This window comes from Rhinolophus sinicus, linkage group LG05 (assembly GCF_036562045.2).
Source record: "Rhinolophus sinicus isolate RSC01 linkage group LG05, ASM3656204v1, whole genome shotgun sequence".
Classification (NCBI taxonomy): Eukaryota; Metazoa; Chordata; class Mammalia; order Chiroptera; family Rhinolophidae; genus Rhinolophus; species Rhinolophus sinicus.
In genome coordinates, this window is record NC_133755.1 from 93,519,668 (window position 1) to 93,591,756 (window position 72,089).

The following is a 72,089-nucleotide window of genomic DNA, read 5'->3' on the forward strand; positions in this document are numbered from 1 at the left end:
CTGTTTCATTTAATTCTTGTAACAACCCTGTGGGCAGGTACCGTCACTGTCTCCATTTTACTGTTGAGGAAATTGAGCCGGGGAGGGACTCAGTCACTTGCTAGAGGACATATGGCTAAGTGTAAGAGCTCTCATGCAAATGTGGATTCCAGCTTCTATACTTCTGCCCACCATGCCAAACTTCCTCAAATGAATAAACAAGTAAACATTAAAATTCCTTTTTTGGAAACCAGGAATCAATTTCACTACCTCATAGTCACACTGCCTATACATCTTATGTTTATACCTGGAATGTAAACTTTGCTTCATTTAAACACTCAATCAAATGCATATATTACTGTACTACTTACCCCCTCCCAGCACCTGCAAGGTCAGGAGGATGAAATGTACACACACTGGTGCTGCGGCAGGGAAAAAGGAGGCCACAAAAAGACATCTCAGGCTGGTGGCTGGCTGGTCTTCCATGACGTAAAAAAACAAAAGGCCGAGGAAGAGAGGGGTCAGAGAGGAATTGTAATTTAGGAGCGTGAGAGCGCTGTACATTTAGAAATGTCTTAAGTCAAAGTTACAGGAATGCTTTTATTTATTTATTGTATAAGCATTTAGATTTTATTTTATTTTATTCTTATATTAGTTTCAGGTGTACAAAACAACATAATGACGAGACATTTACAGCCATCACAAAGTAATAACCGTCCCCCAAGTCCACTACCTCTCTGACTTTGTATATAGATGTTGCAGTACCATTGACTATATTCCCTATGCTGTATTTACATCCCGTGACTATATAGACCTATATATTTAATTATAGTTGACATTCAATATTATTCTACTTGAACTTCAGGTGTACAACACAGTGGTCAGGCTTCTACACCGTCTATGAATTGATGCCCCTGATAAGTCTAGTGCCCATCTGGCACCTTACATGATCTTCACAACATTATGGATTATATTCCCCACACTGTGTTTCACATCCCCATGACTATTTGGTAACTACCAGTTTGTACTTTCTAATCCCTTCACCTTCTCCCGATCCCCTAACCTCCCTCTCTTTTAGCAGCCATCAGCTTTTTCTCTGTGTCTCTGAGTGTATTTCTGTTTTGTTTGCTCATTCTGTTCTTTAGAGTCCACGCAGAAGGGAGATCATATGGTATTTGTCTTTCTCAGTCTGACTTATTTCACTTAACATAATATAATGCTTTTTCATATACTTTAAAGCCCATTTTATGTTAACAAGAAAAAAATAATTAGAAATTTCTTGAGGTTTGTAACTCTTCAGCATTCTTCCTTTAGAAATTTCTTTTGCCTGAGTTATAGTTCATTCTACTTGTCATTAAACTTTTCTCTAGGATAATGGAAAAGAAAGAGAAATATACAGAAGGGGTCCCTCTCTCCTTCACAGCCCCCTATAGTCCTTTAACCTTCACCTTTAAACAGGCAATTTCTAAGCCATCTGGATAGAATGAGTGCCCCGATATGAAAGTTTTGCTTGATTAAATCCCTGGCACACTGATCTTCACACTCTTGAAAATTTGAGTTTATTTTCCCACTGAAAAAGAGGAAGAAAAAAGAAAATGTATTGAACATCTACAGTATTCAGGCACTAAACAAACTGCTTTATTTCCTTCTCCATTTTAGCCTCCCAATGACTGCAAGGTGAGTGCCATTTTTTCCCATTTTGCAAATTAAGAGAGATAAGATAGCCCATCCAGGGTGGTGAGTAGCAGAACTAAGTTTGAACCCTTGTCTATGGTCCCTACAGATTGTGTCTTTCCTCTAAGTGTCCTGCTTTGGAATAATAACAATATACTGTGGAATTCATGCTTCATTATTAACATTGCTAATATTATTACTGGCCACCATTTATTGGATACTTAACCAAATACCAGGCAGGATGCTAAGAGTTTCCAGGTTTCTCTCATGTGTTCTCAGCAATAACTTTGTAAGGAGCTATTATTACCTTTGCTTACAGAAGAAGTGACTAAGGTTTGGTAATATAACCAACTTAATACATTTAGTAAGTGTTGTTGCCAGACCTCAAACTTTTTCTTTCTTAGTAGTTATATTATTAGGTTGGTGCAAAAGTAATTGTGGTTCACAAGTTAAAAACAATTGCAAAAATCGCAATTACTTTTGCACCAACCTTTACTATGCAGACTTTAATATGTCAACCATTATCAACGTAAATTCTGGAAGTGATTCCATGAATGCGACTTTTTTATTCCTCTTTAAATTGATGGGGAGGGAGGCTGTATAATAGTTTCCACAATCAGGTGAAATAGAGGACAGGTGGGGCTGGCTCCCTTACCCAACCTGCTTCAGGAAAACAGTCACATTATCACCAGCGCCAGGCAGAGCTTTCACACCGCAGAGAGTTATCCTTGGCAGTGCCCAGCTGCATGTTGTCATGGAATTCACAGCTGCCTTGCCCATGCCCTGTTGGGGAACATGGCTGAGATCTAAGAACCAGGAAACCTTATCCACAAAAGCAATGTGTCCCTTGGCAGCACATCACAATGGGACGCCCCTCTGCTCTGGTTTCAAGCATCGGGTCAGAATTCCAAAGGGGTGTTGCCTCCCATCGGGTTGGCATAAATGTAGCTGTTGGCAATACTTTATCTATGATTCCTACCCAGCAAGATAAGGTCTTGCCAAATTCACTTGGGCTGGTACTCTTTGGTGATAAATTTCTCTTCTCCCAGGGTGTTACCTATGAAGAGACACAGAATCAGAGAAAGTCAGGACTGGAAGGGATCTGTGAGCTTATCGAATGAATGCAGATCTGTGGTTTGACCGATGGGAAACTGAAACGCAGAGAAATGACTGAGGCAAGCTAGAGGCCAGGCCTCCCAAGGACCTTATTCCAGTGACAACCCTCCACATTAGCCCCACGGGAGGTCATCTAGGCACACTGGGTTAGGATCAAGTCTGCTGAGATGCAGACCAATTCTGGGGGAATTTGTGGTAATCAGTGAACTCTGGGACTCTTCCCCCATCACTTATCATTTTAGTTCTTTTCTCAAGTTCCCCGCCTCCCCCCCTCATCCCTACACCCCTTACCCAGGTTATCAGGAGAATCTGGAGTAAAGTATCTGGGGAAATCACTTCATACTACAGTGTTAGGAATGGTATCCCTTTAAAAGACAGCTGCAATGTCCAGTATTTATCCCAAAGGCATAAATCTCTATTCATAAAAGAGCAGGAAGTGTTGCTGCTTGTGTGGAGTGAGGCTGGAGGCTTTTTAAACAAGGGAAGTGAGGCAGAACAGAGCATTTTGGAGCACATTCTTCTCCCTCTGCGTTATTTCTCACCATAGGCAGGTGACTCAGATTCTCTGAGCCCTGGTTTCCTTATCTAAAGAAGGGGCGAATAATATGCAACTTACTGTGTTGTTTGGAGGATCAAAGGAGGCAACCTACACTGAATCTCACACAGAAACTGCAGTATGGAAAGGCTGGATAATCTGTTCCCTCTCCTACCCTTTTCTTCAAATCACACTGTGCGCCCAAGGCAGCCCTGGGCCACAGGGTGAGGGCTGAGGGGCAACCTGCCAGCAGCTCTGCTCTTTCCTGACAAACCTTTGGGGGCCTAGTAAGTCCCTGCACTAAATGCAGTCACTGTTTTATGTTCATTTGTTTGTTCTGTTATGTTCCCTGTCCCCTTAAGACCTTGGGTACAAAATGGAATCTGTAAAGAGTTTAGGTAACTCAGTCGTTGTAGGGTGGCTTGTGTCTGACAAAACTGTATAAAATTTGCCAAACTATTTATTTCCTCCCAAAGAGATAAATCCAAAACACCCAGAATGTTCCCAATCTATTTTGCACCATGCCCGTTGAATTAACTGTATTTGCCCAAAGCACCCAAGGTGCCACCCATGGATGCAGCCCAAATGTAAATAAAACAGTGGTTTCCTAGCAGGTGGAGCTCCCACTCCAACCATGGCTAATTCCTGCTTTGCTTAGAAACAGCCTTCACTCTTCTCCAACACCCTTGGGCATAAACCCAGGAAACGGAGGTATTGTTTGCTGATCCGAAACAGAGCTATTAGGTTCTTAGCTCCCTAATGGTTGTTTTACTATCCAAAACACAGCAGGTACACCATAAATTGTTCCTAATTAGAGCAGCTGCCTTAAAACGTGTTGCAAACCCCCAAATTCCAGAGTGGATCTCAGGTGTGATTAAGCTTTGAGAAATTTGCCTAGGGTTTATTTCTTGGTCAAAGTTCGCCCCCTGAAGTTTGATAAAGGTAAGTACAGCACAGCCCTGCTGCCTTCTAAACAAAAGGCAAATTGTCTTGCCATTTAAGAATCTTACGAAGGAAATAGATTTGAGGCTTTTACCGAAATCTGCATCAGTCGGAGAAACAATCTAGGTGCTACAGAATGACTATTACTCAGCCTCTTTGTTTGTTCTGGAAGCATGAGAAAAACTTGAAATTAATCTTTCTAAAATCCGGAAGAGCTTATCTGATAAAAGGCCAGGCAAAATCCAAAGATGATTTCATTCTGTTATGAAATTGTAACAGTGAGATTTCTCGCTCTGAGTGCCTACTATGTTCATACATCAATAATCTTCACCTTTCAAACTGAGATGGGCAAGTTGGAGACTTTATCTTCCCTGACTCTCAGGAGTATTTAACCCTGTTGCTCTCCTTGAAATCCTTCATAAAATGCTCTTCTTAGCTTCTGGGACACCACACTCTCCTGGTTTCCTGCCTACTTCGCAGGCTGCTCCCTCTAGTTCCCCTTTACTGGATCCTCCTCCTCTCCCTACCTCTAGATTATGGGGTGCTTTGGCTCAATGCTTGGATCTCCTTACTTCTCTCCTTGTACCCACTAGGTGCTATCTGGTCCCATCTCTTTCATCTGAAAGCTCAGCTGGGTAAGAATCCACTTCCAGCTCATTCAGGTTGTCGGTGGAATTCATTTACTTGCAGTTGTGGGAAAGAGAACCTTGGATTTTTGCTGACTATTGGCTAGAGGCTACCTGAGACCCTTGAGGCCACCTACACTTCCCTGTCACATGGGGTTCTCCAACATGGCTGCTTTGTCAGTAAGCCTACAAGGAGAATCACTTACTCCGGGCTGCTTTTAAGACAGTCTTGTATAATATAAGGCAATCAGAAGAGTAACATCCCATAACTTTTGTCATATTTTGTTGTTAGAAGTATGATGACCCTAAAAGTGTATCTCTAGCCCAGATCTTTCCTTGACCAATAGATTAGTATACCCAGTGGCCCACTTGACATCTCAAATTGGAGGTCTCATAGGTATCTCAAAGACCTGAAGCAACTGACCAAAGCCACGTAAGCTTCGAGAGCACTGTGACCTCCAAGTTCATGCAAATGAATCAAGGGGACTTCCAACTTGAGGAAATCCCATTCTCTCTCCAATTTATACGCACGCACACACACACACACACACACACACACACAATTTATTTATATTTAACCACAGTTACATGGATGCAGTTTCAAGAGCTGAGTAAATCTGTAATTCCCTGCTTCTCAGAGACAATCTCTTTTAACTGATTTTTTCTTTTGATATTTATTTCCATATTTCTAAACAACACGATTACAATGCTCCTTTTTGGCTTCTCAGTTTTATTGTTTTCCAAAAACAAAGAATGAAGATTTAGATCTCTTTTGCCATGCCTTAAAATATACCTCCAATTCTCCACCTTCCAAATATACTTACGTTTTTATTTCAGTAATAGCAAAATCATTTTACATTATTGCTATGCTGTTTATGAATCTTCTTTTTAAATTCTGTGACCTGAAATTTCACAATGATGTTGTCTTAGCCCATTTGGGCTGTTATAACAAAATACCATAGACTGGGTGCCTTATAAAGAACAAACATTTATTTCTCACAGTTCTGGAGCCTGGAAGTCTAAGATCAGGGAGTCAGTATGAGCAGGTTCCGGTGAAGGCCCTCTTCCAGGAGGCAGACTGTTCTCCTGTGGTAGAAGGGGCGGGGAGCTCCATGGGGTCTTTTATAAGAGCTTTAATCCCTTTCATGAGAGCTCCAGCCTCGTGACCTAAGTGCTTCTCAAAAACCTCGTCTCCTACTACTATCATCTTGGGGCTTAGGTATTAGCATATTAATTTCATGGAGACACAAACATTCAGATCACAATGAAGGGTCTATTTTTATCTGTAAATTCCCTCAAGTGTGGTAAGGACCTGTGACTTCTAACAATAGAATATTACAAACATTATGGAATATCATTCACCTGACTACCGTATATTATACAAGACTCTGTCTTAAAAGCAGACTGGAGTAAAAGATTCTTCTTTCAGGCTTAGTGACGTTAAGTGGCCATGTTGGATGGAGAACCCCGTGTGACAGGGAAGTGTAGGTGGCCTCAAGAGTTTCCTTGGGTCTCCTTGGCCTCAAGGTAGCCTCTAGCCAATAGTCAGCAAAAATCCAAGGTTCTCATTCCCACAACTGCAAGTAAGTGAATTCTGCCAACAACCTGAATGAGTGGGAAGTGGATTCTTCCCCAGTCAACCTTCCAGATGAAAATGCATCCTAGCCAACACCTTGATTACAGTCTGTGAGACCCTGAGCGAAGGATCCAGTCAGCTGGGTCCTGACCTGGGCTTCTGAGCCATGGAAATCACAGGCTGTTAGATTGAGGACATCAGGGCTTCATGTAAAATGATGACTAGATGGTGCCTGAGATCACTTACAGACCAGAGAGTCTAGGATTCTAATCACGATTAAATAAATGATGCCATTTTCTCCTAGTCTGACTTATCTAGCCTTCTTCTTATAGTAATTCAACATCCATAACTACTATCCTGGCGTGGTCATTTGTCATCCATGTACCCTGCTCACATGATTTAACCTCTCTGTGCCTTAGTTTTTGCAGCTGTAAAAGATGAATAATAATATTCCCCACCTCACAAGCTTATTGTGAAGATGCAATGAGCTAATATACACAAGGCACTTAGAATAATGCCCGGCACGTAGTGAGCACCCTATAAATATTGTTCTTCTTCTTTGACTTCTTACCGTCATCACCACCACCACCACCATCATCATCACAATTATTGTTGAAAGAAGTCAATTCTTGCTTTAAAAATTACCAGTACAAATTTCTAAGAGACTCTGGAAACAAGGAGTCAAAGGGGTTGGTTTTCTGGGCACTGCAGTCGATGTGGAAATTCACGTGAGCAAAAAGGGATGGAAATACTTGTATGGAAGTGAAATGTCACTGCATACACTGAGGATGCCCAAAAAAATGTATACACATTTTCAGAGATGTTATCTATGCTCAAGTAGTAGTTCGCTGTAATCAGAAGTGTCTGGATGCTGATGGTAACCACTTTGAGCACCTCTTGTAATTGCAGAAGTCAAATGTGACTTGTGTTCATCTTTCGTTATCAGTATATATTGAGTATTACAATTAATACAGTTGTTTCCTTTCTTAAAATGTATATACATTTTTTTGGTATCCTCAGTGCATGAAGTGACATTCCACTTCCATATACCAGCTATACATGTAAATAAGTTCCAGAAAGTGGCACCAGCTATACATGTAAACAAGTTCCAGAAAGTACCTACAATGTATTATGAGAGAAAACAAGGTTGTTTTAGAATATCTCCCTGGAAGTTGACAACCAAATTCTCCCTCAATTTGCTCCTTACAAGAGAGAATTCTGGGAGTAATGAACCTCATGGCTCACCTCATAAAGCTTTCTCAGGATTGAGGCCGTAATGGGGCTCTAGAAGACTAGGAACCAAAAGTCATAAAAGTCCCCAAAATTCCCTTGCTGGAGTCACAATGTTTGGCAAGTCACCTCACCTCTCCGAGCCTCTGTTCCCTCATCTCTGTACTAGATCTGCCTGTGTACCTCCCTTCACTGGAATGGGGCCCAGACAAAAGTGCCTTTTAAACTGAAAAATACTGCATTAGATATGAAATTGCATTATTATACTTCCTAGCTAATGGCTACCAAGCTATCTGAAGCAGAAATTTTCACTTCATTTCTGATTAATCTTCAAAGTTATGTAACTGAACCTAAAATGCAAAGATAAGCATAAGATCCAACTGGAAAATATAGGAGGCAAATAACTTTACTCCAGAAAATTTACACCAATGACTTTGTGATGAGAAAGTGAACATGGTCCATCAATTTATCTAGGGTGATTCCATGAACTTGTCTTACTCCAATTCCAGATGATTGGAAATGGTACAGGAATAAAGCTATTTTATGAAAAAGGAAAGCACAGTTTGTGGCAGTTAAGAGGCTAGTAAAACTGACATAATTTCTGACAAAACCTACCCTTCTACAGTTATGCAAGGAAGACACCTCCCTCTTTTATTCCTAGACTTTTAAATCAGAAAATTCCATCTAATATTGAGCTAATTTCTTCACTGACATTTAGCTCTAAATGTCAAGTTGCTCCAAAATTTTTTCCTTGATTTTATGGTTTCCAGCTTTATTCAGTTGAGAAAAACTGAGTTAGCATGATGTCATTTGAGGACTCTCCAGTATGAGAAAATGCATAAGCGCCTAAGAGAAGAAAGAGAGGATTAGAATTATTGCTACTAACTCAGAATCAAGCATGAGACTAAAATGAAAATAAACCTAGGCAATTCCTTACAACTCTGGATAGTTTTAGGATGACAGTAAGGAAAGATCTAGAATGGAGTTGATCAACAGGAACAGCATTTTATAGTGCCGTAGAAACTTGCATTTGTCAGACATCTTTCATTGGAGAAGAGAAGCACCGTATTTTTTGGATATTGCTGGAAAATTAGATCAAGTAGATGTGAGCTCACAGAATGTTATTGCTGGAAGGAACCTTAGTGATGTCTCAGATTTTCACTTTGATGATGAAGAACAAAATCCCAAAACATGAAGAGGTTTGTAAAAAGCAGGCAGGCTGGTTGGTGGCAGTGATCACAGGACCCAGGGCTTCTGGATGAGCACATTAAACATTTTAAAAGGAAAGTGACTTTTCAAGTTTAGACACTTGAACTTTATCTGGAATTCCAAGAAATTTGATGGGAATCAAAATTAAATAGCCCATCTCACTACCTTAATAAGATATTAATGTAACTTAATGTGAAATGGGACACAGGCACTTATGTAGGACTTCAACTTAACTTGTAATGCAGTAGCTCTTCCTCAACCCCAACGTTGCACACAGCCTTCTCCTCCGAGAATACTGCCACTATTTTCAATGCTTAGATATCAGTCTTCCATTAACTGAATACCACTGACTTGAGCCACAGCCAATATATGAGCATAGGAACAATGCATGACATAGACAGAGGAGAGAGTGTTCTTTCACCAATAGCAGATGGTAGCTCCTCTATTTCCAGGAACACTTTAGGGAGAAGGAAGTGCCCAACATTAGGGCACAAGCACTTGGCCTATGCCCACTGCTCAGCAGCTGACACAAGAGGAGCGATTCTTCAGCAAGGACACAATTGATGTTAGTTTAATCACAATCCTTCACCCTGTGGCCTTGATGATCAATGCCACAGATTTATATAATCTAACTGAGAAAATGGCAGTATCTTGTGATGAAATTAAAAGTGACATTTGCTGGTCTCCATGAGCATCCAATCCCCAGCATTGTTATCTCAGCCCTGAGCACCAACCAGATAAACTCTGGACACATAGCTGGCTGATACCTCACACTTCCCATGTGAAATTTTATAAAGTTGCCATTGAGTTTTCCTCATGTGACACAGTCATATTCTCCCTTCCTACCTTTTATAATCTTTGGGTTCTTGTAACTCACCTTTGTGCTGCAACGGGTTGAAAAACTTTGCGCCTTTCGGTTTGGCAGATAAATCTGATGAGTTTTGCTGCACAAAAGAAAAACCAGTCATTTGGACATTAATAGTATCCTTTGGGTTATGGTCTATGTTTTCTGACTTTTGATGTCATTAAAAATCCTTTATTCCATTGACATAGTACCCTAATCTCATTTCAAGAAGTTAGAGTACTCACTTCCTTATTCTCTTTGTTTTAATCTGTTGTAAAATGCCTAAGAATTTACTTCTAAGTGAATCTTGTATTTTTTATGTTGTTTTCCTTTTTTTTTTTAATTAAAAAAAATTTTTTATTTAAGTGTGTTCTTCCAGGACCCATCAGCTCCAAGTCAAGTATGTTTCAATCTAGTTGTGGAGGGCACAGCTCACAGTGGCCCATGTGGGGATCGAACCAGCAACCTTGTTGTTAAGAGCACCGCGCTCTAACCAACTGAGCCATCCAGCCACCCCTATTCCTGTATATTCTTACAACTTCTAACAACAAACTAGAAGATAGTTCTAAAGGAGATATTATCCCTTTTCATGTCCATGCTTATATTTCTTGGTGCATACATTTATCACTAGAAGAGGAGCCCATGGAAGAAAAACAATACATCTAGTAAAGATGATCTCCAGTAAAGCTTTGCTTTATTCTTGCTCCTCTTAGTATTCAAATCTCTTTGGCAGTAATCCTTTTGTCATTGGTTCAGAGGCTAAACAGAGTTAAAAAATTTAAAACTAAATTATCAAACCAAAATAAAATCTTTAAAATAAAAATCATGCACTTATTGGGAAAGGTAAAAGTATTAAGATATAGCATGTCCTTTGCACACTCATTAATTAATTTGTTCATTAATTTAACTTCTCATATTGAGTGCTGTTATATGCCAGACACTGGTTTAGACACCACAAATATTGAAAGAAATAAGTTCCATTTCTTGCTATAGTTCAAGGAAGCTAAATCAAGATAGGAGAGATAGGATTTATTATATGCAGTGGATAACCCAGAGATAATCTCCTGATTTTCACTGAAATACATAAGTGGCTACCCATATTGAGCTCTGAAAAAGAAATGATCGTAGATATAGAGATGAGAAATGTCTAAAAGTTCCAAAGCAAAAGAATTGATTTTCTAGAATTCAGGGCTCAGTAAACATATACTACTATAACCGTAATGAAAAATCCTAAGGTCATGATCATGGCAAGTGAAACCGTGTCCTGTCCCATTTGGAGAGAGGAATCTTAGATTGCAAGACACTCAAGGACTCTACGTGGTCTGAGAAAAAGCAGCATTTTTTGGCATGTACTTAACATGGGCTTAAGCTGTTGCATGAATAGCTGGCCCAGAGTCATTGGAACTAAGAATAAATAAATCCCCTCTCTGTGGAGGGGGAGTCTGTAGAAGTCATCTGAATCTGCCTCTTGGTGAAAAATTAGAGAGAATGTGGCTAGGGACAATGGAAGGAAGAAGGGGCCTTGATCCATCAGCAGGGAGAGGGTTTTGAGAGAAAGCTCACTGTGGGTTCCCACAGTGTTACGGTGATTTGAGGGGTGGTCTTTGCTGAGAACATTGTTGGCTTCTGCTTCTATTGCCTTCAGTCAACTACCCAAACTTCCACTGCTCTTTTCAAGATCCCTACTTCACCACCCCTTCACCCATCTCTCAGTGAATCACCTTGTGTCTTATTTATATATATATCTAGGTCTGAGTTGCCCCATATCATGTCCCCAATCTCACATGTTGCTCTATCTGCACTAGCCTGAAACTTCCTATGTCCTGAGAAGAGACTAGCCTTCCATCTGCAGTCCAGCCACACCATCTGACTTCCTGGGAATTCTCTTCCGTCAATTATACCCCCCCTCTCATTTGTTTACAAGCTCTCTCTTTGCTGACTCATCCCTCCCAACATATAGACTTGCTCACATCCGGCAACTCAGCTCCACCCTGTGATCCCAGGTCCTGTGTCTATATCTGGTTACCTCCCTCACCTCACTGTCTTTTCTCTTACAAGAGAGAATCTTGACAGGAGTATTCATCCCAAGTGTTACGTCTTCATTTTCTTCGCATCATTCCTCAATCACTGTAATCTGGGTTCCTACTTGTTCATGCAAAATTACAAATACTCATCTTTTCATCTGCCAATGTACATTTGTTTTAAAGCATATGAGCCACCTACCCAGAAAACAAAATCTCACTTTTATTACTTAGTTTGAAAACTCAATTGGAGATAGGGTACAAATCCAAAAGATGAAAAGCCGTCACTGACCACCACTGCCTTCTGAAAAGTGTCGATGCTTAGAAACAAGGAGGAAAAACACTGTCAGACATCTTTGCTTTTGTTTTATTCTACTTGTGGGTGTTTTTCTCTCTTTGGTGTTCAAATGAGAAAAATTCTGACTTCCTGTTTTGTAGGGTGGGGAGTATCCTGTCTCACTTTATTCACTAACTATAAGTTTTTCTTTAATGCAATCACATATGCTGTAGCCCCTCCCTTTTCTTAAGAGTAGTGAATGATTTATTAGTTTCAGATTTTCTAGTTTAAAGGACTTTAATTCTTCAAGACATAAACTGAAACTCATAGAATGTTAGAAGTTCTACTCCAAGTAACTAGTCCAACACTTAATTTTAACAGTTGAGAAAATTAAAACCAAAAGGTACTAAGTGACTTTCCTAAGGTCACACAGCCAATTGGTTACTGAGTCAGAAATACAGGGCAGGTCTGCCAACTTGTGGGCCCACTGCTCCCTAATTCACAACAGTGCCCTCTACTATGAAATGTAGACTTAGGAAAATTGTTTAATGTCAGAGGTTAATTTCCTTACTCTTTTTTTTTATTACAAAAGGTTATATTATCTCGTAAAAATTGCTAACCATCCACGTCAGTTTTCATGCGCTTAAGTCAGTTGACTTTTATCAAACACAGAAATCTCTGCTTTAGAATGCTTTCTGAAAGGCCCTCAGTGTTTCACTGCAAGACAAAAGTCTAAATTAATGTCAAAAATACCAAATATGGATGCAAAAACTTTTGTTTCTAACTGTATACTCTCCTTATGTGAATTGTACTTTTATGGCAAAGAATGAAATAGGAATCCTCTGTTTCCATACAAACTTGTCAGCTTTTAGACTTAAAAACTAAAACTGTGCGGGACAAAGTCAGTAATTCCAGCTTAAGAGAGAAACTTCAGAGAGAGCATTTTATATATTAGAAATTAGTCAAGATCTCACCTTTACTTTTCTGGAGAAGGAAAAATGATCTACAGGAGATCCAAAAACACAGGCAGAGAAAAGGGCCTTACTGACTAGATATTGGAAGACAAGTCAGACTAAAACGCATGATGTTGTTCAAAGGTATTTACTCACAATAGCACAGAACTGGATGCCTGAGCGTCCTTGAAGCTTTCCATGCCTTCTCATTCATTCATTAATCCATTCATTCATTTCCTCTCTCACTCAAATACTCTTTAATGAATATTGACCATGTGCTTGGCACCCAGGCCAGATACCAGAAATATAATGACGACAGAAACTCAAGGGTTTTACCCCAAAGTGGTCTTCCTGTGAGGCTGTATAAAAAGAAAAATAGAAAACCGGAACTTATGCATTGGATTTCTGGCAGTAGGGGATAATTACCTTTGATGTTTGCTTCCAAGAGTTTAAAGGAGACAGCTTGTTGAACAGTAGTTGTCGCAGCTGTAGAGGCAACAAAAAATGATTGAGATACCCATATACAATCACACATAGGCAAATCAAGAACAAAACTGCAGACTGAAACTGTTATTTAACAATAGTATTTCCTGGAAGCACTTAATAGACTATAAGCATGGATGTCTAATGACATGATTTATATTCTTTTATTTCTTTTTCACCTAGAAACAAATCTAGAATTAAACAAAGAACAAGAGTACCAAAAGCCATAATAATTCAGAATCTGGACATTAGCAATTGGCAATAATTGCAAAATTGAAGTTTATCTTTGAAGGGAAGAATTTCCTAACCATGTGAATTGTACAAACAAAAGGATTATTTAGGCCAATCAGGAACAGCAGATTGCTCCTTTGCATTCAGGGGTTTTGTGTACGTGCAATAATTGTGCCAATTATAAAATATTCTTGTTTTCTTATTGAAACAAAGTCAATGGGCTTATTGTCTTTACTGCTCTCAACAGAATTGCTCAATGCTTGGGAAAAATAATAAAACAGGTTCATTTAAATTTTTTTCTATTATCTTTTACTTACATTGTTCATTCTTTTCAGGAATTTTATTTAATTTTAGAAGCTATTTAATATTTACTATATAAAAACTCTAGAAATACAGAAGTAGGTGTGTCTTGCAGCCTATTCTAGTGGATAAATTAAAGGAGAAAAACAGAATTCTCCCCAAATAAAACTACTTTTGCTCTTGAATTATTGCCAAGCCATAATATAAAGTAGAAAAATTAAAAGTAAAACCAATTTCCCTATTTTTCTATAATGTTCATATTATATGTTGTAATTAGTTTATATAGTTTATTATCAGCAGTGAGTGTTTAGTTTCCTTGTCTCCTGGCTGAGCCTGCCTTTTGTAATATTATAGAATTTTATTACAAAAGTACACATAATATAACCCTCCATATGACTAAGGGCTCCAGAACTGATGGGGACGTGTTGGATGCCTGGGGTTGGGAATAAAGAGAAATGAATACACATACCTTACTGTCCAAGAGCATTCCAAAACATAAGATGAAAAAACCCTTCAAAAAAAGGAATGCATCACATGTATTGTCTTTTCCAGAAAAGAAAGCACTTAGGTGTAATACTATTCGATTCTATCACCCAACATTGAAGTGATTTTCTTGTCTGTCTCCCTACTAGACTGTGGGCAACTTGAGGCGAGGATACCATGTGACTTCCTCAATGCCTAGCATAACACAAAGCATTCAAAAATATTTTTCATCAAATGCATAAATAAAAAAAGTATTGAGTGGATACAGTTTTACTTGCAGGCCTTCATTATCCCCTTTGGGTCACCCAAACCCAAAACAGATAAATTCCACTTGCTTCTGTAGCTTAGCCTTTCTTTAGAACAGGCATTAAGTAAACATTTACTAAACATCTGTGATGGCAGCAGGCACTGAGGTCTAACCCTAAGGCCAGGCAGAGGGAGTTGACCTCTATCAGCCCCCTTTCCATCAAGTCCACCCCTTGGAGAACCTTGGCAGAAGCATCCTTGGACCTTGAAATCCTCCTCCCAGTCAGAGAACCCTCAGTTGGTGCCTGCCCCCAACAGAAGCTCTCTCAACCTGTCACCATTACGTGCCTACTGTCCCTGATTGCCATCTGTACTGTCACCTAAACGTTCCCTGATAGGCTAAAGTGGGTGGAGAACCAGCTGCTTTTAGGAGATACCTACTGGGCATTCGCTCTGAGCCCGGCACTGTGCTAAGTGCCAAATTATCTCATTTAATCTTCATATGAATTCTATGATATAGGCAATAATATTATCCCTGTCTAACAGATGAGAGAATTGAGGGACAGAGAGATCAAGTGATTTGGTCACACAGTTGATAACATGACATAATTGAACTCCTGAGCTCAAAGGTTTAACCACCACTTCCCTGACTCATAGCTTAGAGATGACGCAGCAAATCATCACTGCAGCAGGACTGAAAGCTTTCTTCCGGATTCATCAAAACCCAAGGATTACTTTGTCCATCTAGCCTCTGAACACTCTCTGATTGTGGCGTGTAAAACCCATCCTTTGCAGCAGGAGTCAGCAAACTTTTTCTATAAAGAGCCAGTCACTAAATATTTCAGGTTTTGAAGGTCATACAGTCTCTGTTGCAACGCTCAACTCTGCTGATATAAGGAAAGCAGCCATAGACCATATGTAAACAAATGGGTGTGGCTCAGTTCCAATAAAACTTTGTTTACAGAAACAGTGCTGGCTGGAGTTTGCCAGCTTCTCCTCTACTGCACTCTAGGGAATTTCTTTGCACCACCATTCAGAGTCCACCAGTACTGTTGATTTATTTCCCTTCCCCTGTGTGCTTTTACAGAGGTCTGCACAAGAGAAAGAGGACTGAGTCAGCAGCAGAGGGATAAATGTTAGTTATGTGAACTCTACTAGATTTAAAACCCTGGAATGGATTGCTGAAGAAGTCTAATATTCTGCTTCAATATGAGAGCAACTGTTGGAAAAATGGGTCTTTTTTCGTTTTGTTTTGTTTTTTCCTATTTACTGTTGCCAGGCAATTCTAGTTACAGTCCTGCTGGAGGCAAGGAGATGAGAAAGCTTCTGAAGTGGTCCTACCAACCTCAGTTCTCTGTAATGATTCCAATCACCTTAGGATATGATAGGCTATTCTGATTGTTCTCACCTGGGATGCATTGAGCAATGCAAAAATAACATGCCACACCACATTCTGGCTGTCCACCATCGTTCCTATGCCAAAGCCCCAGGTGAGCCCCAGCAGAGGGGTCAGGATGAGGAGGCTCTTCCCCACGCGGACGACAGTGGCCTTGTTGTCCTGACTCAGTCTTTCTCCAACAGCGGGCCTCCAGAGCTTTGTGAGAACTAAGAGCACCACAACCAAATTCACAGCCACAATGGTCAGTGCAGGAACAGCCAGGGCCAAGAGGGGTTTGCTGCCACTGGACCAGTTAAGCCAACAACTGTCCTTCCTTCTGTAGCCATTATTAGGTTCTGTGACTGCAATCGTGATGACGGATATAATGAGCGGACACCCGTAGCCCAGGCAGAACCCGACAGCCATCATCCAAGAAATGGCCATGTGATGGAACACGAAGACGATCCGGTAGGCCAGCAGGATGCCAAGCATGAGCATCCAGAAGAACAAGGAGAGGTAGAAAAAGTGCGTAAAGAACACTGCAGCTATGCAGATTCCAGAAGGGTTTACCGTCGCCTTCACATTGGCAGCAATAATAAACCAAACATCGGCAATCAGAAGGCAAAGCGCTATGTTCACCATGCAAATATGACGTGTGTGCGAGGTTTGGCTTTTCTTGACCTGCTTCCAAAACAGAGCCTCAATGATCAGGCATAAGATGAGACTTCCGATGGATAAACCCAGTCCCACAAAGGTGATCCATTTCACAACAGGAGTGATGGCAGGGGGGACAAAGGGTGACATCAGCATGGAGAAGGAGGTCAGGTGAGTACACCGGCACATCACCGTGTCTGCAGTTTCATTCACGAGGTGGCAGCCTGCATCGTCCCATTGCAAATGACTGAAATCCCAAAACACACAATGAGGCTGGCTCAAGTTTGAATCGATCTTGGAAAAAATCAGGAAAATTTCATTTACGGAATAGTTTTGGATAAGCGTGGATATCACGGGCCCATTGACATGATCATTTCTGTTTTTAGTAATGGGTAGAATGTTCCCCAGGGTCAACGAGGCCATGCTGATAATAGTTTCTGGAAGGGACCTCTGGAATTGGTCGGCTCCAATTATCACACGGCCTCTGACGGGAATGGAGGTATTTGGGGGGAATAGGTCAGTCTGATAGTTGTAACCTATCTTATGTTGGCTTTCAGACACTGGAATTCCTTTCCAATTAATGAATTCCCGAGAAAAATTCAGAGGCAGGGCTGTTGGAGGTACCAGAACGCTGATGTTTTCCAGTGTCTCTAGGAGCTGTGAGCTGGCATGCTTTTCCTCCTGCAGTAATATTGTCCAATTGTTTACTGACGCTGGATTAAGGATGTGGTCCGCAATATTGATGACATCCTGAAATACAAGGATGAGCGTCAGTTCACATTTTGAGTAAACAAGTAACAGCTCTAGCAGTGGTTAGTCGTTGGTCCTAAGTACAGGGAATTTGCCCTGAGAATTGTCTCAACTGAGGAGCCCATTAAAATCCATCAATGAAATTCAGCAGAGTTGCTCTGCGCAGTGGAAGCTTTGAGTTAAGAATCTTGGGTGAGCAGCATCATGTAAATTGTAGAGTGATCACCCCACGGTATTCATGTGCACGGCAGGATTTCAATATGGATGAGAAAGAATCCGCAGTTGAGCTGCGGCGGTATCCGCGTTTCCTTCCTCCTGACAGCATGACTACTCAAGCTGCAGCTCAGAGGGCGTGACGTGACTTTTAACGGCTTTCCCATGTTATGTTAGTTTTTGCTAACATCAGAAGTTCTAAACTCATGTCATGGACGTTCAAGTTTTCATTCACGCGTATTTATGGATTTTGTTTACTAATGGAGAATATAAAGTAAAACTCCATGAAAACTGGACCCAACCAACAAGGAAGTATTGAATTTTTGTGGGTTTTTTTAAGGGTCGGTCTTAATTTTTTTTTAATTTATTGGGGTGACAATTGTTAGTAAAATTACATAGATTTCAGGTGTACAATTCTGTAATACATCATCTATAAATCCCATTGTGTGTTCACCACCCAGAGTCAGTTCTCCTTCCATCACCATATATTTGATCCCCCTTACCCTCATCTCCCACCCGCTTACCCTCTGGTAACCACTAAACTATTGTCTGTGTCTATGAGTTTTTGTTTCTCATTTGTTTGTCTTGTTCTTTTGTTGTTTTTGGTTTATATCCCACATATCAGTGAAATCATATGGTTCTTTGCTTTTTCTGTCTGACTTATTTCGCTTAGCATTATACTCTCCAGATCCATCCATGTTGTCACAAATGTTCCTATAGGGTCGGTCTTAATTTAAGAGATTCCATTTCCAAACAAGTACTTGAAAATTGCCAGTTCCTCCCTAAGGACCCTTGCTCTTGCTTAAAGCTCTGGTTCCCAGGTATTCTGCTGCACGCGTCTGTCACTCTGGCTGAGTCTTACCCTAACCGAGCCCTCTGTGGCTTCTGGCCCAGAATCCCCCAGCTCGTTTCTTCCACTGCCTCCAGGAACCTTTGCCTCCTTTTGGTTTGTGTTTGCCTGCTCTGTGTTTGCTCTCTATTTAATTTTTAGCTTTTTGGTGTCATTTTGTTATAGTTCTCTCTTGCAAACAACACGTAACCAAACTTTAAAAAAAAAAATCTGAGCACCTTTTCTTTGATTCAGGGAGTTCAACTTATTCATATTTTTAATATTTAATGTCATCTCTGACCTAATAATGGTCATATTATATAGTTCAGCATAATTGTGTGATTACATAGCATTATACATTATATAATCAAATTTCACAAAATAGTATATATATTAACATAAAAGGCATACATCCAAAATGTTTGAAAGGATATATAACACATATTTATTGAGTACCTGCTACATGTGTCATTTGTCATTCTTCTAGGCACTAGGGTGATAACCTGAAATATAAACCGTGGCTATTCTAGGGTGACCAGATCACAGATCACTTAGTTTTCTTTTTGCTTATTTGTGTTTATTTCAGTAACCAAGTCTTATTTGTGTAATTTGAAAGTTAATTTTTAAATATCCAAACCAAAGCATGAATTTCCTAGCCAAAAAGAGGGAGTTCTTAATATACACACTACTAAAGTCAGAGTTTATGGCCACAGGAAAGAACAACTGCAGATTGTGAACAGATACTAAAATTTGGCACCTGCGTCACACAGTGTCATCCAGTGCAGAGGTTCATCCCTTCCTCTCAGCCGGGTGCTGCCCTGCCAGGCTGCCTAGAGGCTGTTGTCTGTTATTTTGAACTCACATAATTGATCCCATGAGTTTCTCATCTACTGCAGAGGAAGAAGTAAAGCTCACACAAACTGTTACATGGCTCTTCCATCTTTTTCAATAGTTCTACCATCAACTCAGTCCTTTGTTGTTCTTCCTGCGAGATAGGGCGTTTATCATGGGCCCTTCAAAACCCTTGTGCGCTGTTGGTGGGATTGCACATTGGTGCAGCCACTATGGAAAATAGTACGCAGGTTCCTCAAAAAATTAAAAATAGAACTACCTTATGACCCAGCAATTCCACTCTGGGGTATTTTGGAACATTACTCAGCCATAAAAAAGAAACAAACCTTACCATTTATGACAACATGGATGGACCTAGAGTGTAGTATGTTAAGTGAAAATAAGTTAGACAGAGAAAGACAAATACCATATGATTTCACTTATATGTGGAATCTAAAGAACAAACAAAACAGAAACAGACGCAGATACAGAGAACAAAGTGATGGCTACTAGATAGGAGTGGGGTTACAGGGCTGGATGAAAAAGGGGAAGATATTAAGAAATACAAATTGACAGTTAAAAAATAGTTACAGGGATGTAAAGTAAAACATAGAGAATATAGTCAATAATATTGCAATAACTATGGATGGTACCAAGTGGGTCCTAGACTTGGGGGGATCACTTCATAAGTTATACAAATGGCTAACCACTATGTTGTACACCTGAAACTAATATAATATTAAATGTCAACTGTAACTGAAAATTTTTTTAAATAATAAGAAAAAGTGGGTCCTTCCAGGACAGGTAGACCATACCTCCATTGTTGAATTGGACACCCTGAAATGGCTTGCCAGTGACAGGGATGAGACATTGCCCAGAATCGAAACCACTGAAGCCAGATTCCCAGCTGTGGTTGATGGGTTTTGCTGAATGACGACTGAAAGATTTTGCACCAAGGACGACATGGCTGCCTCAGTGGCATTGCCTGTGATCACACTGAAATTCTAGGAATAAAAATGGTTAACTTCTTAAAACACAACAAAATGCTTGTTTTTCATCTAATTTAAATCAGATTTATTGGCCACAGATCACTAATGTGTACGGTGCCTTATAATGTACGATATTACATAACAATGTAACTACAATGGCTGTTATTCAATACTTTCTATATTCCAGAGCTATTATTTTGTGCTAAATGCTTTACCAAGGACTCATTGATTTAATCCTTACACCAGCCTTTGAAAGAGGTACCACTATTATTTTCATTTTATAACAAAGGAAGTTGAAACTTGAAGGCATTTATTAAAAGGCATTGTCATATAAAGTATCCTAATTATACAGGAACTGATAGTGAGATTCAATAACTTTCCAAACAGTGCCCAACTAGGAAGTGGTAAGGTAGGGTCTGCTGGCACTAAATTCTGTTATATCCACTACATTATTCTGAAAAATCCTTGTAGGATGGGAAGATAGAGGGACATACATGGAGCTTTGGCTATATTTTGTCACTGTATTTAGAGTTTTACTTCTTCCTTGAAGCTCCCATCTGCTTCCATTACTCTGGGCTACCTTGGAAGTCAGCCAAGAAGGGATATTACCTTATGGACAAAACAAGTCAAGCCACGAGCCCAGATCCTAACTCTTTTCCTTTTTGCTCTTCTCAGCTGACAGTGCTGTTGTCTGCCTGGGGCACCTAGGATGTGACTGCCCTCACCCTCATGCCTTCATATGGACAGTGCAAGGAGAGACCCCAGCAGCCATCAGCTCCAATCTCCCTCCCCAGTTTACTGATAAGGAAACTGAGGTCCAGAAAGGACGAAGTGAACATTACACAGTTTTGACAAACACTATTCTGAGGTCCCTACTGCAATAGCAGAGTTTCTGGCCAGGACAGAAGTTCTAGTCAGTGGAGATCTACTTGGAGAACTAGGAGTCCCAATTTGCTATGACTTGAGTTCTAACTCCTCACCATTTGCTTCCACCTATCTGCCTTGAGTACTTGAACCTTCCAAAGAGAGCATCATGGGGAGGTCACAGCCCTAGACTGGGAATCAGATGACCATGTTTCTAGTTCAACATTATTGCTACCAGAGGACCAGTCTGCCCCTTAGTCCTTCATTTCCTAATCTATAAAAGGAATTTGGTAAACCAGATGACCCTTAAGCTCCTTTGCAGTTCTGTCATTCTATATGGTTCACCTCTAGGTGATCCGCTCCCTGCCCTGGTTTCTGACATATGTACATTCTATTTGTACTAAGTCTATTGTTTCTGACTCACACCTTCACTTGGATCTCTGATTCCCAGGACTGCTGAGGCCAGCTTAGTTGTTTTACCATCTATTGTAGACCTCTTCAGTACCAATTCACTCCTCTGCGGTACCCTTCCCCAACCAAAACCATCAAGTCTGACATTTTCTGACCATCTGAGCTGCCACCTAGACTCTGCTATGTATGCCCATACTCCCTGGGTTTACAAGGGTCAGCTGTCACCCTCACGTTCTTCGTTACTAGCGAGACAAATGGATATGTTGACCCTTTACTTAGCCATGCTCACTGGGAGCTGCCCACTGTGAAACTCAAAATCAGGGCAAACCCGCAAGGTGGAAATGCTTTACCTTCTTCAGTTCTTCCAGCTGAGAGAGGACGCAAGTCTCCCTGATGACCTGCCACCCAAAGGGCTGGCACTTGGCCGTGATGTTTCCAGTATAGCCTCTGCTACAGGGAAAAGTATACTCATCATTCTTAAACCCAAATCCAAAGAAAATGTTGTTACACTGCACTGGAAAAGAAAGGAAACAGAGAGGGAAAACGTTTCTGAAAAACCGTAGAGCGGTGCTTTAGAAATCATATTTTCAGAGACAATACCCAGGCAAAATTCACAAGTAGGAGGAGTTTGTCTTTGGTGCCCAGCTTCATCCCTATCAGCACCCCTTTTCTCCTTCCTGACGCCCTCCCCTCCCCGAGGCTGGCTCTTCTCCCTCCAGGTGTCTGATCTGTGCCAAAAATTTTGCTTTTAGTGGGCTATTAACTAGTAAGTACGAGGTGAAATATTTTCACTCTTTAACAGAATGCTGGAAACCAGCAAATCTTCAAGACACTATGGAACAAAGCAGTAATGATATGGTCAAAAGACGGGCAGTTGCCATTTGCGGGCAACATGTCCTATTTTGTACCCCTTTACAAGCTTCTCACATTGTGACTAGCCGCTAGTTATTCTTGCAGTTGGCCCTTCATATTATAGTCTTACCACAATTGGGACTGGGAGAAGGAGAGCTTAAATGAATATCCATAAGAGCTGTGTTTTTTGTTTGTTTTTCCCATTGTTGTGTCCTAAGGGCCTGGACATTGTAAACCCTCAGTAAATATTTGTTGAGTAAGTGTTGTTGAAATCGGCACAAATTTTGATAGGAGAGGTTTAAGATTGAATGTAAAGAAGTAAAAGGGAAAAAAATAACTAAAGAAAAGAAGGTGTGTGTGTGTGTGTGTGTGTGTCTGTGTGAGTATTAAAGACCCAGATATGTGCATTCTTGCCTTGGATCCTTGGATGATGACATGGATATTGGCAGCCCCAGAGACATTTCAACATGTGTACCAGTAACCTATTACTGGATCATTTCAATCACAGCCTGCAGCAAAATCAGTCTTCCACAATGTTTATAGAGGAGATCAGGTCACCGATTAGTAAGGTTCTGAACTAGTCAGCTGAAACTGAGTTTCGTCATAAATAGCTGCCTGCCTGTTTCTACTGAAAGTCATTGTTAGAATAATTCTGTATCAGTGACATCTCCAAGCTACCCCCTGCAGACATGAATGAGCTACTAATTAAAGGACACCCCTATCCTAAGCAGAGGACAGGGAAGCTAGTATTACCTTCTCCAAATATTCTGAAAGAGTCATCTTCCAGTGGAAACAGCTTGCGAAGGCCTGCCTTAGCCTTCCCAGCCACCCATTCCATGGCGGACAGCAGGTCAGATGTGCTGCTGGAGCCAACAACTTCATACCCAGCAATGATGTTTCCATCTCTGTGATGATCATGTGGAAAGGAAAATGAGATTCATTTATTCAATCACTCAGGGACTACTCTGTGTGTACGTGGCATTGGGTCCTTAGGAATAAATCAAACAAGTTTGGTCCCTGCTTTCCTGGAGCTTCCATTCTAGTATAGAAGGCAATGCAAATAAAAAGCAAGTAACCGCGACATATAAGTATTTCTATAGTTATATGTATATATTTTTTGTTAAGTGTTATGAGAGTCAGGTACGGTGATAAGAATAGCAGGTAGATATGGGGCCCACATTAAATAAGACTGGTCAGGAAAAGCTTCTCCGCGCAGCTGTCTTTGCAGCTGAGGCCTGAAGAATGAGAAGAAAAGGCCTGTGAGGCAAAGACCGCTGCCCTAGCATGTCTGCACATTCGGAGGGCCTGAGGCAGGAAAACGTCTACGAGTCTGACAAATTTAAAGACTAGATGGCAGGTCAAGAATAGGCTTCTCGATGACTAAAGGTTTGAATGCGGGTTTTAAGTATCCCAGGTGAGAATAAATTAAGAGTTGAATGAAATCAATTTAAGTTAGAAGACAAAAATGTAAACAAAGAACTGGCATCACTAAAGTTCAATAAACAAGAGAGAGATGGGTAGGAGATGACATTAGAGAAGAAGCCAGGAGCCAGACCATAAAGGACCTTAGAGTGTGAATTTTATTTTTCATTAAAAGGTTTTATTCTTTATTAAAAGTCAGTGGAATGATCCAAGGTATTGTTTAAAATAATCACTCCAGCAGCTGTGTAGAAAATAGACTGAAGGCAGGAAAGCAGGGAAGGAGAAAGACTAGTTAGGAAAGAAGTGATGGTGGCGTGAAAGAGTTGGGTAGCAGTGCACGTGGGAGAAGTGGTCAGACTCAGGTCGTGTTTGAAGACTGAACCAGAGGAATTGCTAATGGAGCAGGTTTCAGGTATGGGAGAAAGAAACCAATCAAGAATGATTGCAAGGAATGGAAAAGCAAAACAGTCATGTAATGGAATATTACTGGGCAATTAAAAGAAAAAAAACACTGATACTCAGAAAAACAAGGATGAATATCAAAGACATTATGCTGTGGGAAAGAAGCCAGACACACAAAGAGCTACACGCTAGATGATTCCATTTATATGAATTTCTAGAATAGTCAGAACTAACTATTCTGATAGAAATAAGATGAGTGTTTATTTCCAGTAGGGGTCGGCCTGGAGATTGGCTGGAAAGGGGCACAGGGAAGTTTCTGGAGTGTGGGAAATGTTCTGTCTTGATAGGAAGTGGCTAGTGTAAGCATTCGTCAGAGTTTATTAAATTGTACACTTAAGCTTTGAGCTTATCACTGTGTGTACATTATAGCTAATGAAAAGTTAAAGGCTGACTCCAAGGTTTGGCTCCGTACAGCTGGACAAATGGCACTGCTTAACTGAGACGGGTAAGACAGCGGAAGGAGTCGGTTTACGTTTATGGAGGCGACTGGGAGGACCCCATTTGGGACACATTACATTTGACATGCCTACTAGAAAGTCAAGTGGAGACATTAATAGGCAGTTGGATATTTGGGTCTGAAGTTTAGGAGAGAAGCCAAGCTCAAGAAATACGTGTAGAGACCACTATTAGTATACAGATGGTGTTTAAAATCATGAAAGCAAGGGACGTTACATGTATTAATTAATTCTGTAATAGCTCCATGAGGTAAACACTGTATTATCCCTGTTTTGTAGATAAGGGAGCTGAATTCCAAAGAGCGGTTGGGTCAGGAAATTATTGATTGATGGATTAGCATAATCTCTGATGCTCCAAAATTCAAATTCTTAATCACCAAATTGAATTACCACTCACAATATATAAACAAATCTAAATACCCTTTTACGTCTTTGTGTTGATATGGCCCTTTTATATAGATTTTAAAAAGTATTTTACTACCTATTATTTCATTTTATTTAATGAGGTTAAATCAGGTTCCACAAGTATTAACAGTCCTGTTCAACAGATAAGTAAACTGAGACAGTAAGAGATTAAGATTTACTTTAAATCATATATGTAAAGAGTAAAACCTACATAGTTGTATTTTATAGACTTATGCCTAATAGAAAACCAGGACCATGGAAAAGAAAAATATGAATATTGAATACAAAAATTATTGTGATTGAGTCTCAATTTTGTCTGAGTTTAATGACAGCAAAGTCAAAAAGGAAAATGATTAATTATACAGACTTTGATATAAGAAAAAAAAAGAAGTGGTATTTTTCCTAGCATTGAATTTTTTTAAAACTTATAGATGTGGACCTTGATTAAAGGACAATATAAGGACATGAGATGACTAGAGGATAACTTCCAGGACAATATATTTATAACAAATGCTATTGAGAATTTCCAAAGCTGTGTTCAAATTAACTGTGAACAAATTATGTAAGAAGTCAAGTTCTCTGACCTCTAAGCCACTTCCTCTATCAAGCCAACTATAAATAGTTGCTAATCAATGCACACATGGCTAACTAACCAAATAACTTTTGGAATTAAAGTGTAAACAAAAGGATGATTTACTAAATATTGCTTTATTTGCTGTAGAGAATGACTGCAGGGTTTTGAATTATGGTGCATACATGGTATCTACACAAAAATATAATATTTACCCAAGGCCTCCCAAGGCTTTCCTTCTGGCTCCCAATTATCAACACGATACCCCACTGTGGTTCTGGAAAAAGAAAACCCATCCCTCTACAACCCACACCCTCATCTCCACTCTTTGTCCTTTCCCGTACATACACACCAGTATCCCCTGCTTCCTTGCAAGTTCTGTCCTACTTCTGGGGGTTTCCAATTCTAGTCTCTCCATCGCTTCAAGAATGCCATTCAATATTTAAATTCCTAAATTCATTTAAATGAGAATGAATGCTTTCTTCTTCAGAGTTTTTAAAGCATCAGAGACTTTTGTCCAATTTTCTCAAAAATCTTACTTCAAAGACCAGTTCTGACCTATTTCCTGTCGAAGACACTTGGCAACAGCGCTAGGTATTCTGTAGGACTGAGGACCAAATCTGGGGATGCCCTTCTAAGGGCTTTGTGTTACTTACCGAAATTGGGTGACGCGAACTGACTCAAAACCTTGAATTCTTTTGTATGCTTCTTTAAGCTTCCAAGAAAACAAACAAACAAAAATAAAGCAGTGCAATATGTTGATCTTTGTCCCCATACAAGAAAGACATTTGAGCAAAAAATGGATACACACAATAAATAAACCAACAGAAACACTGAGCAAAGAAAAGACACAGCATGAAGTAGTTGCACATTATAGAAATACAGTTAAAATGACAGTTGGGAATGTACACACACACACACACACACACACACACACACACTTCATTTTTGAGATTGTTAATAAAGACTAAAAAAACAACTGCTTAGACTTAGATGATGAATTGGGTGCCGAATAATATAATAAATTTACCTAAGCTCTATTTTCTCCTTCCCCAAAATAAACCATTAATTTTTATAGATACTTACACTAAATCTACCTGCAAAGTATTTGTGTGTGTCTTCCGTTGGAACCACACCTGAACCATCACCCTAGGCAGAGGCACACTGCTCTAATTTTATGTGATTTCATTACGAAGTCCAGAATCTTGCTCAGTAACTCTCTTTAGCCTCTAACAAGAGAAGCTTCTTTATGGAACAAATTTCAGATGCTGGAAATTGAGCTTAGATCATAAAAAAAATTTATTTTGACCAGTAAAAAACAGAACATAATCAAGAGGGCTTCACATAATATTACTCACGTAAGTGAGCAAAACTGAACACAAAAGAAATGAAAAGGATTCAACTGCTAAATTCTCCTAGGAAGAAAATGTTCAAAGTACGTCAGTTGTGGGCAGAGTGATTAACTCTTATGGAATAACCCACTGAAAATGAATAATTAAGAATATGTGGGGGCGGCCGGTTGGCTCAGTTGGTTAGAGCGCAGAGCTCTTAACAATAAGGTTGCCTGTTCGATCCCCACATGGGCCAGTGTGAGCTGCGCCTTCTACAACTAAACAAATAAAAGTTTTTTTAAAAAAGAATATGCATTAAATAAATATGTTGAGTTAAAAACATCTGAACTTAAGTTTAGCCAACAATTTCTTATGTGATAAGTAGAAGGTACTTACTTGAATTTCAATTCCAGTGGCATATTTGGAGTATATAGCAGAAGATGAATTCAAAAGGTCTTTTGTAAATCTTTCATTAATTTTGAAAGTGCCCCAGACCTCTATGGGAAATTCAAAGACAAACAAACAAACGAAAAATAGACACATAAAAATTACTCAGCTGATTTAATTATAGCATAAAATTACAAAAGTACAATTTGGAGCCCATCTATTCAACAGCAGTATTTCAATTTATTTTTATAATGAATGTTCACCTAAAGAAATATAGGCAGCAAACAACCAGAATATTCAATTGTGGATTTGGAACGTAATGGGATGGTAATCAAAACAACCTTATATGTAGATAAATGTGTGGCCACTCATACGTGGTTTAAAAAGGTAGTCACTTAACACTGAAATAGATCCCCATCTAGGCATTGAGTTTAAACACTGTTCCTGTTAAAATTTTCTCAAAAAAAAAAAATCACTACTTGCTAACTCCAACATACCCTTGCTTTCCCCTCGCTAGTGTTTTTCTGCACTGGGACAAGTGGTTCCCCATCTCCATGTGGACAAATCCTGTTTATCCATCATTCGGGGCCTCGTCAAATGCACCTCCTCTCCAAGGCCCTCCCTGACCCCCAGTTGCAAAGAGTCTTTCCCTCTTCTAAATTCCTGTAGTGCTTTATCCACAGCTCCCTTAAAGCCTCTTGTACCTACACATATATTTGTGAACACATGGTCTGTATATAGGTCTCCGCTCTGCTTAGGGAAGCCTCTTATGAGTATAATCACTGTCTGATCCACTCTATATCTCTGGGAGATGGATCAGACATGGACCATCTTTCAAAAGGTAGGCTTTCATCAACATTGTTGAGGAAATTACGTACATTGTCTTCTTTCCTGTATTAATATCCTCACCTCCCACATAGCCTGCTAATTCACTGATAGCAAGAGAAATGCGTCATTGTGACCACCACCACCCAAATTTGTCTCAGATCTGGGTATAAAGATGGTGTTTAATATATACATATTGCCTTAGCCTAAATTGCTGTGGTTCTGGGAAGGGGATCCAAGGATACCCAGGAAAGCTGTGCTATTTTGGGTCTTCCCTCACTCTTTGCTCAGCTCTACCAAAATCGAGAGCTTCAAGCCTTGGAGCCCATGGCATTTAGCTCACCTCATCATCCACTGTACATAAACCTAAGTCAATAGTAGCTCTTTCCACTTCCACTGGTTTCCTAACCTAGACTTTCAAATTTTGTTTTGGTGTTACATCAGTATAGATATTTATCAGCAATTTAGGGCATTTCTTTCAATACAATCACTATGCATTCCTCCTTGCTTTCCTACCTCTCGACTTCTCTTTTCTGGAAATTGATGTGACAAAAAAGGTGAAAAGAAGGTCAGCAGAAAAATTATATTTACTCAAGTTGTTCTCTTACTTGGAGTTTCAGTGAATTTTTCTAAATATAAAAAAAAAAAAGAAATCATAGAATTGTAGATCTGAGCTGAATGTATTTCAAGGTTGATGTGTTGCCCAAACATCAACTCGCATTTCTGAATTTTCTGCATTTATGCAGCCCTCTGTCTTGCCAAGCCTAGCAGGGTATGTGATCACTGCCCTTCAATCTCCCTGCAAACACTAACTCTGCTCAGGGAGGCAAAGAAAAATACATGGGCAAAGAGCTAGAATCCCGTCTCTGTCACATGTTGGGGTGGGAGGGGCCCCGGCCCAGGGCTCCCCTCCTGGAATCCTTATGTGCTTACTTGTTCTCTCACAGAAATTAACACTCTGGGTGAGGTTGTTGGAATGACAGTCACAGCTCTGGGGTGATTCAGCCATGTGAAGGTAGCATTTCTGGGGATCAAGGCATGACGGAGGGAACCAGGTGTAGCCATCTTCACAAGCACAGCGTAGGACCCCATTCCGGTTGCCACAGTCTACACAAGAAAACAGAGCTTGGTTTCATGGGGTCTGGTTCCTAAATTGACTACAGCTCAATTCTCATCCTTGGTACTGACTTAGAATCGGAATCAAGTATTTCTCACCAAAAGCTAGAAGGATAAAACTTGATGCTGCTGCTACTGCTCCACTGAGCACCACACTTTGAGAACCCTTGCTGCAGACAAATCATTGAACTTCTCTCTTGTGGTCATTAGTGCTGTTTGCCACTTATTTCTTGCTCTCTTTCAGGATTGCATATCCTGGCCCCCTGAGGTTGGTGGGGTCATGAAACCGGTTATTAGCAGAATTACTGTGTCACTTCTGAGATAGAGAATTCAACTACCAATGTCAAACCCTCCAGGGCTCCACTTCGTTTTGGCTTGGAACGGGTACATTTGTGATAGGTCAACCTGGGTCCCCAAGTGACCACCACAAACCCAGCCCCTCTGCAACCTGCAGTGGACGTGTAGCATGAAGAAAAAAGGAAACATTCATTCTATTAAACCACCGATATCACAGGGATGGTTGTTTCCACAGCATAACCTAACCTATCCTGGCTAACACACCCACCTCTCCCATTTCCACTCCCAGTCCCCAGAGAACTGATTTACATGTGGTCGCCTTTGCTCTGACAATCTCCATTGACCCATGTAACCATAATGACGGAGGCTTCAAAAGCTTCAGCAAATTCTTCAAGTCTCTTTTCTCCTTGGAATCTTTATAGGAGAATTGAAGCAGCAGCTCATATTCCTGCACTGGGCCTAAAGAGGAGAAGACAGTCAGAAGCTTCCTTTCTCAGTCTGGGAGGTAAAATACTGTCAAGGAAGTGTCCGTGAAGCAATCATCAGATTCGGCCCAGAGGTCATGGGCTGTACAACACTGCTCGTCACTGACTTGCGCTCAGTCAGACATTGACTAAAAATGAGCTTCCAGGGCAAACACATGCCAAGAGTCCCACATAGCCTGATATGTGTCCATCCTCCCACTCCTGCCAGGCCAGGGTTCTCGTGCTTTCTGACCCACCCTGCCTCACCCTCCTGATTTACACACTTCCTCAGGACACATCCAGAGTCAAGGTTCAGGTGTCAAGGCTGAAAGAAGAGAGAAAATCCTAATCACTCTTCCTTTCTCCTCCCTACAGCTCTGGTCTCCTTGAAGTATGTTCTATATAAAACCCAGCTCATTCCTAGACTGAGGTCTGTGCCCATTAGTTACACTGTGAGAACAAGACAAGGCAGGAAAGAAAGAACACGGAGCAGATAGCTACTTAGCAGGTATGGCACAGGATACTATACCTTTTTATATTATTTAATCCCCACAAATGTTTTGCTAGTAGGGGTTACTATTATTCTCATTTTACAGATTTGGGGTGTTTAATAATGTGTCAAAGATCGTACAACCAATCAGAACTCCTACTGGGCTTTGAATCCCATTCTCTTGGCATCAGTGTCTGCTGTACCACGGTCGCTAACGGAGTCTCACCTGGATGTTTTTTCTTATTCACAAGGAGCTCTCTTTTTGTTTTGATATCATCATTTCCCTGTTAAAAAGAATAATAATAACAATAAGTATGGCAAGGCTTTATAGTGTTGTACTTCATAAGACTTTTTTGGATTCCCAGGTAAATTGGAATCATGAATCAAAAATCTGAGCCAGGGATGGTGGGCAAGTGGCAAGCAAAACCTCCTTGAGGCAACTTTTGTGCACAAACTTGAAGGAGGTGGGAAGTGAGGATCCCTGGAGAAAGAACTTTCCAGGCAGAGGGAACAGCACATGCAAAGGCCCTGGGTAAAGACTATGCCTGGCATGTGAAGGTAAAGTGAAGAGGCCAGAGTAGCTAAGTGGAATGGGTGAGGGGAGAGGGGCAGGAAGTGAGGTCAGAGATTGTCTCTGGGGAAGCAGTTTGTGTGGATCTTAACAGGCTTTGGCAAGGGCTTATCTTTTACTTGAATGAGATGGGAACCCACTGGGGAGTTTTGAACAGAGGAAAGATGTGTTCTACTTTATTTTTTAGAAGGCACAATCCTGTAGCCATATTGGGAATAGACAAACAGAGAAACAATGAGAGCATTTCAAGAGTTATTGAAATAATATCCATAAGAGATGAGAGACAAAGAAAGTGTGGTTCAAGAAGGATCCATGGAGACGGTGAGGAGTGTTTGAATTCTGGATATAGTTTAAAGATAAAGCCGAAACAAACAAAAAAAGAGCCAATGGTTTAGATATGGGTTACGAAAAGAATCAAGCATAAAAATAAGTGTTGTGCCTAACCAGCTGGAGAGATGGGATACCAGTTGCTGAGATAGGAAAGGAGGAGCAGGTTTGGTGAGAAAAAAAAATCAAGAGTTTAATTTGGGGAGCGGCCAGATGGCTCAGTTGGTTAGAGCGCGAGCTCTAAACAACAAGGTTGCTGGTTCAACTCCCGCATGGGATGGTGGGCTGCGCCCCCTGCAACTAAGATTGAAAACAGTGACTGGGCTTGGAGCTGAGCTGCTCCCTCCACAACTAGATTGAAGGACAACGACTTGGAGCTGATGGGCCCTGGAGAACCACATTATTCCCCAACATTCCCCAATAAAATTAATTTTAAAAAAGTTTAATTTGGGTCATATTAAGTTGAGGGGCCTGTGGGCCCCCAACTGGAGATACCAAGTAGGCAGTAGATACTTGAGTGTGGAGTTCAAGAGAGAGGTCTGAGATGGGGATATAAATTTAGGAATCATCAGGGGGTAGAGAACATTAAAACCATAGTCCTAGATAAAAGCATCAAGAAAGTGCATAGAGATAAGGAAGAGAAAGTCCAAGGATTACTAACTCCAATCTGTGTGCTTTTTCTTCATCAAAGAGACCACAGGAATGAATGTGTTGATCTAGAAGAGATCTCCAAGATGGTTTAGTCCAAGATCTTTATTTTGCAGTTAGGTCGTGTAAGCTCCAAGAGGTCAGTGACTCGTCCAAGGCGACCAAGCTAATGTTGGCAATGTTGATACAAGAACCCAGGGTTCTGATGCTAAGTCTATTGCATTAGGTAGATTCAGTTGCCTAGAGATTGATGGATTCTAATAGTGCCAGACGAGAAAGGAGAGGGGGTCGACAGGAAAAATGGGACCTATGCCAACTCACCCCCAAGATGCCATCAGCGCCCTCAGTAATGATGAAGAAAGAGATGAGCCAGAACACTGGAACTCTCATTTTTAGCAGGTCCCTCTCCTTTCCCTGGGCTGAATGGAAACAGCTGGGTTCACAGTCTGTGACCAAACAAGTGTACCACGCAAGGCTGAAGCATGAAAACAAGTAATTCAAGCCAAACATTTTAAATGGACACAACGGTAGAACATAACTGAGCTCATCAGAAGCCCTGAATGTTTGATTATTTTTCCACTTCATGTACCTCGCCTGAGACACTGTCACTTCCACTCCCATTGCAAAAGTAGTAAATTTCTATCTTTGTAAACTTACTAGAAAATTCCTCGAGAGCTCTCCTCTGGGCGATCAAATTGGACTAAACACGGGCTATTTTAAAATCATGACTTGCTTAACTTTGCAACTAGGTGCGTTTAACATCCAGCTTTTTGTATTTCACTGAGGTTTCCTTTTCATCTCAGTAAAAAAAAAGGATTAAAATAACCACGGATATAATAATAATAGTAATAATAATAATAATAATGACCCTTAGAACCATTAATATAAGGATAGAATCTGAGTGAAGTATGAAAATAATAATGAATGAATCCAGCAAGTTTCCTTCTTAATAGATGATGTAATTAACAACAAACTATTCAAATATATGGTTGTATCAGAATAATTTAGACGAAAGTCAGCACATAGTCATGGTCACAAAATTAATCACTTAGACCCAGGTTATTTCATGTCAATGAAAAAAAAATCACAGTAAGTTAGAACTGTTGTGTCCAATGTACTAGCCACTAGACACATAGGGCAATATAAATTTTAATTTTAATAAAGTAAAACAGAAAATTCAATTTCTCAGTCACAGCAGCCACATTTCAAGTGCTCAATGGCCACGTGTGGCTGGTGGCTGCCCTGTTAGGTTGCATCAACACAAAACTCTTCCATCGTTTCCAAAAGTTTTATTAGGCATGGAATGTTATTATTCAGCCTTAAAAAAGAAGGAAATCCTGTCACATGCTATGACATGGATGAACCTTGAGGACATTATAGTAAGTGAAACAAGCCAATTACAAAAAAGAAACACTGTATGATTCCACTTGTATGACATATCTAAAGAAGTCAAATTCATAGAAATAGAAAGTAGAATAGTGGTTGCCAGTGGCCGGGGGAGAGGCAATGAGGAATCATTATTCAATGGGTATGAATTTTCAGCTGTGCCAGGTGAAAAAGTTCTAGAAGTCTATGGCACAACAATATGTATATACCTAACACCGCTGAACTTCTGTACTTCAAAGTGATTCAGATGGTATGCTTTGTTATGTGCAGTTTTATTTTACAATTTTAAAAAAAGGATTTTATTGGACAGCATTGACAGGACGTGACCGTTTCTTTCACATCTCCGTAGGAAAAGATGAAAAACTGTGATTCCCAAACTCAAGGACCCACCATTCGAATAAGTGCCCTGGATTAGCAGTAAGAAAATGCAGAGGTGGGCTCTCCCTTACCTTGCTTCCTGGCTATACTTTAAACTTCATACAAACCCTGCCATCCTCACCAGCGCTGCCCCACACCTTGCTCTCTGATCTACAAGAAAAGAGGAAAGGCATTAGAGACAGAGTAATGACTACCTTAGACATGGCCCGCATGCCAGTGGAGACCTTTTCTCGGGCTTTCTAGGGAAGCATGGGAAATAGGCGATGGGACACACACTGCTTTTGGATTTACCTTCTCCCCTTAGGTGAAAGGTCCTCTCCTGCCCCCACCTTCCTGCTTGCAAAGACTCCTCTAGCTGTTGCTTTAACTTTCTCTGCACAGCAGCCTGTACTCTAGGTCTCATTCTTCTAGACCTTGCATCCCAGAACTTACCTGCTGAGTCTTCCCTGTGGCCTGTGCTTTCTGCTTTGCAAAAGTAATGGGTATTTTGCTTTAAAGTAGTATCTTTCAAATATTTTTGACTAGGCTCCATAGAAAGAAATATATATATATTTACACACACATAGTAAAACAAATAGTATATATATGTAACAAATATGTATACGTATATGTGTATATATGTATATGTATACCAGGAGTGCCAAAAAATGTATGAGTGGCCACTTTGATCAATGTTGCTCAAGTAGTAGCTCACCAAAATCAGAAGTATCTTGATGCTGATGGTAACCACTTTGAGCACCTCTTGTAATTGCAGAAGTCAAATGTAACTTGTATTCATCTTTTGTTACCAGTATATACTGAGTATTACAATTTTAATGCTTTTTCCTTTCTTAAAATATGTCTACAATTTTTTTGGCACCCTCTGTGCCAAAAAATGACCAGTTTTATGAAATGTATATGACCAGTTTTATGAAATAACTTAATTCTTTCTCTGAGGCCTACCCTTGTATCTTTTCTATTTTTCTTTCTTTTCTTTTCTATTTGTTTATATATATTTTTTTTGTAAATTATCACATGCAACTAAACTGATTTCCCAATACCTTCTTCTTGGACGGCTGCCACATTGCAGAGGGAGCTTGCGCTCTTTCTAGCCACTTTCCCACTTTTCTTCTACTGCCAGGGAAAATTTTTTAATGTGAATTCCTGGGTACTGTCTGCGCCATGGTCTGCAGTGCTGGTGGTTTCAAAGAGGATAACAGTTTCAGGGCATGTAGATGTGATCTGTCTTCTGTCTTCTGTCTTCTCTCTTGTGCCAAGGCCAGGCTTCCAAATGAGAAGCCTGGCCTCTCTCTCTCTCTCTCTCTCTCTCTCTCTCTCCCCCCCCCCCCACCTCCTCAAAAATCTTCTTTCTCCCATGTGGAGTCCAGGCCTGAGGCTGCAAACCCAACTCAAAAAGACCTGCCTGACAGCTCTGGGCACTGTGAGGAAACTCTCTCATACTCGCAGCCTCTTATTTCCTCTTCCTCCCATGCTGGAGGGTGTATTCTGGGCTGTCTCCTTGGACTGGCTGGAAATAATAAACTTTAACTTATAAACAGAGTTTCAGACCAGTGATTTCCAGTCACTGCCCTGTAGACCTATTATGATAAGCTGGTCTATAGAAAAGGGAGAAGAGGTGGAGGAGGAGGGGGAGGAGAAGAAACAAAGATATTTAGGAACTCATTAGAAAATACAGGTGCCCACATCTCGCCCTGAACCTGCTAAATCTTAAGACAGGCCTGGCCCAGCCATGCGTGTTATTAAAGCTGCCCAGGTGGTGCTGAGCTCCAGGTAGCTTTGAGAGGCATCGTTCTACACTGGTGGTAGGACAGGGAAAAAAGAGCTCTGTACCTAAGTTAGTCCTGTGATTTGAATTCTCCTTTGGGCTTCGGGACCCAAGCTCGAATGAATCAAAACTTTTTCTTCACTTCCACGGTGCATACAGCTCCCTCTGGAATAGTTGAAAGACTGATTTTCAGATAAATAACAAATATTTTTTTTGTTAGTGTGACACTATTCGTTGCCCAGCATGATTGGTTGTTTTTCCGAAATTCATATAAAGTACCCAGAACAACATCTGACAGGTGGTAAGTCTCAATGATTGTTAGTTATTAATATTAGCATTACTAGGATTTCAATCTCACCAACCAGTTTTTATAGTTCCTGGTCGGATTGTGTCAGAATTCGTCTTCAACTCTGAGTCAAATTAACTTGTCAAACAAAATACCCCAAGGGGTATTCTCATCACTTCCCTTTCAATCTGGAAGGGTCCTGATTATTAAAAAAACAAAAACAAAAACAAAAAAAACCTCAGGATCTGTGTGTCCTTGCCACGGATGAGGAGCTGTTGTTGTCATCGGAACACATGTGTTTACATCACACCTCACCCTACAGCAGCTGGGGGTCAGTGAGACCTGACCTACAGCTGTGTTGGCACTGGCTGCCGTGGGAAGGCTTGCTCATGGTAGGACCCCCCTCACTTCCTTGAATTCATTCAAGTGAATTCACTCTTGATAATCCCTGTCCTTCAGCTCACAGAGAACAATCATTAGAATTTGCTATTAAGCCCCTGGAAACGTCTGTCCATTGTCTCCCCATTCTTCCAGTTATGAATTTATGGACTCCAGATATCACTTATTTATGTCAACAGCAGTCTCCTTATCAACAGTGGTGCTTCGCTGGAACTGCTCACACCTACACTTTCCAGCATTTTTAGCTACAATCTAATCTTAGGCACAGTTGAACTCTTGGGTTGTTGCCCTGGCATCAGTATTTATGGGATTATGTGTCTTTCTCTATAAATAGAAGAATTCCCAATAGAGTTGTCTCCCTCCTCTCTGTCTTGGACTTACATGTGCGTAACACACACACACACACACACACACACACACACACACACACACACGGAAAGAGCAGATCTCTAGCGAGGATGGATCTAAAAAGAAATCATGACTCAAATAGAACTGATTATTTAATAGGCAGAGGACCCGTAAAACCTTGGTTTTATTTTGCCCCTAATTTTATGTTTTTGGTAACATTTGCATTGAGATCTGTCTTTGTATAGAAATCCTTGAGCCATTTGCTCAAGGATTAAGTAGGCAGATACAGTAGAGGAGAAAGGTAGAAAGACAGGTGGGGAACAGAAAAGGTAACCAATTTTATACCTGAAAAAAAAAATTGGAGGTTTGGTAAATTTAATGAACTAGGCAAACTTTTTCTGGAAGGACGATAATTTAAACTATTTAAAAATCTCAGTAAGTGTCTATGTAAACATTTGTACACAGTAAAATTTTATATTTAACATGCTTTAGTGTGTTTATATTGTACTCGTATAAATATAGTAGGAAGAGACCAAGAGGAATTAGACACTAACCCCAAGTCTGTTCCTTATCCTTTAGAACTTGTAAAAGTGAAAAAAATAAAATAAAATAAAAGAACTTGCTGGACTCAGTTTCCTCCTATAAAATAAGGTAAGCTCAGATCCATTCACATTCAGATTCTATTACTAGTCGTGCGGGGTGTTCGTGCATTGTAGCTGCACCCAGTAAGAGAAACCCCCAAAGCAGTGACCCAGACCTACTTTTAAAAACAACTGTTGGGTTTCTGGAGCCTCTTTTCCCAGTGTCCTTATTTCAACTCTCTGTTGTATCCCTGAATGGATCTCCCTTCAGAGTCCAGTTTATGACTCTGCCTCCTCATCTGATTCTTTCCAATCCAAAAATTAAGATACATTTTTTCACAAGTCTGTTTGCCCTTTGCCACTCATTGGAACTTCAGCTGGAGAGCGTTTCTCCTGTTGCTTGTGGTGGCAGCCTAGCACCGCTGTCTGTTCCCTCCTAACAAGGATTTGGGTTTTTAAATCTATTTAGTCTTCTCTTGGCATCTTAGAAGAGACATGGGATGATTGTTTGTTCTTAGCTCATCGGTTCTGGTGTCCTACAACTGTTCATTCCTCACAGACAAGTCCAGCTCAATTCCTTTGTAAAAAGTCTGACTGCCAGCCTCAAGGGTTGGCTCTATTCCAAACCCTTGTAACAGAAGATTTTCTCCTGTCACTCATGGTTTGGTAGAGCAGAAGTTATCATCAAGTTCTAAAGGATAATTAATGGCATTCCAGAGAATGTGCCAACTCTTTCTTCCAGCCACACCTTCAGCTTAGCAATGGGGACCCAGCCTTCCTCGAATCTCCAGATCAGGCTTATTTCTCATCTTTCCCACTGTACTTTGCTTACTTAGAGTGGGTAAAGCCCAGAGAATCTGAGTTTTCTCTTGGATTGTTTGCTTTAAATAAATAGGACCTGAACAGCAGCTCAAGGAGGTGATAGTGACATAATAAGAAATAAGAATAATTCTTTCTAATTTACAAAATGCTTTCATATGTTTTGATTCTATTATTTTGGTAATCTTGTAAATTACGTGGGAATTATTTCCTTTTCACACTTGCAGAAAATAAGAAGGATAAACTTCAATGCATTTCCTTAAATTTCTCTCCCCCCAAATTTAATACTTCTCTTGGACTATGGACCAGTTCATTTTGGTGCTTGAGGAATGATATTAATAAACTCATGATTGTTAATTTGATTTCCATCTAAATTCCTTACAAATAAGCTCTCTGTTCAGACAAAAGACTATGAGGTCTGACAATTAAGTTTGCAAACTTGTTGCAATGATGTTGCTAACCTTTTTTGCTATCAGAGGGATTATTCATTATGAATTTATACTAACTGGACAAACAGTTAACCAAGTTTACTATTTGGAAGTGTTGAAAAGGCTGCGTGAAAAAGTTAAGACGACCGGAACTTTTCACCAACAATTCATGGCTCTTGCATCACGACAATGTACCAGCTCACACGGCACCGTCTGTGAGGGAGTTTTGAGCCAGTAAACAAATAACTGTATTGGAACACCCTCACTACTCACGTGATCTGGCCCCCAATGACTTCTTTCTTTACCCAAAGATAAAAGAAATATTGAAAGGAAGACATTTTGATGACATTCAGGACATCAAGGATAATACGATGACAGCTCTGATGGCCGTTCCAGGAAAAGAGTTCCAAAATTGCTTTGAAGGGAGGACTAGGTGCTGGTGTCAGTGCATAGATTCCCAAGGGGAGTACTTCGAAGGTGACCATAGTGATATTCAGCAAACAGTATGTAGCACTTTTTCTAGGATGAGTGTGCGAACTGAATTGTCAGACCTCGTAGATATTTCAAAGCTATCCACCTAACAAATTTGAGTGTCATTAGTGGCTCGGGATACTCAGCTGTCTAAGGATAAAAAAAAAATTCATCAGCCCTACTGGAAATGACCTACAGAATAGGCTTTGTGGGGTCTTCATATGTGAAGGGTCAGATTGAAGTTGTCACAAACTCTTTTGGGGTGATCTATTTTCAACAAGAGTAAAACAAGTATCTGACTTTTCATTCATTGCTTATACTGATAAACCTTGTTTCAAATCTACCAGAAAAATCTGCTCTTTAAGTTTCTCTGTGCATATTAACAGTATTTTCATTACAATTTCCTAATGAGTAAAAACAAGTTTTTCAATTATAGTTCCCAAGGAATTCTTCTAGAAATAGAACCAGCTCCCTGGCATTCCACCTATCCTGCAAATATCGTCAATCCATACTCAAAATCCTTCCAGGCTCCCCAGTACCTACAGATGAAGAGCAAATGTGTTATTGTGAAGAGTTTATTGTTTGGACGCCTGTCATCTGCCCTCAGTCATTCCTTCTATTAAGTTTCTTGTGCAACCTTAATTCAAGGCAAATGGATTTTTCTAGGTTAGAATGAAAGTGCTGCTTCAAAAGGTTTATACATTTTGAGTTTTGATAGGCATGGCCAAATTGCCCTCCTAATTCATACCAGTTTACACTCCCTGGTAAGAAACACCTGCTTCATCACACTGTCCCCAACATCTTTTTAATGTTTGCCAAACTGATAGGCAAAATTTTTCTAGTCGTTTTAATTTTGATGTCTTTGATTATTAGTAAGATTAAGCATTTTTCCAAGGTTTATTGGCCATTTTTGTTTTTTTCTGGCCTGACTATTTAAGTTTTTCTATCAGAATGTTCATTTTGTTCTTAAGAACTGCTTCTTAGAAACTCTTTATATAGCATGGATATTAGCTCTTTGTCACATGTGTTATAGATATTGGCTCAGCATTTGTTTTTTGGCTTTTAAGTTTTTCTGTTGTCTTGTTCTGTACAAACCTTTAAAATATTCATGAAGCCACATGTCAATTTTTCTAAATGATTTTAAACTTGGAGTCATGTTAAGAATTTTTTTCTATCAAAAGATGGTAAAAATATTCTCCTATATTTTCTCCTAACACTTATTTAAGATTTTTTAAATAGATACAAATGTTCAATGTTTCTGGAGTTATGTTACATTTTGGTATGAAATAATGGTTTGCTTCCATTTTCCTCCAAATGAATAACCAGTTAGCACAACTGTTTTCTTTCTTTTTTTAAAAATGTAATTTGATGTTATTATTAGTTTCAGGTGTACAAAACAACATAATGGTTATACATGTACACTCCTCACAAAGTGAGAAGCTCTCCAAGTCTATTACCCCTCTGACATTGTACACAGCTGTTACAGTACCATTGGCTATATTCCCTATGCTGTACTTTACATGCTGTGACTGTAGGTGTGTGTGTATTAACCCATATATGTTAATTCTAGTTGACCTCAATATTATCTTATATTAGTTTCAAGTATACAGCAGAGTGGTTAGGCATCCATCTAATCTATGAAGTGATCCCCCTGATAAGTCCAGTACCCATCTGACATCCTACATAGTCTTTACAACATTACTGATTATATTCCCCACACTGTATTTCAGAACATCCCTGTGACCATTTTTGTGACTACCAATTTGTACTTTCTAATCCCCTCACCTTCCCAGCTATGTTTCTTGACTAAACTATTCTTTATCAAGACCACCTTGAGAATTTTTATCAATTTTAAAGGCTACTTTGTCATATAAAAAAAATCTGGGGGAAAAAAAAAAAATCTGACAAATAATTTTTAATTGTACCGCTATCTGTGTCATTTCTTTTACTAGTTACTTGCTTAGTTATTAACTTAGTCAACAACAGAGCAGAGTATTCTATGTCTGAGAACTATATCATTAATTTTCTTACTAGAAATAATTAGCCTGATTCTCTAAGAGATTCGTATTGGGAAGTCTGCAAGCAAAATCTGGCTAAAGTACAAACACAAATGTGAAAGGTTTCCATGGAAAATATAATCTGCTTAATACAAAGACTCTTTACCCAAAACTTTGCAGGTGTGAATCTGTTCTATTGTGACAAGCTATCATAATACCACAAATTTATAGTAAACACCTATTTATCCCTGAACAATACAGGAACTCAGATTCTTACAATTTTATCTTATGAGGAAGAAGCAAATGATAAAGAAATGATTTTTAAAACTTTAAAGTCTTTATTTTAATAGGCTTTATGTAAAGCAACCCCCCAAAACCAACAAACAAACAAAAGACAAAACTAGAGTTTTTAAGGTCTGTGTGCCTCTGGAGATTAAAAACTGACATTTGCACTGAGGACCCAGAGACACCATAAGGACATAACTACCCACCTCAACAAGATTCAACTATGTTTTGCGCAGTTTTCGGGGTATGTACCTCATTGCTGTTCACCTCTTTGTGTTTTATTTATTCAACTGACTGTGAATGGGGAATTGGCTATAACTCTATGAAATACCAGGGCACTTTCACACTTATTAGTTCTTTTGGAATTTCATTCTCAGCATGTCAGAGCCCAGGTTGCCATCTGCCATTGAACAGGAGTTTCTGTGAGATCACCTGTGTCTTGCTGGGGAGGGGGTGTGGTAAGAGAGCCTCCCCTTCTCACTGGTTTTGGGTACTACGGTTGTGGAACGCAGCAAAGCTAGAACCAGCTGTGCATGGGAGAGTATGTTTCAGACCACGATGCTATAGACATTTTGTACTATCCCTCCAGGTTTCTAGATTATTTTCATAGCTATTAATATTGTGTATCTATCCAGTCCAGGACTGTGAAGACCTTGACATCCCATAAGCACTTTCTGCTCAAACGCAATTTAGGAGAAGGCCATGATGTGTTTGGGAGCAGGGTTTCCCCTTCTCTGTAGCTATGGGTATTCCCTGCCAAAGAACTTCAGAAAGAGAACAAGGCAAGATATTTTGAAAATTGCAAATATAAATGCTTATGTTGGGTGGAACAAGGTTTATAAGGAGTGGCCTTAAGCACAACTGGGAATTCAGTGACATTTGACCAGGGAATGCCACTCCTCCACTTTCTGAGTCATTCACCCCTGTGACACTCACCCCAACCACTGCTAATGCCCTTTGATGCCTAGTACCCTCTTATTTCTTCTCATTTACACTTGTTCCCAATCAAAGTGCTAAAATCAGTCACTTATACATGAGTTTGAATGAATGTGCCCATTTACTTTTTCTAGGAGCATATTTGCATTTATTTAATTATATATTGAATGACATCAGATGGCAAATGGGTGTAAAAATATTGTCCCCCCCTTATCCTCAGCACAGCAAGAGATAAACCCTATAATGAAGATCCTGTCCCTGTTTTTTAAAATATTAAAGCAATGTACCGTATTTTTAGAGAAGCAAGACATACGTACCTATGAGACATATCAGCAACAATTCATATCGACTTGTGGTTGTGGCTGAGTTAGGAATACTTGCAAGTCACTCTTCTAAGATTAAACATGCATACACCCCCATCTTAAATCTTAATGCTTATTGCTACCATTTTTGCAAATTAATTAGCAGGAGCAAGAAAAGCAAAATAATTTGCTCAAAGTTATACTACTTGTTAATAGTTGAATAAAGTATTATGTGGCCATTACTGCAAAAATTGTTTTTTATTTTTTTAGGGTTATGAATCATTCGTAGTAGTTTTATTATAGCAGAAAGAACATAATAAAAGTCTTATCTTAATATTCTGATAAATTATAGAATGTATTTTTATCTCTTTTTTTATGTCTCCTATATCTATGATCTCCAGCCAATATGTGTTATCATAAGGTTTAATTTAATGGCTATTACCATGAAAAAGCCAGTCATAATTGCTCCACAACTCTCCCACCTTGACCTCCTTTCTATATCTCCTTCCATAACTTCCCATCATTTTTTCACTGGCATAGGTGGACTACATAGGAGATCAGGTTTACATAAATGAATGTTTCATGAAAAAGAATAAAAGGGAAAAGAAAAATTATGAATTTTCAAGGCCTGTGAATCAGAAAATATAGTGTCACTTTATATTTCTTTGTAGGAAGTAGCAGGGGAAATGGTTATGAGGGTCAATCAATTTAGGGGTTTTTGGAGTCCAGGAAAAGAAACAGGGAAGTACTCACTCAGCCAAAGCTTAAACAAATTCATTCTAAAGTGAAAATAAACTTAATTCTCTTAAGCGTATTTTCGTTTCAAGAGATTGCTACAGCAAATATATTTCTAATTAGTGGAAGCTTTAAGATCAATATTTTTAACAAGTATCCTTGGTGGACCTTTCTTTATTCCAATCAATCTATCTCCTAGGTGTATGAGAGAATAGGGGAAGCTGTGTTATAATCGATAGAGCGAAGGGTATGCTTAAGAGTCAGGAATCCTGGAGTTTGAGATCCAGCAAATCACCTTCAATTTATATAGTTAGCAAGAGACCAAACTCTGTTGTCTCTGCTCATTGCTTTTTCCACTCTCTCTTCCTTTATTTAACCTTCTGCAGGAATGGAATATTGCAATCAGCATCTTCCCCATAGGGAGGGAAAAGTAATCTCAGATTAACAGGGAGTACCGGTTAGAGTAATACATGTTCTAAGGAATCAAATCACAGCAATTGGGCTTACCTGGTGATTCCTCTCTTCACATCATTGCCCAGGGGAGCCCTTTCCCCAATGTACTTGTGGCTCAATCACTTCTTACGCTGTCTGAAAAAACAGGCTTAATATCTGTAGCACAGCTGCTCTCTGGTATGCATACAGGTCCTCTGATTCATGAGCAACTCCTGGTGTACATGGCTGCCCTTGCAGGTTGACAAGCCCAGGACACACCCCCTTCAAGAGGGAAAAGAAACATACTTTTCTGCTGACCCTCCCTCTTTGAGTCAATATCAGCCTGGTTAGAGGAAGCAGCTCAGAGCCCAAGACCTGGTGATTCTCCCAGCAGACATTGACATCTTTCTGAAACCACAGAAGGAAAATGTTCTAGGGGGATGTGGAGCACTTCTGTTCTAGATCAGTTTTCTACAAAATGCCACTCTGTTGAGCTTTCGTGTCCAGCGTCTGGACACCTGGGGTCATACCCCATAAAGCAAAGGGAATGCAGCCCTTAATCTAAAATTCCAATGAGGAGAGGTGAATAATTCCAGTGAGGTGAAGGTACAGGTAGATATTATTTTTCCTTTTCTGACTTTTTCACCCAAAGCTGAAGAATCAGTTTGCTACTTTCCCAGAAAAAGGAACCTTGGACTTCCTGGTGGGGTAATACGCAATGGAGGCCAGCAAAAGAGCACAACAGAGTGCCTGTCTGCAGAGGGTGAATGTTTTCAATATGTTCTGTGTCCTTAGAAAATCTAGAGCTAAACCTTATTACCTTCTTTAACACAGGTTTTCTTCCTTTCTAAGAACTCAACCAATTTGAAAGTGAACACTCCATATTTGCAAATGACTTGAGATGGCTTACAATGCTAATGCATAAGATAAAATTATATTAGAATAGAAATAAAGAAACATGAACCATAAAAGTTCTATATAAATTACATGAACTATAAAAAGAAAAACTACAAAAGGAGAGTCAATTAAGACAAAGAATGCAAATAAAATCCTGTGAGGTATCTATACTGTTTTAAAATTTTGAAACTTAACTCTAGGAGCTTCGTAGCAGTCAAATAAATAAGTAAATAAATAAATAGAGGAAGTTAATCAGATATACTGTTCTTATCAGAAAAGAGGAAGCATCCATCTTCTCAGGAAGGAGAAAATGGTCCTTGGAGCACTAAATTCTAATAGAAATATCTTTTTTAGAGTGAACAACATAGGTAATAAGATTGGATCCCATAATTTCTGTTGAAGACCTTTAGTGCCAAGAAGCCCGACACATAATGTGACCCTCTTGTTTCCAACACTGGCTGCCCCATTTGGTCTATACCATAAGTCATCATGAAAAAGTCTCGACCGGATCCAGTGGAAAAGTTGTCAAGAGAACAAAGCCTACTTGACAACCTCTAATTTTTCAAGGGCATCATTCACTGATCCTTTATCCCCCTCCAGAATATTCAGCCTGGGCATAACAAAGTTAGTCTTGTAATTTGGTCAAGTTAATTTCATTCTCCTCGTGTGCCCTCTCTGCTGGGTTTTGTCTCTTTTCAGGATCTACCCATTGTAAGTGGAGACCACATTTCCATTCAATACAAAGGGTCAAGGGCTTCTAGAAATATATTCTCTCATTCAGTCAATCCAATGTCTAAAGTCCTAGGATGAGATGCCATCTTTTCAGTTTGGTGCTTTTCTTTTCCTATCGTCTCTATTAAAATTCAAGTTCATGTAAGAGCACAGAAGTCACTGACACCTTAGTGGGAATGTGTTTCTAAAACGGGACTAACACTCTACTAATTACTTAAGGAGAAAAGTAGCTGTGGAATTGGATGGAGCAAAGGGGAGGAGAGAGGCAGTAGTGGAAGGGCGGACAAAACGTTGTCACTGTGGAGCTTCATGTGGTGAGGGCTTGAAGCGCAGCTCAAAGCTCTGTTCCTCGCCTCCGGTGCATTGTGTTGTGAAGCCCAGCGACATCCTAGGGACTGGCATATGGCTCTCAGAACCAAAGCAATTACTACAGTTTCTTATCAGACCAAAAACATTTTAATAGACACCAGAAAATCAGGCAACAAGTAGACCTCAATATTTTCATGAGTACATGGGTTGGGGAGATACTCTGAATCTAAACAAATGAATGCATTTAATAGTTTGTTAATTCCATATTTAATGGAAGGAGATCATAGTATGCCCGATATTTAGGTTGTTTAATAAATAGGGTGTGCTTTTGAATTACTGGTGACTCACCAGTAAGCCTCTTACTCACCCCTTCTAGTTTCCTCCTAATGATTTGTTAATGCATACAATGCTGAATTTCTTACTACTTCCTGGTTGGGTTATGGGGTGCCCCAGTCCCTGCAGAGGACAGAGAACAAAGGGAAACAGCATGGGTTTGAGTACTGTGGCAGCATTGTGACATGTTATTGCTATGAGCCCAAGAAGAGCTGATGAATCATTGCTCCTCTAGTGTGATTGTAATGCTCTTTCTGCTGCGAAATCTCACACACACTAACCTGTGAAGCAGGAGCATGGTGTTCACCTAAGCATATGAAGGCAGCTGAACAAATGTGTTTTGGTCCGTCTAGTCTACCTTACACCTCTTTCTCTGGTGATCTTGACCTCAGAGCTTCCTTGGTGAGACCAGGCCCAGCACCCTACAAATGCCACAGAAAAACGAGAAGGAAGACCTGAGGCTGAGCAAGAGCTTCAAGCCTTCCAGCTTCACCTGTTTGTTTGTGTTGGATTCCTGAACAGTCTGATTGCTTGATTTCCCAGCAAAAGAGCAGAGTCACAGGAATAAACAGCAATAAACCTGAGGCCCAGGAAAAAGGAAAAGTCAAACATGTTAGTGGAACTGGTTTTCTAAATCTTATCATGTCAACCAACATTCTGAGAATACTGAGTGTAAGGTAATAACTGAATTCGATGAGCAGGTAGACCTAGGTAGGACATGAGCCCACCCAGAGCAGATGGACCCTGGATGGCAGTGTCCATCCTTCAGAAGCGCTGGACATTCTTTGAGCTTGGTCTTAGAGAAGCTTTACTCCAGGTCTACAAAAACATATGGCCGCCTTAAATGATATGCTGATTCAAGGGTGTGATAAGCCCTGAACTGTTTCGGGTAGCTTTATTCCATAATTGGGAAATGGTTAAATGCAATAAAAAAAAAAATATTTCAGGTATAATTTTTAAGAAACCTGAAAGGGGGAGTAAAGAGGGAAACAGTTGAGTGTAAAATGTAAATTATAGTGAGGTTTTCTCCTAACTAATATGATAAGATTTAATCAAAACTCATATAGTCTGTTAACACTCAGAGCTAGGACTTAACACTCAGAACTAGGAGGTGAATGGGAATTATTAGACTATTTGAGGGCAAAGCTTGGTCAATGTGACGTAAGAAACTCTTTTTGGGGGGAATAGCGTTGCATAATAATTGTATTGCTATTTAGCATTAAAATAAAGGACATCCAAATAAACAAAGGGAGTGTTCACAAAACAGCAGGAAATCTTTTCCTATCTTATCAGACACAAGTGTAACAGTCTATAAACATGGCTGGGGCCTGAACAGCAAATTAGAGGAAGAGATGAACTAGTGAGCCCTTAGAATCAATTCACATTTACTGAGCATTTACTACGTTTCAAGTAGTGTTCTGAGAAATTTCCATGAGCTTTTATACTCCCAGCAACCTGTGCGACAGTTGCCATTATGATCCCCATTTTATAGATGAGAAAATAGAGGCACAGGGCAGCTAAGTAGATAATGGGCCAAGGCACTAAGACAGACTGATTTCAAAGTCTCTTTTCTTCACCTGTACTCTACTGCTTCTCAAAGACAGATGAGAAATGCAAACAGAAGTATCCAACTCTAGCAAAATAACCAAAGAAAAAGGCAAAGACAAGGCTATGTCTCAGGTAATAATGAGACACAGTACTCTTACCATCTGAACTTTTGATAAAAGAATTGGAGAGCCCAACCCATACAGAATTCACGTTTCCATTTCATTCAACAAGTAAGCTTCAAATATCACTAAAGTCAAGTCCCTGGGTAAATTTAACAGAGCCAGTGAGACAGGTTAGTTAGCATGTTGCTAGGTATTACAGAGGGGTCCCTGGTGGAATAAACAAAAAGCAGCCATATCCTGAAACTCCAGGTTCTGGAATGTCTCCTTCACTGCAGGACAAAGATATGAGAAAACGCCTTAAGGTTAATAAATTATCTCAAACGGAGCAGACCTGATAGATAAGAATGGGTTATTTCGTTAATTCCTTCAGGATGGACAAACAGGACAAATCTGATAGATAAATTCTATTAGAAGGCAGGCAAGGGAAGGTATAAAAGTAAGAACTTTTGCCTCAGTCACTAGGCTTCCCAGTTTCGGGTACCCCTTCCCGCTCACAACGTCTTCTCCTGCTTTTAATAAACTATCTTCCTGTACAACTCCTTGCCTCTCCCTAGTCCGTGTGCCCATTCTTCAGCTTCACGAGACACGATTCCAGCCTACACACCGAAATTGCCAGCAGACCCTACATCACCCGGGAGGATTCCATCCATTGCCTTTAATCAGTTCAGAACATACAATATTTAAATGTCAGAGAAAACACTGAGAAGAGAAAGCTATGGAATCTGACAAACTATAAAAGTAATGAGCTTTTTTTTTGCACTCTTCCTGTCTTTAAAATGAAAAATATACGGTACCAGATAGTCCACCTTTCCAAGCTCAGCGGACCCTGCTGATATAGCACAAAAGTCACAACCACAGAGAATGGAATACACCTCCCATATTCACATGATGCAGAGGAATTCACATGGGCTCAGGGCAGCCTCAGTGGAGAAGTTCAGTCTGATGTACCTTGCAAGATTCCTGCTTTTACTACACACCTTTTAGAGTCCCAGACCCTTAACAATGAGATGCATTTCTCCACCGCTGGCCAAAAGCAGGAGAGAAAAGTAACACAAATAAGGCTTCTGGAGAACAGTCATGGGTCTGCTGGATTAGACGCTAAAACCCAACAGACTGTCACTCAGTGTCTCAAAGGGTGCATTCCTGTGGATGAGAAAGCTCCCCTAGAACAAGATAAATCTGATTCTGTCCCTGGGCACCTTTCCTTTGACTTTGTGGCTGTACTCAACTCCCTCATGAGAACAAACATCTGAAGATGTGGCCTGAGATTAAGACATTCTTTTTACTTAAGTTTTAGTGTTTGTTTGTTTGTTTGTTTGTTTGTTTTAGCAAACCACCAAGTTAACCCCAAGGGCTTCAGAATATCCTTTAAGCAAAGGGAGACATCTAGTGGCCAAGATTCACAAATGAAAGAGACCAACTGTTCACAAAATCATTGTAGGGTACAATGATTTAGTTGCCAAGAGGAAGGGAGGAAAATGGGGGGCGTGGTCTAAACCAGGTAACCTCTGAGACCTTGAGCTACTTTGTCCATATATTTGGCAGGGATTCAGCTTACAATGGAGTTCATTCATTCATCCATTTCTTCATTCAACAAGTAATCATATTAAACGTCTACTAGGTGCAAAACACTGTGTTAGGCCCTGGGACCTCAAACTCTGTAAATACTGCTTTCAAGGATCTTATAGCTTAATAGAAAGACTAGGCTACCAACAATCAAAGTTCACCGTAATGAGGGCTGACCACACTATGGTATAGCAGCCCACAGGAAAGGCACGTAAATGCATCTGTGAGGATGAGAAGAAAGGTCTAAACCACAGGTCTCAAACTGGCACCCTGTGGGCCCCATCTGGCCTACAGATGTGTTTTTCTTGGCTCATGCATTGTTTCTTAAACTCTGAATTAGTTGCTAACATTTAAACATCAGGGGATTTCACATAAAAATCCAGATTTCAGCTTCTTTTGGAAAATGGGAAGATCTGACAGCACAGTTTCCATATTCCTGCAGGGTGATATTTAACTGGAGCTGAGTAGAAGCTGCTCGCCATCTTGTTACTTTTTTTCATCACAGCCAAAAAGTTTACTTATTTCAGTGAATTTTTGGTAGATTTCACATGAACAGGGTACAAAACTCAAAATTACAAAAATATATTCATCGGAAAATTAATCCCCTACTACTCTTGTTCTGCAGCCAATAAATCATCGTCTACAAAGACACCCACTCTTACCAGTTAGAATTGTATAATTGTATGTATCCCTCCCTCACACCTTACACCAATATTAATTTCATCTGGATTTAAATGTTTAAACTATAAAGACATGAGAAGAAAACAAGGGAGCTGTTGCTGTTGCATTCCTTAAATAATTTTTTGATTTTATAACGGAGATTTTCTAAAGGAAGACCATAGCCCAGACATCACATAAAGAAAAAAGTCAGTATTTGACTTCATAAAAGGGGGGCGGGGGATTCTTCATGTCAAAAAATACAATGAACAGCATCCAAATATAAGTAATTACTTGGAAAAATATTTTCAATGTATATCATTAATGATACTTTTCTTGAACATGTAAATAGTTCTTATAAATCAATAAGAAAAAGACACAACTTTTGAAATGACTTCCCAGGCTTAAGATGGAGCTGCTCTTGCCTAGAGTGACATGTCAACAAACCAAACTTTTTAGATATAACTTTTATGTACCTGCAAATGCTCCACTTGACTAGAAATGCAGTCTATCCAGTCAGTCAATCCCCAAACACCGAGCCAACTCTGGGATCTGTACTTATTTCCTTGTTCCTTCTCACCCAAACAAGATTGACTATGTGGCCCCAGTCATATCAAATATTTTATAGTTTTCTCTTCCTTGTTCTGTATTCTTTATCTTATAAAAGCTTCCTGCCCTCCACCCATTTTGCAGTTCTCCCAATGGAGACTGTCCACTTCCCGAGTATTAAATCAATTTTGTTTGTTATCACCTAAGGTGTTTTTTTGAATCATTTTTGACACAACCAAAGACACAAATGGACCAAGAGATATGAATAAACAAAAAAGATAAAAATATTTCTGAAATCTATGAAAAACAAGGAATCACTTAGTATAATTTGAAAATGAAAAATAAAGCATTGATGAAATAATATTTTTCACCTCAGGTAGGCAAGGATCAAAGGGGTTGATAACATTGTTGCAGGTGGGAAGAAACAGGCAGTCTCGTATATAGCTAGTGGAAGTATAAGGCACTAAGTCTCTATCAAATTTTAAAAGGTACATATCCTTTGACCTAACAATTCTATTTTCTAGAAATATAACCTACATAGATACTTGTTCACATGTAATATGATATCTGTACAAATATATCCAATGCAGAATTATTTGTAATATGTGAAGATTGGAAGTAAAAGTCCTGCAATATGCTGGATTTCACCTGTTTCAAATTGCACATTTGTTGTATGTGCCAAACAAACACTTTTTTAATTTGTTTGGAGCAATTGAAATTCTGAAATTGTGACTACCATGTAACTTTGCTTAAATTAAATAGTACAGACTTTGGTCCCAAGAGAGAAGTAAAAGCTTCCATATGAGAAACCTGAAACTATGTGGCATGTGCTTCTGGTCTGGCTGATGTGCTGCCTGAAGACTGTTACAGGAGCCTCAAATGGGGGCTCTCTGTATAACGCAGTGAAACATGTGTGAGGACTTGGATGCTAGACAATATGTTACACACGCTTGTGGCTTTAGGAAAAGCAGTTAGAATTCCTTTCTTAGTACAACCAGTGGCTCTCTCAACGGTGCAGCTCTCTTAAAAACATAGTTGGCTTTGTATCTCTTTCATTCTGGTTATCTCTATGGGCCAATAACTATGCTCCCAATTCTTTTCCAAGCAGGTACCTTGCGTGTATCAGACTTTGGTAGGAGAACCACAACTTTCATCTCTTTCCTCTGAGCAATTTTGTCTAATGTGTCATGAGGCTTCGATGTAATTGGCTTTAATCACTCAAAGGCCATCTCAGTTTTGTATTTTACTAGTTAGAGACAAGAATTAGTTACATCTTCTGTCTGACTGGTCCTGGATTTTTTTTGTCCTTTTTTTTTTTTCTTTTCCATTTTACTTCTGCTTAAGAAACCAGCCATCTTTTTCTTGCAATACGTAGTCTAAACCAGCCAATAGCAATGAAAAACATGCTAGTAACTGTTGTTGGTTTTTTCAGTTATCTACCCATTTGTTCCAACACCATTGATTGAATAATCCATCTTTCCCTTATTGATTTGAGATGTGATCTTTATTAAATATTAAATCCTTATGCTTCTTTGGATCTGTTTAGACTTTGTATTTTTTTCATTCATGTGTGTCTACTCAAGAACTAACTCCACACTATTTCCTATAACTTCATAATACATTTTCCTTTCCAACATAATAATTCTGCCTCATCATTCTTTCTTTAAAGAACTTTTCTTTCTATTGTTGTTTAATAATTTTTTATATGAACTTCAGGGTCAGCTTGCCTGGTTCTCCCTTCCCCCCTACACATACACACCAAAAATGTATTGATATATTTTTTGAGATGGTGTTAAATGTATAGATAAATTTGGGGATAATTCACCTTTTTCAAATGTTGAGTTCCTCTAAATAAGGATATGGCTTGATTTTCTACTTGTTCAAATAAAATAAAATATTAAGGAATAATCCTAACAAATATACAAGATCAGTATGGAAAAAAACTTTCTAAATCTACTAAAGAACACAAAACAGGATTCTCAGTTATATTCCAAGGCTTATGAGGCACAACTCTATACTCACATGTACCATTAAAATATAAAGTAAAATTGAACCTGATGTTGAGAAATATTTTCACTCAGGATGATGTGCCATTGTAAGTTTATCATGAAATTGCAAAGAGGAACTTCTGGAACAAATGGGCAAAAAAGATACACCTTTAAAGAGGAATAAATTTCTTCCATAAAGAAAGGGAGTGGGTGGGGAGGGGAGGAAGACAGGGAGACGAATAAAATACACTCATTTTTGCACTAATTTTTCTACTTTGGCTACTTATCATTGTTTCTGCCCTTTCTGTGTCACCTTGTGGTGTGGTGTGTATTTGCAGGCAGCTTCCATTTTCCTGCACAGAGAGATGAAATCTAAACAGGGTCATATCACTTTCAATTATCAACCTATCTTTGTTGGCCCTTTTCTTTTCCTCTCTCTTCCGCCTCTTCCTCACCTTGGCAGTCCCTCTGCCTTGCAAGGACATAGTGGGGATGGGGTACTGAAAATGATGAGGAATAAGATCCTTTCCTTTGAAATATTTGTTCAGTGTTTGAGTAAGCATTGGCACTGATTATTGATAAAGGAGGGCAAACAATGACATAAGCAACACTAAAAAAGAAATTTTTTCAAGCAACACCCAATCTAGCATTTGTGAATAACAAACTTGGAGTCTAACTTCTGTAAGGTATATATTATCCAAGTGTTATTAACACACACGGTATTCTAATCAAGAAAAACTTTTAAAGACATATTTAGTTTATAGATTTTTGATCATGTGGCACAGTCTTCTGCTTATGTAGCTCATAACAGCCAAACTAACAATATGGAGTGTTGACTTGGACGGTGAGCAACTAGAACATTCACATATTGTTGATAGAGAGGCAAAATGGTACAACCACTTTAGAAAGCAGTTTGGCAATTTCTTATAAATTAAACACCATGTGACCTAGCAACTATACTTCTAGATCTTTCCCCAAAGGAAATGGAAATAATATATCTACACTATCAGGTGTGTGCAATGTTCACAGCAGCTTTATTCATAATAGCCAAAATCTGGAAACAATCCAAATGTCCATCAATAGGGGCAAACAAATTAAGCTAATACAGCAGCCATACAGTAGACTGCTGCTCGGGAAGATACACAGCATTCCTAGCATGATACATGGGCCTGTAATATAAGGACATTGTTGTCTGTAGAAGAATAATGCTGTACACGCACAAGGTATGACTTTCCTTGATTTTAATCTGTACTCTCCATGCAGGTTCTCCATTGCTCATTACCTACTTAGGATTATAGTGCCTCAGGGCTGTTTTGTAGATGGTAACTTCAATTTCATTCAGCAAGTATTAATATGTACTTGCACTATGTTAAGTACTGTCAGAGACACAATAAGAAGTACCAGGACGTAAGGTCCCAGGACGTAAGGAACTGACAATTTTTTACGGGAAACAGCATAAAACATTGAGAACAATATAAACTTTACAGAAAACATCTTCAATGCCTGTTACTTGTATAGAGTCAATAAAATCAGTAAGGAGAAGAATAACCACAATTACATAATAACACAATTAAAACCTTAAGATATGCCACATTTGCTGGCCCTCTCTCACTTTCCTAAGTGACACACAGGTACACGTAGGGGGACAGCCAATTAGTCCTATCATGTCAAATTGCAGAGACTGGGGCTCTACATTTGGTTTTTCTGCTTATCTTAATAAACCATCAGCAATCATATATTCAATATTATCCTTTGCTGAACTTATTTTGTCTTCGTGTAGCAGCATCTTATATAAGTTATTTTAACTTCTCTTAAAAGACTCCCTTTGATTTGACTTAACTTTAATTTTCAGACCTCAAAGCCAACTCTTATGTACAATATTCACAAGCTTAGTGCTTCTTTCACATATTCTGTAAGGCTTTATTTGTAAATTTAATCAAACACATTCTCACATTTGCATTTTGCAAGCTGGAGACCTCATTTGTAATTTGTCATATACAAAACTTTTTAACAAAAATTTTTTAAACAAAAAATCCACATAAATGTAGTGGGCTTTAGGGGGAGGTGTGAATTTATCTTTATAAATCCATATTCCCTTTTCTGCTTCCCTCACACAACAGCTTAGGCAGCAGGCCAGGGTTGGGGGTGCAGATACTTAAATGTGAGAAAGCAAATTAAATGTGCCTGAGCACATTAATATGGTCAGACAAAAGTATGCTTAATTTACCAAGTGTATAAATAATCAGGGTTCTCCAGAGAAACAGGACCAATAATATATATGCATATATTTGTATCGATAGAAAGAGATTTATTATAAGGAATTGGCTCACACAATTATGGAGAGGGAGATATCCCAAGACCTGCAATTGGCTAACTGGAGACTCAAGGGAGCCAATGTGTAGCTCCAGTCAGAGTCCAAAGGCCTATGAACCAGGAGAGCTGATGTTTTAGTCCAAACCCAAAGGCTGCAAAACATCAATGTCCTAGCTCAATCAATAAGGCAGGCAATGTCCTGTATTCACAGGACAGTCACCATTTTTACTCTGTTTTAGACCTTTAATTGATTAGACGAGGGCCACTCATATTAGGGAGAGCAATCTGCTTTATTCAGTCTATGAATGCAAAAGTTACTTTCATTCAAAGACACCCCACAGACACACCCAGAATAATGTTTGACCAAATAGCTGGGCACTTCATGGCCCAATCAATTTGACAAACAAAGTTACCCATCAGACCAAGCTAACTAACCATAGACTATCTAGCTCACAGTTCTCTATTCTGTGGGTCTAGATTTTTTTTTTTTTTTATGCTGCTTTTCAGGGCTCCACATAATTTTCACCACATTCTTTGAAAAATCATAAAACTGTACTATTTTTGAGACCCATCTATTTAACCAATCAAAAATAGAGAAAAATCAATGAAGTATTAGGTATTACACAGAAGTCACAGTGGGTCTAAAGCCTGCCATCTTTTCTCAGTGGCACATAGAATTTCTAGAACTACACCTAGATCACCTTGACGATACATATCCCACAGATGACTCCTAGACCTTGGTAGATGTCAGGTATTTGGACATACAACACGTAAAGAGCCCAATACTTGGTTCAACTGCCCCCCAACAACCCTGACTAGCTAAAACAATGTCTGGAGCCTCCAGACTCACTCAACTAGCAACATTACTGTGTTTACCCACATCCCATGAGGTCTCCAAGGTCAACATCTATTCAGAGTCAACACTTGGGAATGGGGAATACACTGAGAGTTACTAATATCAGTTCTTCTAGTCATTAGGGCATTGTAAGGTGTTGGTTTGCATACTAGGTACAAGAAACAAAATCCAAGGAAGAGAAAAGAAGACTTTTGTGTCCACAGACAGACAGTAAGCCACACAAAGCATCACTGCTCTGGCATGTCCACTTATTCTGCGCTGACCGCAGGGAGGTGGGAGCTTCCTCCAGACGTCTCATGTGCTCCTTGAGAACCTAACGTTCCTTCCCAACTTGGGAAAGTTGTAAGGGGCATATGCCTCACAGCTGTCACTTCTCCTTTTGAAAGAACACTCTTCCCATCCAACATGTGAGAAAGTCTTTGGGCTCCCCCAGCAAAGGTGGTAAGGACAGAAGAAGTAGAGAGCAGTTAGACAGTAGTGGAAATGTGACCCAGACCCACGTCTCTGGTTCGCAAATGCATTCTTTCAAGAACTTGTCCGTGTCCTATATGCCCACATCCCTCACCTCCCATGATTCTTCTCCTCAAAGGGCCTTGGGCTGAAATGTTGCCTCCCTCCCTTTCTAGCCCCTCCTACAGGAACCTCCCCTCTCTCCTCCCTTAGCTCACGGTGGTCAAGTAAAGAGCATTTTTATCCCATGATTTGGAACCCATGTTTATGGTTTCAAACGTCTTTACCAAAATCATAATAACATTATCTGGAATATATATATATATATATATATATATATATATATATATATATATAATCACATGTATATGTTTGTGTGTGTGTGTGTATATATATATATATATATATATATATATATGTATATGAAGTCTTCCATTAAGCTATATTTAATTTCTATAGAGCACCATTAAACTGTTTCTCATTTTTTCAGCACTTATTTTTGTACTTTAACAAAATTATTTTCATTAAAATAAACTCTCTTTCTTCTGGAAAAAAGAAAAGAAAAGAAGATTTTGCTAGGGGTAGACTATTCTGTGTGGTCTTTGGGTAAGAGGTGTAATGATTCATAGAACAAGTTTCTATTCTAAGAAACAAAGAGAACTGCCCTTCAGAGCACATGTGAGGATCCACCTTTCTCTGTGGGAAAAGAGAGGCAGTGAATTTTCTTCGGGAATAACAATACCTGTGCAATTCCACACTGACTCATTGAAATTTGCTGAAGCAGCTTTTCCATGCCATTGTCCCACAACAAACACACCACAGCACTTCCTCCATCCACTTGCCCCTTCGTTACCTACTCCTTCCTGGGACACACAAATAGCCATTGAATGAAAATAACCAAGGCAGTTCCACTGATTTATTTCACTCATAATTTCACATTTTTGGAATATAATAGTGCAGTAACTTTGAATGTATTTTCTCAATTAAATTTCACAACAACCATCTATGACGGGTTCTATTTTTCCTTCCATTTTGCAGATGATGAAACCAAGTCTTTGAAAGGTTAGCCAGCTCACCCAAAGTCACACAATTAGTGGAAAAGCTGATCCTGGAAATCAGTTCTGTTCACCATGGATTCCTGAGCTTTTCATCATTTATTTTTAAATCATGCTCCTCTGTCTACATTTAGAAATCATAAGACCTTAACTACATGGTTTAAAGCAAACTTTACAAGAACATTTCAAGGGATAAAGTGCTCTCTCCCCATATGTTCAATGCATAAAAGTTTCTGGACCTATTGATTAAAAGATGTCACTTCAGAGGTTTTATTTGAGTCTCAGAATATAAATTTAAATTACTGCTTTAGAAAAGGACTTCAGCCATTTGAGAAGGAGGCAATGGAGGCCTTGAGTCTAGTTTCTTTGTAACTCTACTCAAAATCCTGGGGCTGATAATAAATTTTTCATTTTTTCCAGCTTCATTGAGATATAATTGACATACAACATTGGGCAAATTTAAGGTACAGTGTGATGGTTTGTTACACATTTATATTGTGAAATGATTACCATAAAATAATTTGATTTAATTAACTGAAAGGCAACGGAGAAAACCAAGGGAATTGGAGAGAGTTTCTTCAATGACTGAGGGACTTAACTGAACTAAATACTAGTAGCAATTCCCACCCTCAGGGAACATACAGATTAATATAAAAGATGACAAGTAAAAATAATGAAACCATCTGACTTAGGATAACAGGATTGGTTCTAATCAGACTGGTGATAAGCACACTCATCCAGGTCATTTCATTAGACACCCAACGACCTGCCCCTGCATCATGTGAAACCAAATTTTGGGGCCTCTCATTTACAATATTACAGCAACTTTTCCCCCAACATTACTATAATGGCCACATGTTAGATCAGCAGATGCCCAAGGGAGAGCTGAGTACCTAACCCATGTCTGACCACAGGGAATGTATATAAATTGCAACCAGTCTGCCAGTCAAACTCCACTCCTCATTTCTTCTCAGAACACCCTCCTGGCTCTGCTCTCCTACCCTGAGAAGAAGTACATGGAGGGGTTAAGAATAAGAGCTAAAGGAACTAGTTAAGTTTGAATCTAATTCCACTTAATCAGCTGATGATACTGAACGAGGTATTTTACCTCCCAGGCCTCATCCATAAACCTCAAACAATTCATGCCTCTCTCATAGGGTTGCTGTGAAAATTAAATGGGATACTGTATGTAGAGTGCTTTGCTAATAACTAGCATATAATAAGTGTTTTTCTTTAAAAAAACAAAATAGCTTCCTGAAATGTCAATTTCTTTCTTCTTCATCTCATCAAATCCTAGGGAGACTTTAAAGCCTGAATCAAGTTCTCTGCCCCATGGTTACTTTCTCCTTGACTATTCCAGTTCTTAAGGGAATCACTTCCCCTAAATAATCAACACCACACACTTGAGTCTTGGGTAGTAGGGTTTCTAAACTCTGGCAACTTCTGAAAATGGAGTGGTAGCATACGGGTATGTTGTGGCGGGTAAGAGGCAGACAGGCAAACACTATTTTCAGCGTTGCTGATGTTGGTCCAAGCTGGCCTTTTTGCCAGAGTGTCCCCAAAATGGGACCGGAGACTGCATTTCTACCTTATCCTCCTTCCTCCTCAATCTACCTTCCAGCTGTATAACCTATGGTAAGTCCAGGCCTTCGTTGTTTTATCTGTAAAATGATTTAGAGCCCATTTTCCCTAATTGACGTCAGAAAGCTGAACCACGTCCTAATGTAAGACATCTTCCATCTCTAGCTCTGAGATTCTCCTGGGAGTGGGAAGGTCTGTCACCCTAAGGCCAGGTGACCTATACATCTGGCCACTTTAGAGGCCTCCATACCCTTCGAGTGAACAGGACATGTTGTTCTAACTTCCCTCTAGTCCCTCCAAAATCTGGAATTTCTCAGCAATCAGGCCATGAGCCAACAGCTACCAGCACCCAGGCTCCCAGCAGGGCAGTGCCCAGGGCTCATGATGTCAACACTGGTGAGGAATGACTGAAGTTTGGCTCTGCCTGACCCTTTCTGTGCTATCTTCAGCCAAAGGCCTGCAGGCTTTCATGTGTGAGCTGGGCAGTGTTAAACAACAACAGTATTCTTCCTTCCTGCCTGGACTCTCACCCCTCCTTCTGGCTGCTGTCTCAAAGGAATGAACCAGCAAGGACTGGATAGCCCCTGCCATTTAAACTTCTTGTAAATGGGAAGGGTGGTGAGAGAGACAGCCAGCTTCTCTGCTTCCTTTAGTACTAGCTTGATGACTAAACTCAAGGAGAAATGAGAAACAGACAGAAGAGGGGACTGGAGACATTTTTTGGCTGGAGAAGAGGTGGAGATTTTTGATCAAAGAGTCCTGACCCAATCTGTAACCACGCAAAGCCTGTTTGCCCTTAGGTCTCCCCTAGACATTGCAGGAGAAGGTCATTGGTGAGAGTGACCAGCAGCCCAAAACCAACGCTGCAACTAACACACAGTGGGAAGACCGCTGTCCATGGAGGCCATTCTCAGGTCAATGCATGTACCTGTGCAGGTCGTGCCTTCCCAAGGACACCTGGCCCAGTCAGGCTGATACCCAGCACAGTCTCCACTTGCCAAAACATGTGCCACATCTGCCCAGAGGGGCTGCCTTTTCTGATTCTCACAAAGTCATAAATGGTAGTGTGAGCCCTCTGTGCACTCATGTATCTGTGCCTTCTGGCTACCATGCTGGGTAGTTTTGTAAATAGAAAATCAGTAGCATCCTTACAACCATCTGCTCTGCCACATCCCTACCTCCCAGTGCCATGACTTTTCTTCTTTTCTTCTTCCTTTTTCTTCCTCCTCCCCAATCATTCTCCATTTCCTCCTCCCCTTTCCCATCTCTTCCTTTTTATCCTCTCCTTTTCTCTTCCTCCTTTTTTCTCAATCTATTGTCACAGATGGATGGCCAGATTCTCATTAAATCCTGGACACTCTCTGGAAGGAGGGGAACAGATAAGAGTGAAAGAAAGCCACAGAGACAAAAAGTCTTTGTATTCAAAAGCCTTCTTCTTTTTTTTTTTTTTTTTTTTTTAACTTCTGGCCTTGGGGTTGATGGCAGGTCATTCTGGAAGAGAGCAGAAAACATCAAAGGGGTGGATTTAAGAAATTTTGAGCATAAAGAACTTGAAGGAGTTTTTCAGCTCTGCCCACAAAAATTGGTAGACACAAATTCTGAGAGCTAGTATGCATGGATTCTATTTTCCTTTCTAGTTGATTGCTATAGTAGGCAGAATAATGCCCCCTCCGACCTGGGTGAAGACCATGCCCAAATACCCAGAACCTGTGAATATATTATAATACCTTTTACATGACCAAAGAAACTTTGAAACTTGAATTAAATTTAAGGTCAGCTTTGAAGTTGACCTTAAAATAAGGAGATTACGCTGAATTATCTGTGTGGGCTCAATCAAACTACTTAAACCCTTAAAAGCAGAGAACTTTCTCCAGCCAGAAGCAGAAGAGATATGTGACAGGAGAGGAAGTAAGAGATACACAGCAGAAGGAGAAGCAAGAGAGATTTGAAGTGTGAAAGGGACTGACACACTAGCTCCTGGCTGACAACCAGCAAGGAAAGGTAAACCTCAGTCCTCTAGCCACAAGGACCTGAATTCTGCCAACAACCTAAGTAAGTTTGGAAGTGGATTCTTCCCCAGAACCTCTATTAAGGACCACAGCTTTGCCAACACTTTGAATTTCACCCAACAAGACCCACATCAGAATTCTAACTTACACAATTGTGAGATAATAAATGGGTGGTGTTTTAAGTCACTAGACTTGTAGTAATTTGTTATAGCAGCAATGGAAACAACTGCCAAAGACCTTGAGAAGTTAAATAATAATAATAATAATAATAATAATAATAATAATAATAATAAGCTCTCTTATTTCAATTTCTCCTTCTATAAAATAGTGTTCTAGCTACTATTGCTGTTTGTCCCATTACCCCAAAACTTAGAGGCACCAAAAAAAAAAAAAGGAATTATTTTACTCATGATTTGGCAAAAAGGATTTCAGAAATGGTGCAGCTGACTAGTTCTTGGAGGTCTCTCATTCAGTTGCAATTAGATGTCAGCTAGGGCTGCAGACATTGGAAGTCTACCTAGGCTGGACAGCCAAGAAAGCTCACTTCTATAACTAGCATGTTTCATAATAAGAACTAGGAAGATCATGAACTGAATAAGAAGAAACAGTCCGTAGATGCCAACATTGAGATGACAGAGATGTTAGAGTTATCTGATGAATATTTTAAAGTAGCTATAATAAAAATGTTTTCTTGAGTGATTACGAACATGCTTGAAAACAATGAAAAAGTAAAAATTCTCAACAAATAAACAGAAAGTCTCAGCAAAGAAATAGACGACATAAAGAAGAAGCAAATGGAAATCTTAGAATGGAAAAATGAAATAATGAAAATAAAAAATTCAGTGGATGAATTCAACTGTAAAATAAAAGGCACAAAGGAAAGAATCAATGAATTTGAAGATAGAACATTAGAAATTACTTGATCTGAACACTAGAGAGAAATTAGACTGGAAAAAAAAAATGCACAGAGCCTCGGGGAACTGTGAGACCATAACGGAAGATATAATATTCATTGGAATCATTGGAGACCCAAAAGGAGAGGATAAAGAGGTCAGGGCTGGTAAAGCACTCAAAATAATAATGACAGAAAACTTCCCAAATTTGGGAAATAATTTAAACTTACATGTTAAAGAAGCTGAGTAAATCTTAAACAGGCTGAATCCAGAGAAATCCACACCAAAACACATCAATACTTCCAAAAACTAAAGACAAAGGGGAAAAAAAATCTTTAAAGCAGTATGAGAAAAATATTATACCTATAGTACGAAACAATTAAATGACAACAGATTTCTCATCAGAAATCCATGGAGGCCAAAATGAGATATTTTTCAAGTGTTGAAAGAAAAGAATCCTACATCTAACAAAAATATTTTTCAGGAATGAAGGCAAAACCAAGACAACCTCAAATAGAGAGAGAGAGAGAGAGAGAGAGAGAGAGAGAATTTATAATTAGCAAGTCTACCTTAATAAAATGGCTATTTCTCTAAACAGAAATAAAACAATAGAAGAAGAAACTTTGGAGCATCCAAAAAGTAAGAAATGACCTACTAAGCAAAAACATATGAGTTAATAAAATAGATTTTTCTTCTCCTCTGGAGTTTTCTAAATTATGTCTGAAAGTTGAAGCAAAAACTATACCATTCTTTGCTGTGGTTCTAAATGTAAATAAAGAAAAATATTTAAGATGATTACATTACAAATGATGGTGGGTAAAGAGACATAAAAGGTAAGGTTTTCATGCTTCACTCCAATTGGTGAAATGACACCAGTAGACTATATTAAGTTCTGTAATACATAGCACAACCACTTAAAAAGCTCTACAAAATATACACTCAAAAACACTATGGATAACTCAAAATAGAACTATAAAAAAATATTCAAGTAACCTACAAGAAGGGAGAAAAAAAACAGAGAAACAAAAAAGCAGAGAGAATAAACACAAAACCAAAAATAAAATGGTAGGCATAAATCCTACCATTTTACCTAACCTTAAATTACATTAAATTTCTTTAAATGTAGATGGTCTAAATACAGCAAATAAAAAATATAATATGAGTAGGTTGAAAGTTAAAAAGTGGATATCATAGAGACATTTAAAGAAAAAGCAGGAGTGCCTATATTAATATCAGATAAAGTAGAATTTAGAGCAAAGAAAATTATGAGGGACAGTGAAGGGCATTATGAGATGATCAAAAGTCAGTTCACCCAAAAGACATAGCAATCTTTTTTTTTAATTTTTTTTAGACATAGCAATCTTAAGTGTATACGGGTCAAAAAACAGAGCTACAAATTATGCAAAGCAAGAACTAAAAGAAAAAAATGGACAAATCCACAATTATAATTGGAGACTTCAACACCCTTCACTCAACAATTGTAAAACAACCAGACAGAAAATCTACAAGAATACAGAAGAGTTCAACACTATCAACCAAGAGTAGCTAATAAAAATTGATAGAGCACTCCACTGCATAACAGTAGAATATACATTTTTCAAATGTCCATAGAATATACACCAAGATAATTCATATCCTGGACAATAAAGCAAACCTCAAATGATTCAGTATAATTAAAATAATACAGAAGATATTCTCCAACCACAATGTAAGCAAACTAGAAATCAATAACAGAACAATTACAAGAAAATTTACAAACTTTTTTCAATCAAACAATGCATCCTTTTCTTATTTTTGGCTTAAAACAAAAGAAATTTATTCTTTCACAATTCTGAAGGTCAGGAACATGAAAAAAAAAAAGGTGTCAGCAGGACTACACACCCTCTGGAGTCTGTAAGGCCTTCCTTGCCTTAGAGACTCCACTTCCTTGCCTCTTCTAACTTCTGGTGGTTCTCAAGGTTTCTTGTGGCATTGCTCTAATGTCTGCTTCAGTCTTCACGTGCCTTCTCTACTGTATCTGTGTTTTCTCCTTTTCTGTCTCTCATAAGGACTCTTGTCATTGGGTTTAGGGTCCATCCAGATAATCCAGGATAATCTCATTTAAGATTCTTAATTTAATTATGTCTGCAAAGAAATAGATCATATTTTGCCATGTATGATGCACACTTTTTTGCCCAAATTTGTGAGGGAAAAATAAGGATGTACCTTATACATGGTGGTACTAATTCCTTAGCTATGTAAATGCTTTTATTCTTTTATTTATGCTTATAAATTTAAAGTGTAACTCTAGAAATCGAATAACGATATCCATATGCAAAATAACACCCTGGAATACAACAATCGGTTTTGTTCAACTTGCTACGAACTTGCAACGACAAAGAGTTCTTGGCCTGCTATGATGCATAAATATCGTAAATTTGTTGCTGGTACATAAAATTTCTTGTACCTTGTATCTCTTCTTGTGTTTTGTAATCATTTGTTAACACAAAATTTATTGTACCATTTTATGTTTTTAAAAATAAATGCTAAAATTCCTTTATAATACAAAAAAACATGTACCTAAATGTAAACAAATAATAATTTGAATTAAAAAATTAAAATGAAAGATTTTTTTTCCCTGAAAGTTTGGGACAAAAACATGGTTGAGCGTTCTATACAGGAGTGCATTATACATGGCAAAATATGGTAATTCAGAAAAATCCAAACAAGATTACATTCACAGGTTAAGATGTAGACATGTTTTTGAGTAACACCACTCAACCTCATACAATGTCCTAATCCCCAGAACCTATGAATATCCTGAAACAATCCATGGTCTAAAGAGGAATTTTTCAAGGGCATAAAAGAATACCTTAAACTGAATGAAAATAAAAATATATCCAAACTATGGGACACATCTAAAGCAGTGTAGAGAGGAATTTTATGGCACTAAATGCATACATTAGAAAAGTAGAAAAATCTCAAACCAATATTCTAAGCTCCCATCTCAGAAATCTAGGAAAAGACGAGCAAAATAAACCAAAACAATTAGAAGGAGAAAAATAATAAAAATAAGAGCAGAAATCAATGAAATTAAAAACAGAAAAATAATAGAGAATATCAATAAAACAAACAGTTGATTCTTTGATATGATCAATAAACTTGGCAAACCTCGAGCAAGACTGTTTTAAAATATAAGAGAACATACAAATTACCATTACCAGGAATGAAACAGAATATCACTATAGACACAGGAGACATCAAAAGAATAATAAAACAATACTACAAACAATACACATAAAGTTAACAACGTAGATGAAATAGACAATTTCAAAAAAAACACAAATCACCACAACTCACCCAATATGAAATTTTTAATAGTCACATAATTATTAAGGAAATTGAATTTGTAATTTAAAAACTCCCAAAAAAGAAATCTCCAGATCCAGATGATTTCACTGGAGAATTTTACCAAACATTTAAAGAAGAATTAACATCAATTGTACATAATATCTTCTAGGAAATAGAAGAGGAGTGACCACTTCCCAACTTATTTCATGAAGCTAGTATTACACTGATACCAAAACCAGATAAAAACAGTATTTATAAAAAAAAAAAAAAAAAACTACAGGCCAATATCCTTCATGAATATAGACAAAAAAAATACTTAAACAAAATCTTACCAAGTAGAATTCAGCAATATGTAAAAAGAATTATATACCACAACCAAGTGGAGTTTATTCCAGGAACACAAGACTGGTTCAATATTGAAAAAAAATCAATCAATGTAACCTGTCATATTAACAAGCTAAAGAAGAAATAGCACACAATCGTATGATCGATGCAGAAAAAGCATGTCAAAATTCAACATCCTCAATTTGGTAAAGAAGAGCTACAAAATGCCTAAGCAATAGTATGCACAGTAATGAAAAGACTGAATGCTTTCCTACTAAATCAGAAACAGGGCAATGACATTCATTCTCATCATTTTCATTCAATATGGTGCTGGAACTCTTAGCCAATACACAAAGGCAAGAAAGGACATAAAAGGTGTAAAGAGCAGAAATTAAGAAATAATCTGTCCCTATTTACAGATTTTTAGTTTCTATGATCATCCACATAGAAAATCCCAAAGAAGCTTTCTCTCTCTCTCTCTCTCTCTCTGTCTCTCTCTCTCTCACAAACACACACACACACACACACACACACACACACACACACACACACCCCAACTCCTTGAATAATACGTGAGTTTAACAAGGTTACAGGATCACCATGCAAAATCAATTATATTTCTACACAATAGCAGTTGCATGTGTATAAACATGCATTCAGCTGTATGTTTACACAAAAACTGTACATGAACATTCACAGTAGCTTTATTCATAAGAGCCAAAAAATTGAAAATGCAGATGTCCTTCAACAGGTGACTGGTTAAACAAACTGTGTTATAGCCGTACCATGGACTACTACTACCCAGCAATAAAAAAGAACAAACTACTGATACATGCAACAATTTCTGGATGAATCTCTAGAGAATTATGCTGAGTGAAAAAATCCAATCCTAAAAGATTATATACTCTATTTATATAACATCCTTGAAATGATACAATTATAGAAATTGAGAACAGATTAGTGGTTCCCAGGGATTTAGGAAGGAGTGTGGATGGAAAGGAAGAGGATGTGACTATAAAAGACCAACATTAGTGATCCTTATAGTAATGGAAATGTTCTGTATTTTGATTGTATAAGTATCAATATCCTGGTTTTGATATTGGACTATGGTTTTGCAAGATGCTGCCATTGGGGTAACAGTATTCTGGATCTCTCTGTACTATTTCTTACTGCTGTGTGAGATCCTATAATCATCTGAAAATGAAAAGGTTAATTTTTTTAATTTGAATGTATACATCGTACAGTAATGCAAGGTAATAGAGTATTAAGTTTTTTTAAGAAAACAACAAATAAAATTCATACCAACTCACTTCCACCCAGTTCTGTGGATTCCAAGAGATCATAATACCATTCCACTTTCAAGGAGAGGGGAGTTAGACTCCACCTACTGAAGAGATCATAACAAGGTCCCATTATAGAAAGGATGTGGAATAGGAAATGCTGTGGCCATCTTTGGAAAATACAATCTTCCACAAAGAGAATGTTATTAACCACCATCCTTTATTTTCACTCCTGGAAAAGAGGCTGAGAATAAATGAGTGAATCCATTTACCTCATTTACTTCATATTTTTTATCATATCTCTTCTCTTTCAAAACTCCTTGTAACTCTCCATCTCCCTTTATTTAAGGTTCTGCCTTCTTGGACTGTTTTTCAAAGATGTATGTTGAGACAGTTGGCTAAAGTATTCTGAATGTTAATTCTGGGCTGTAAAGACAGATACAAATAGGTACTGCTGGTATGTCTAAGTCTGTTCAAAGGATGTGTTTTTGAAAAAGTAATTGTGTTTTGCAAACAAGTTATCTCTTAAAGTCCTTTAGGAGAATTTACTATTGAAAAGACTTTATTCTCAAGGTTAATAAATATTTTCACACATCTCTCCCTAACTCACATGTTAAATTGTCCTGTATACATCAATTTTGCAAAAGGGAAAAGATATCCTTTACTTATTTGGCAATAGTTTGCCAACTACTTCCTTTAGGACAAGGGGCATTGTCCTTGCTGTTTCCAACTCTGAGGGTCCCTCCATCTTTTTGTGTCCACCCTAATAATGTGAATTGTTTTTCCAGTGCAATGAAGAATTTGGGCAAACCCATCCAAAGCTCTTGGTTAAGTTCCCATTGGTGACCCTACCAAAGCCTAGGGGTAGTGACCCTTTTACAATCTATCAGCTATTGAATAAATAGATAAAAGGTCTAGCTAGATTGAAGGGAGAAGGTGGGTTCTGCCCACTAAGTCATGCTGATTTTTCAATCTATAAGACAAACCAAAGACCTAAATATGAATTTTTGCTTAAAATAAAGTATAGCTGAATTTCTACAAATGATTTCATGGATGAGAAAGATGTCCTGCCTCCCCTGTCCGGTACCTATAATTAGAGATAAGGTTTTAATTGCAATTATTCTTAGGAAAGAAACACACTGACTTGGATTCACACTAATAAATGACTACTCACTCATTATTCTCTGAGAGGTTTTGGTGGGGTGGGATGTGTACAGGTGGATTGCATAGGGAGAGATTGATTAGTAGACCAGACAAATGGCTATAGTGGCCCCAAAGAGAAAAATACAGCATGCAAGGGGTTAAGAACAATAGCAAGGAGAGGTTACTGAACAACACAGAAACATCACAATTTTCTCTTTTAATTGGTTCTGTAACATGTGGACAGAAACACATGACTCATCAATTTACTTGGCCTGTTTCTTTGAAGTGTTTGGCTTCTGCTGTACAGTCTTTCAGTTGGCAGTTTCATATTTGGAGTCGTAGACATTTGAGCTGGAAAGCACTTAAGAAATGATCGTGTCCTACCTCCTCTGGCTCTGGAAATCTTCCCTTTCATTCAGAGAGCAGTTAAAAATGCTAGGGAAGCTTAGCCTAAAGAGCAAACTCAGGAATCCCAACAGTCTTCTTAAGGTAGTTGAAAGGCTCTCTTGTGAAAGAGGAATTGTTCTCTCTGAACTTGAAGGATCAAAGTCCAAAAGCTTGCTAAAGGTCAGAGCTTCCCCATGTTGGAAAGCAGTGTTTTCTATTTCTAGATGTGCTCACCCACGGACAGAACAGCCACCTCGCCTTGGTGCTCTGTAGGTGTTTCAGGCCCTCAAAGAGTTGTAGGATTTAATGACTTTTGAGTTTGCTTTCTACCCTAGGATTCCAGAGCTGCACTGTCCAATAGGGTAGCTATTGAGCATTTGAAATAGCCCAGTATGCAAAACACATAGTAGATTTCAAAAGCTTAGTACAAAAAAAAGGTAAAATATCTCATAAGTACTTTTAATATTGATTACATGTTAAAAAATGATAATATTTTGAATCAATTAGGCTAAACAAAGAATGTTATTAAAATTCATTTCACCCATTTCTTTTTACTTTTTTTGCAATGTGGCTCCTAGAACATTTTTCATTATTTATGTGACTATGTGGTTAAAATTATATTTCTACCAGACAACACTGAGGCCCTTCCCCAACTCAAGGCTTCACATTTTCCTTAAAACAGCATATCTTCTGGCCAACTTGATACACCCCTTTCCCACTTCATGCCTTGAAATGTACCCTAACACTCATCCTTTGGGCAAACAACACTGGCACTCTGTGACAGTTTCAAGGAAGCATTTAATATAAATTTTGGATATGAATGAGGAAGACAGAGATTCTCTAGCCCTCCCCCCATTACCCTCTAACACAGATTATTTTATAAGATTGGAAGATTTGTTTATTTAATTTTGAAAAGAACATCTGGCTCAAGTTGAATTTCACAGGTGTTGAATTTCAGAGAATGAAACAAACTGACACTTAGGTAGTCAGGGAGCATGGAAACTAGTCATGTAATAAGCCGGATAGAATGACACAACCAGGTCTTTATGTTGGGTGGTTGTAGAAGGAGGCCTCAGAGCAGAGCAAGACCCAGGATGACTGGCAGGTACTGGAGGTCAGTGATTAGCAAGGATTCACAGACAAGCATCTTTGCCTCTTTACCGCACTCTATCCAAAGACATCGCCAAAAGCAAAGCAAACTCTTGATGAAAACGCGCTACCTGGCAGGAGTCCTACTGAATAGCATGTGTAGCGCCTCAGTTTCCTCTTCCGTAAAGGAACCCCTGCATCCCGGGGTTGTTGTAAGGATTAAATGAAATAATATATGGAAAGTGCCCAGTGCAGAGTACATGCTCAGTAAATAGTAGCAGATATAATGTGTGTTTCCTCTGCCATCTTTAGACAAATATTCTGCATAGGTGGACCTGAGACTGTATTCCTCACCGCTACCAAGGAGTGAGCCTGTGAATGCAAAAAAGGAAAATAGCAGACCACACATTCAAATTATCGTGTTGCTAGTACATGAAAGTCAAATACAAATCCATCTACAAAACTTATAAATTAAAATTGCTAAAGTGTTCTCTAACCAAACACTGTAATTTTATCTTCAAAATACTAAAAAACGTTAAAAGCACTTATCCTGACAGGGTCATTTGAATATTTGCCTAACAGCAGGGAATGTTTTTGTGCTACCTAACACTCAGTAAACACTCCACAAATGCTCAATAAGAGAAACTCCATATTCTTTATTGTTAAACATATTGGGTAAGCCAAATGGCTTTATCTCCTTTCTCCTAGCAGACTTACCCTCTAGGACAAAACTCTTCAGTGAATACTTGAGATTTGTAAGTTACACTTGTCTGACTGCAAATGGCAAGACTCCATTTATTCATTCATTCTTTCCCTCATTCATAGAGACGTTTATTCAGTTCTGGCACTGTGGCAAGTGCTGACACAACAATGAGCAATGATGATAATAAACGGCTATAGAGCCCACAGTTGAGGAATGTAGAATGCAATGAGACTCAGCAGAAGCAACCGTTATTTCTGGAGGTAGAGAGTGAGGTGTTACTCAGGAAACGCCTCCTTGTGGTTAGAGGTGAAATAACCCTGCAATAGCCTCTGAAAAAAAAGACATGTAGATAACGTGACATTGAAATGAGTTGAGAGTCTAGGGAAATACTCCCACTGACAAGGAAGGAAACCAATATAAGTAAGGAAAGTCAGAAGAGGAAGAGCGTCATTCTGGGCAAGGTGAAAAGAGAGTGTATGTTTAGCCTGTGTTTGTGTAGTGAGTGGAGAGCAAGAGGTTTAGAGGAGAGAGAAAAGTGGAGAACCGAGGGGCAGGATGGGTCTACATGATGTCGGGCTTTATTGTTCCCATGAATGAGTATGGACCTCATTTGAAAAGCAATAGGAAGCTCCTGAACAATGATCATTGCAGCTGCTTTGTGGGAGATAGTCTGCAGATGAAAACACCGGAGGCAAGAAGAACATTTCAGTAATTCACAGAAAAGTCAAGAGCAGGGGGAAAGGAGAGCAGTGTGGAGATATATATATATCTCTCTCAAAGATGCTAAGGAGGTTAAGTTTACAAGACTTGGTAACTGATTATAGGAGGTGAGAGAAAGGTAGGATGACCTCCCCGCCTCCAGGTTTCTGCCTTGGGTGAGTAGATAGATGGTGATTTCATTTCCTGGATTGGGGTACAGGAGGAAGAAGAGGTTTTAAAGGAAAGATAAGTGCAATGTTTAGTACGTTGAGTTTGAGCTGCTCACGTGACATCCGGGGAAGAGATTCTGAAGGAGGCAGTTAGAACTCAAAGGAAATGTCTGGGGCAGAGATTTAAGTATAGGAGTCATCAGTATGCAGATAGAAGGTGGAACCATGGGCTTGGAAGTTATTGCCAGAAGAAAGTAAGAAGCAGTAAGACCCAAGGACTCCAAGACACCTCAGCATTTGAGTGTGGGGTGGAGAGAAATCATCAGAGAAGGAGAATTAGGAGGTAGTGGTGCCATGGAAATCAAGAGTAGAATATTAAGAAGAAAGGAGTTACCTATGGAGACAAATGCTATATAAAAGTTAAATAAGGCGAGGCTGAAATAAGTCCTTTGTTTCTGACAATCAGAAAGTCTTTAGTGCCCTGTTCCAGACCATTTTATTGGAATTTGGTCTGAGAGTGGGACAATTGTTTTGGGGGAGGTAGAGGGCTTAAAGAGGAAACCACAGTCATGAAAACGTAGCATGCAGAGTGCGGATTGAAGGAGAGGTGCCAAATATAGAGCATCCTTTGAAGGATCTTATCTGGGAAGGGAAGGGAAGAGAAAAGGGAGTTTGGGGGAAGAAGAGGAGAAAGACACAGGTTAAGGGAGGGTGTTTATAAAAGGTTAGAGAGACCTGAGCATTTTTATAGGACATGGCCATTAAACCAGCTGATAAAGAAAAGGCCAATACAATAAAGAGCAGAAATAACTTGGAACAAATTCCTGGAATAGATACTTGGATGAAGAACACAAACGGAGGGACCAGCAGGAAACTGGAGAGAGGCTGCCTTTGCCTGAAATTGAAGGAAAAGAGAGAATTGTGGGGTGAGTGATAGCCTCACCCTTCTCTCACAGGTTGGAGGCCAGTACGTCTGCTGGCGGAGGAAGGCTTGTAGGGCGTGAGGAAGATTCAGGAGGGCAGATGTGGAGGAGATAATGATGATTGGAATTAAACCCTTTAAGTGACTAAGAACATTCTGTTAGAAACAGAAAAGGAATTTGTTTAGGCTATAGCTCCCTGGGGGTGATTTTCCTCTGAAGAGATAATCAACTTACTTGGAACTTTATTTTGCCCTTTATTTTTTCACACTTCTGTGTTCATTTTAATTAAATTGGCCTTTATTCTGGTAAATAATCAAGGAATATTCTGGGATGAAGCATGTCACAGCACGCCAAACAGCTACACGCAT

The 72,089-nt window shown here is 39.1% G+C and overlaps 1 protein-coding gene across 13 annotated transcripts; it reads right to left on the reverse strand.

Annotated features, from left to right (window-relative positions):
- Positions 1-583: 583 nt before the first annotated feature.
- Positions 584-44,274, reverse strand: ADGRF1 (adhesion G protein-coupled receptor F1). Of its 13 annotated transcripts, none has more exons than XM_074333041.1 (17): positions 43,891-44,274; positions 34,103-34,181; positions 32,589-32,742; positions 30,948-31,005; positions 30,077-30,226; positions 29,288-29,461; positions 27,539-27,639; positions 26,468-26,526; positions 23,250-23,401; positions 21,995-22,158; positions 20,196-20,384; positions 16,134-17,507; positions 14,466-14,507; positions 13,409-13,468; positions 9,765-9,831; positions 2,309-2,436; positions 584-1,549 (listed from the first exon to the last, which is right to left on the reverse strand). In XM_074333041.1, exons 3-16 carry the CDS (start codon positions 32,655-32,657, stop codon positions 2,339-2,341), a joined length of 2,757 nt encoding a protein of 918 aa, XP_074189142.1. In that variant the 5' UTR covers positions 32,658-32,742; positions 34,103-34,181; positions 43,891-44,274; the 3' UTR covers positions 584-1,549; positions 2,309-2,338. The 13 variants fall into 13 exon arrangements, 12 of the variants coding, with proteins under 12 accessions (XP_074189142.1, XP_019590363.2, XP_074189147.1 ...); XM_019734804.2 differs by lacking the exon at positions 2,309-2,436 and adding an exon at positions 2,633-2,710; XR_012496628.1 differs by lacking the exon at positions 584-1,549 and adding an exon at positions 8,294-8,524 and having other exon boundaries at positions 2,200-2,710.
- Between the last annotated feature and the right edge of the window lie 27,815 nt (positions 44,275-72,089).

What these genes read in the sequence shown, in the direction of transcription:
- ADGRF1 (XM_074333041.1), bottom strand. Translation starts at nt 32,657, where the DNA reads ATGAGAGTTCCAGTGTTCTGGCTCATCTCTTTCTTCATCATTACTGAG. An exon ending in TTTCAGAATATTTGGAGAAG is followed by an intron (nt 22,159 to 23,249) that starts GTAATACTAGCT and finishes TTTCTTTTCCAG; the next exon opens with TGCAGTGTAACAACATTTTC. An exon ending in GAATGCTCTTGGACAGTAAG is followed by an intron (nt 13,469 to 14,465) that starts GTATGTGTATTC and finishes TTGCCTCTACAG; the next exon opens with CTGCGACAACTACTGTTCAA.